At 39.3% G+C, this 70529-nt stretch overlaps 2 protein-coding genes and 1 long non-coding RNA gene across 3 annotated transcripts; all 3 read right to left on the reverse strand.

Moving 5' to 3' along the window:
• Positions 1–9786: 9786 nt before the first annotated feature.
• LOC106090073 (carbonic anhydrase 6-like) lies at positions 9787–30660 on the reverse strand. The gene is made up of 5 exons (XM_059367838.1): positions 30645–30660; positions 29763–30178; positions 20745–20978; positions 18595–18751; positions 9787–9860 (listed from the first exon to the last, which is right to left on the reverse strand). Exons 1-5 carry the CDS (start codon positions 30658–30660, stop codon positions 9787–9789), a joined length of 897 nt encoding a protein of 298 aa, XP_059223821.1.
• A 12630-nt stretch (positions 30661–43290) lies between these two features.
• LOC106093101 (uncharacterized) lies at positions 43291–44002 on the reverse strand. The gene is made up of 2 exons (XR_001222297.2): positions 43820–44002; positions 43291–43699 (listed from the first exon to the last, which is right to left on the reverse strand). It is a non-coding gene; the product is annotated as an uncharacterized LOC106093101 (long non-coding RNA).
• Positions 44003–50170: 6168 nt separating this feature from the next.
• Positions 50171–58499, reverse strand: LOC106093098 (uncharacterized). Its single transcript, XM_013260079.2, has 3 exons — positions 58374–58499; positions 50529–50944; positions 50171–50461 (listed from the first exon to the last, which is right to left on the reverse strand). The coding sequence occupies exons 1-3, from the start codon at positions 58396–58398 to the stop codon at positions 50171–50173; spliced, it is 732 nt and encodes a 243-aa protein (XP_013115533.1). The 5' UTR covers positions 58399–58499.
• Positions 58500–70529: the final 12030 nt, after the last annotated feature.

A 70529-nucleotide genomic window follows, 5' to 3' on the forward strand; every position in this document is an offset into this window, starting at 1 on the left:
CAGGGCACGCCACAGGAGGCATTTTATCGCCACTCCTATGGGTGACCACCATAAATGACCTATTACGGATGCTGACTGAGAAGAGAATTGAACCCGTCTGCTACGCAGACGATATTATAATACTTCTAAGCTATGTAGAAGGGCCGAAAGGGTCTTGCATATTGCATATGACTGGGCTACACCCAAAGGTCTCAATGTTAACCCAGAGAGGACTGAAATATGCCTGTTCACGAGGAAGACGAAGGTGGGGCAATTTAACGCACATCGTTTCCTCAATAAGACGATTTCGATATCTGACAAGGTAAAATACTTAGGTGTGATCTCGGACAGGAAACTGAATAGAAGTGTCACATTCAGAAGCGTAGTGAGAAGGCTCACAGATGTTGGGCACTATGTAGACGGGCCGTTGGCTTGAAACCTGGGCCTGAATCCAAGGATATATGACACTGGCTCTACAGAACCGTGATACGACCAATACATACTTACACCTCAGTAGTTTGGTGGAGTGCTAAGGAGAAAAAGTGCAACATAAGGACCATACAACAGGTTCAGAGAACATGTTGTCTTGGCATAAGCGGAGCGATGTGGACCACGCCCACTAGGGCACTGGAGACTATTCTAGATATCCGACCCATTGACATACAGATTAAGTGTGAGGCAGCCACTGCGGGTATGAGACTTAAGGCGATGGGAGCAGCTCATACCATCGCGGTATAATCGAGGCGACGATAGGAAACCTGGAAGGAAAGGAAGAGGTTTCCGAAAGAATACCTGAGATGAACCTTGAAGTCTTGTGCGAGGCACTGCTGCCATCGGCACAGTCTTGGATTGACGGAACCCTAGTATTGCCATCTGGAAGATTATGTTACACGGAAGGATCAACGACTTTGGGTACGGGGCCATAACGGAGTAAGCGGAAATGAAAGGGCAGACGATTTGGCGGTGAAGGCCAGAGGACTGCCGTCAATAAACTTGGTGAACCTGAAGCCTTTCGGGTCGACGCATTCCGAGTTGAGGGAGTGGGCGACGAAAGCGCATGCAACATTGTGGAACAGAGAGATCCAGATCGTGATAAGACGAAGCTATTACTGAAAGGAAGTAAGGAGGAGGACAGCATAGCTATTGGTATCATAACGGGACACTTAGGACTACGAGCTCACTTATGTAAAATCGGTGCTGCAAGTAATAGCATGTGTAGGGCATGCGGGGAAGATGATGAGACGTTGGAGCATTTCCTTTGTCATTGCCCGGCACTTAGGTGGAGACACAATACCAGATATGAACCAACTTAGGGTAGTGGTATTGAAAACAATTAAGGATTTTGTAAGTAGCTCGGAATTCCTAAATTAAAATTTTCTTTTTAGAGGTTACTTTATAGTTTTTAGGGCGCGCAGCAAGCCGATTACTGGCTTAGGTGTATGTACATAATGGCTTGGGGCGGATTAATATCTGCACCCTCTTTTCAACCTAACCTAACCTAATAAATTCAATGAGTTGTTGAAACGATTATCGTTTCAAGTTTAAAAATGGCGTAATTTCTGGCCGAATGTGAAAGAATAAAAGCGTCAATAGTAACTGCTACCGAAATACAGGTCGATTAAAAGGAACATCTCTTGTTGGAAAACCCTTTATATAGCTTAGCTTTTTGGCATTCTTAATCCATTTATCCTTGCCCGTCCGCTTAATCACGATGGTTTTCGAACTTTGCATAGTAATTCTTATTGATTTTTGTTAGGAAATAGACCAAATTCAGCATGGATAGGTCCATAAATGTATATATTCAGCCCTCATATTATTCAAAGATTTTCCCGATTCAACTTCAATTTGTTGCACTTACGATTCTTACCATTCACGCTCAGTACTGATTATATAGGCCCATAACTAGATATAGCCCCCATGTGATCCAAAGATCAAATTTACTTCTTGAGCTCCTGGGATATTCATTATTTGGCACATTATAGTTGAACTTTGGCATGTGAATTTCATACGTAACCTTCAACATTCCCACCAATAATAGACCTGATAGGTCCCTAAATACATTCAGAAAAATTCTTATCGTAACTAAGAGTTAATTACATAAAACAATCTAGTTTATGATATTTAATTACGAATAGTTAAAAATTCTTAAAGAGTTGGAAAATTAACTTTGTACAAATAAAACTAACTACTCATGAGTATAGATAAAATAGCTTACAACTCGGGTGGTGTTGTATGTGTGCTTCTAGAAAATCTAGTATTTCTGACGAACAACCTCAAGTCAGGAATCAGAAGACTGATTACCGAAAAACACTCGCAGTGGAAGAATCGCTACAATAGCACCACACAACCTACATTTCGACGATGTCCAAGGGAAACAATAGAGTTGGATACACTACCATCTCCAATCAGCACCAGAGCCTGCCTCTGGACACGGTCAAGCAGCTCCAGGTATGATTTTGGAGTGGACAACAAACAGCACTGCGCCTTGCGTGTGCTCTGTTCATACGACCCCTATCAGAAATGGCCAGCAAATCCTGGCAGAGTGTTACGTCCATAATCGGCCTCCTGTCTTCAATCTCTCGAACACTAGACCTATAGTCGAATGAAAATGAATGGCAGAGATTGCTTTTATCCGCGGACGAGTAGATCGGATTCGAAGTCGGGCCCAGTAGATCGTCAATGAATATAAGAAAAAGAGAGGGAGAAAGGACAGAGCCTTGTGGTACTCCTGCGGTCAATCTATATTCGTCATATATTCGAATCCATCTATTGGGTTGCCCAAAAAGTAATTGCGGATTTTTCATATAGTCGGCGTTGACAAATTTTTTCACAGCTTGTGACTCTGTAATTGCATTCTTTCTTCTGTCAGTAATCAGCTGTGACTTTTAGCTTGCTTTAGAAAAAAAGTGTAAAAAAGTATATTTGATTAAAGTTCATTCTAAGTTTTAATAAAAATGCATTTACTTTCTTTTAAAAAATCCGCAATACAACAACTCTTATAGTGCGATCTCTCAGAAAACTCTATATAAATCGAACGAAGTTATTACCGACACCAGAAGTGACAAGCTTGAAAGGAGTGCACCGTGCCAGACCCTATCAAATGCCTTGCAGATATCCAGAGCCACGATCTTAATCTCACCGAACTGGTGAATAGAGTAACTCCAACGTTCAGACAGGAATGCCATCAAGTCACCCATAGAGCGTTTTCTGCAGAATCCATATTGTCGGTTGCTAAGAAGACCGTTGGACTCTAAGTATGTTACAAGATGGTAATTAACAATGCACAGTGGGCCAAATGGCAAAAAAATTGGAAATAAGTCTACAACTTTTTATCTGTTGATTTTAGCCATACAAAATGTTCTAGACATTTGTAGAGGAGGACATAGGCTTTCAGAAAAGTGCTGTTGTTGGTCCATATCTTTAATACAGGGTGAGCTACAGGGTGTCAAAGTTGACCACTTTTGACTTCTCCAAGCTTCTGGGGGCCATAACTTTTGATCTACTCAACCGATTTACATGATTTAGGACTCTAGAGAAAGAGCTTGACAAGATCTAAAAAACTTATGCATAAAGTACCATGCCATCGTGTACTGTTAAGGAGTTATGAATTGTTTAATTTTAAAATATGAAAATTTGGCCTTGGTTTTTTTCAGTGTTTTTTAAATAACTCCGTCAATTTTAAAGCTATAAACTTCATACTTCACACAAATTATGCCAGCATATGTGTGCATAAAATACAAAAGGAATCACGTGAATATCTTTGGCGGTTTAAAAATGGCATCGTTTTCAATATGAAAAATATTTTTTTTGTCAAAAAATTGCAAAATTTTTCAAAAAAGATACTCCCATTTCCTTTAAGTTTTCGCAAACTTTGGCCGTCAAAGCATTATCATTTCTTTCCATTTTCACAAAGTCGAGGTATTAAGAAAAGTTTTAAGTGCTAATTTGGCTAATTTCGATATCAAACAACACCGTTATCTTAAGACCAAAATGGCCAATTTTTTTACTAAACTTCAAAAGTTTCTCACTGGAAAAAAAGTTCCACGGGGATTTTTTCGCTTTTTTTGAACTTAAATGAAAGCTTAAAATGTTCCCAACATTTTAAGGTATGTCTCGCCATATCCTAGCCATAAATGAGATCGTAGCGATCAAAATACTGAAAAAAGTCAATTTTCAAGTAGTGCTATATTCATTGCTAAAAAACAAGTATTACGTCACATTTTATTGCAAAGATGTTAAATAAACTTTTATTTGGTAACACTTCTTCTACAAAACACAAAAAGAATCATGGAAATATCTCTATTCTATTCCATTTTATGGAACCGGCAATAAAAAAGTCAATTTTTCAAAAAAGTCGAATTTCCCAAATTTTGTTTTTGTTGTCCTAATTGCACATGACACACTATAGCCATATTTACGCAACATACCTTATCGTAAAGGAAATTTTCATACCTTTCCAACAATGTATAAAACATTTCTCAACTCGGATTCTATCTACTCTAAAATTCATTTACACTTCATTAAACTCTATATAAAAATGTCTATTTGTGAAATGGAACCTTATATGGGGCCTACACTAAAACATTGATAGATTTGCCCAGGGTTTACAATACAAATGTGTTAGAATAAAAAAAGGTCTCCTGCCAAAGTTTAAAAAAATTGGAATAAAAATATGTGTTTTAGAGCGAAAACACTTCGCATCGGCGTGCGTTTATATGTATATTAGCTACTCCCAAAATAAAAAAGCATTTTAGTTTTGTATTATTTGATTTTATTCTCTACCAAATAATCTAAGGTATCAAAATTTAAAAGCTCTTTAATTTGAATGGCATCGGGATCGTCCTTATCTATATCGTCACATATTTTTGGTAGCCATTTAGTTCTGATGCTGTATAGTACCGGATCAGACGATAACAATAAATATTGAAGTAAATCATAATTTTGGTTAAATTTGGTGCTCTTTCGGGTATTGAAAAGCCGGAACTGTTTAACATCTCTATTACGGGATTCCTGAGCTTCTTCTGTAAGTTCTCCTAACGGAAGTATGTTGTATTCCACAATTTCCTTGCCATGATGTAAGACTTTATGTACTGTCGGTGTTAAAGCTTTCCACGAATATAAATCAGATAAAATGTTTTTTGTGTCATTACTATAAGCTTCAAATTTGGTTGAATTTATCATCTTTTTGCTATTGATTACAGCCAAAATCACTTTGAATCGTCTTAGCAAGTGTTCATCAAGACCGGTTATTTTAGATGTCGATACGGGGTCCTCAAAAAACCGCCTTGCCGAGTTGCCATCATTTGTGCTTCCGTATCCGTAAAGAGGTTTATCTATTATAAGTCCCTTTTGTTTAAACTCCAACTGGATTCGATTCTTCTCTTCCTGCCTCATTTTGTGAAGATCTTGGTTGTTTCTAGCAGAGACATCGCGGTTTCCAGGGCTAGTCCGATATTTAAGGTCATACGATAAATGCAAACAATACTCCATGAATCGAATTCTACAGTGCAGGGGCGAAATACCGAAATTGAGCGCATTTTCGTTTACTAAATTTTCATCAGACTTGTCCTCGAATTGCCCATTCTTCTTGCCACAAATATTGCATCTCCAATTGGACATAACGCCAGTTAATGCGTTTGCCACCTTTCCATCGATCATAGTGAGTTGTAGTTGAAACGAAACTTTTATATTTCTTCCCAATTGGTTTATAACAATCATGGGTAATGCAGCAATTTCTTCCTTTATTTCGTTCACCAAAGATCGTGTTGTGTTCCGGTCTTCCTTTGTATACTCAAACCGAATTGGGCGACATAAATATTTTGACCCAGGTGTTCTATTTATCCATATATCTTGAAATGCATTTTCTTTCGATGATGAAGATTGGTCCTTGTACAATCTCATTCTCAATGGTACTAATGATGCCATGAAAATTGATGCGAAGTTGGTATCTATTTCTGTTTGTTGCTTATATTCGGAAAATCCAGATGATCCATCACAACCCCATTTGCTGATCAAAACCACTTCGGAATTATTACATGTGTTCAACTGTTCTTCAGTAAAATTAGAAATAATTCTAACAGCTGTATTTTCAACAAGATCAGCAAGTTTCACTCTTGCTTTTAATTCGTCCACGTATATATTTGATGGCACCATTTTCGTCCTGGTGTTGTACAATTTATGTTTTGAGGGTAAACAACCCCATCCTTTTTCACGAAGAGCCTTCCTCATTGTTGAGTATTTGTTTCTTGAGAGGCCTAGGTTCAAAATCAGGGCCAGTGCATCTTCCTCCGTGAATTCTGTAGTCGATTTTGGAGTTGGAATACTTTCTACCATTCTCTTTACCCTTTTCGGAGATGCTAATGGTAAAACATCGACAATTCGTCCAACATTTTTTGGTTGTGTTTTTAACAATGCTGTTTTGAACGTATCTTTTATTAAATTTGGCGGATGTGCCGCCAATAGTTCCTCTTGTTTTTTCTTTTTGGTTTTCTCCGTAACTTCGTCGTATGCTTTGCTAGGCCGGCCGGGAATCAGCGGTTTAATTTCAATAAGTAGATCCGATTTCAGCCACTTCTCATACATTTTGAAAAACTTGATTTTTGCGAATGAACATTCTGGCAACCTTCTCTCAAATGATTTGTAGAATTTTTCAAGTTTGTCTAAAGCGTCTTTATTTAGCCTTATTCCATATATGTGGTCCAAAGTGTAAACAAGTTCCTTAAATGACTCCGTGTATGATTTGGAATCATTTTTGATGTCCCATACAATTTTCGAAAGAGTGGAATACTTCAGTATGACTTCCATAACTTATAAATGTCCTTTACGCCTCTACAAAATATAATGAAGAAAATTTGGATTTTGTTCAAATATTTATGCAATATATTCACAATTAATGACCCATTTCAGGTATCAGACGCAATCGTAAAAAGGGGTCCAAAGTGCCTCTTTTTACTTACTCTTCTATAATTATTTACCTGGACTCGAATTTGGTTAAAAAAAATGACAATGAATTTTTTATGGGTAGGTTTTTTCACATTCATTGATACGGTGGATTTCCTGGGAATTCGACATAGCGAAACAGGTAACATTTGTCTGCATCAAATCTTAACACAAATATATATATATATGCAGGTATATTTCTAGGTTACTTTTTATTCAAAAATCATCAGCTTACATTAAAAATAGATGTAGGTACTATACAAACGCACGCCGATGCGAAGTGTTTTCGCTCTAAAACACATATTTTTATTCCAATTTTTTTAAACTTTGGCAGGAGACCTTTTTTTATTCTAACACATTTGTATTGTAAACCCTGGGCAAATCTATCAATGTTTTAGTGTAGGCCCCATATAAGGTTCCATTTCACAAATAGACATTTTTATATAGAGTTTAATGAAGTGTAAATGAATTTTAGAGTAGATAGAATCCGAGTTGAGAAATGTTTTATACATTGTTGGAAAGGTATGAAAATTTCCTTTACGATAAGGTATGTTGCGTAAATATGGCTATAGTGTGTCATGTGCAATTAGGACAACAAAAACAAAATTTGGGAAATTCGACTTTTTTGAAAAATTGACTTTTTTATTGCCGGTTCCATAAAATGGAATAGAATAGAGATATTTCCATGATTCTTTTTGTGTTTTGTAGAAGAAGTGTTACCAAATAAAAGTTTATTTAACATCTTTGCAATAAAATGTGACGTAATACTTGTTTTTTAGCAATGAATATAGCACTACTTGAAAATTGACTTTTTTCAGTATTTTGATCGCTACGATCTCATTTATGGCTAGGATATGGCGAGACATACCTTAAAATGTTGGGAACATTTTAAGCTTTCATTTAAGTTCAAAAAAAGCGAAAAAATCCCCGTGGAACTTTTTTTCCAGTGAGAAACTTTTGAAGTTTAGTAAAAAAATTGGCCATTTTGGTCTTAAGATAACGGTGTTGTTTGATATCGAAATTAGCCAAATTAGCACTTAAAACTTTTCTTAATACCTCGACTTTGTGAAAATGGAAAGAAATGATAATGCTTTGACGGCCAAAGTTTGCGAAAACTTAAAGGAAATGGGAGTATCTTTTTTGAAAAATTTTGCAATTTTTTGACAAAAAAAATATTTTTCATATTGAAAACGATGCCATTTTTAAACCGCCAAAGATATTCACGTGATTCACAATTCATAACTCCTTAACAGTACACGATGGCATGGTACTTTATGCATAAGTTTTTTAGATCTTGTCAAGCTCTTTCTCTAGAGTCCTAAATCATGTAAATCGGTTGAGTAGATCAAAAGTTATGGCCCCCAGAAGCTTGGAGAAGTCAAAAGTGGTCAACTTTGACACCCTGTAGCTCACCCTGTATTAAAGATATGGACCAACAACAGCACTTTTCTGAAAGCCTATGTCCTCCTCTACAAATGTCTAGAACATTTTGTATGGCTAAAATCAACAGATAAAAAGTTGTAGACTTATTTCCAATTTTTTTGCCATTTGGCCCACTGTGCAATGGTCTCCATAACCTTGGAAAGCGCGGAACATAACGCAATTGGTCGGTAATTTGCAGGGTTGGTTGCCTCACCCTTCTTGCGGATAGACTGCACGTTCGCAATCTTCAAACGCGCCGGAAAAACACCCGCACGGTAAGCAAGGTTGAAAAGATTGCGTAAAAGTCAAGCGAGCGTCGAAGAACACTTGCTTAAAACAAGTGACGATATGCCATCTGGGCCCGGGGGTTTATTTACGATGAAATCTGCAAGAACCCTGTTGACTCTACGAGTTCGAAAATATATCTGAGACATGGAACTAGATACGTCTTCAATAACGGGGAGTGGTTAATCGCTTTCCGGCGGTCGAACGAACAAAGATATTCGCTTGAAATTTTGCACAAAGAGACTGTAGGTCGATGGGATTGCAAATGAGTGATATCGGTTCAGATTTGCATATAGCCCCATATAAACCGAAACCCGGTTTTGACTATCTTGAGCCCCGAGAGGAGCAATTTTTCATTCGATTTGGCTGAAGACTTGGGCTATGACTTCCAACATCAGTACCAAGTATGATTTGAATTGACCTATAAACTAATATAGCCCCATATAAACCGATATCCGCTTATGATTACCTTGAACCCCTAGAAACCTCAATTTTCATCCGATTTGGCAGGAATTTAGCACAAATACTTCTGTTCTGACTTCCAACATTTGTACCAAGCATGATCCAGATCGGTCTATAAACTGACAAAGCCTCTATATAATCCGGTCCCCGGATTCGACTTCTTGAGCGCCTACTAACTTCTACTAAATTTCCCATGAACATTCCACTAAAGAACAGGGGATACTTCTCTCATATCCATGAGTGCAGTCCGATTAATGTTAAAACTCAATGATATGGCATCTCCTTTTCTATGTCGAGTTCGAACGGGGTGCCGCATAGCGACACCACTTGGTAGAGAAGTTTTAACATGGCAGGATACCTCAGAAATGTATCCAGCATTAGTAAGGGGATAACCATCGCTGAAAATGTGTCTCATGTTCAATCCATGCTTTCGGCGTCATAAGAAGCTCTTAAGCCCCAGAAGCCTCAATTTGTCATACGATTTGGCTAAAGTTTGGTACCTGTAGTACGAATTCCCAAAGTCCGTAAAAAAACGATAACCCGATATGACTTCTTGAGAACATAGAAGCCTCAATCAATTACAAAATAATTCAAATGCAAACTGAATTTTTTGCGGTTTCCCTAGTGGTGCGTATCCCAGATTCGACTCGAACGAATTTATCACGTTTTTACTTGTTTTTATTTACTTTAAACGATATGTCAACCACTGCACTGCTCACGTTTAGTGGCAAAGCAGTCCGAAGAGGCCGCTGGTAAGGCCGAATCACTGTAGCCTGCGCAATGAATTTTATACACATTTTACCTAAGTTTTACAGTGTTTTTTTATGATTTTGATTTTCTATTCGAAATAGAAACAAGTAAAAAGGCGTTAAGTTCGGCCGGGCCGAACTTTGGATACCCACCAACTCGGGTATATATTTAACCACCTTTCATCAAAATTCGGTGAAAATTTCATACTTTATGTCCCATATCAGTTATATCAAAATAGGTTCCGATTTGGACCAAATATTATTAAGTACACTAGCTATATCTAAAAATAAACCGATCTGAACTATATACGAGACGGATGTCGAAAAGCCTAACACAACTCACTGTCCCAAATTTCAGCAAAATCGGACAATAAATGTGGCTTTTATGGGCCTAACACCATAAATCGGAGGATCGGTCTATATGGCAGCTATATCCAAATCTGAACCGATCTGGACCAAACTGAAGAAAGATGTCGAAGGGCCTAACACAACTCACTGTCCCGAATTTCAGCAAAATCGGACAATAAATGTGGCTTTTATGGGCCTAACACCATAAATCGGAGGATCGGTATATATGACAGATATATCCAAATTTGAACCGATCTGGACCAAATTGAAAAAAGATGTCCAAGGGCCTAACACAACTCACTGTCCCGAATTTCAGCAAAATCGGACAATAAATGTGGCTTTTATGGGCCTAACACCATAAATCGGAGGATCGGTATATATGGCAGCTATATCCAAATCTGAACCGATCTGGGCCAAATTAACGAAGGAAGTCGAAGGGCCTAACACAACTCACTGTCCTAAATTTCAGCAAAATCGGATAATAAATGTGGCTTTTATGGGCCTAAGACCCTAAATCGGCGGATCGGTCTATATGGGGGCTATATCAAGATATAGTCCGATATAGCCTATCTTCGAACTTAACCTGCTTATGGACAAAAAAAGAATCTGTGCAAAATTTCAGACGGACAGACGGACGGGCATGTCTAGATCGTCTTAGATTTTTACGCTGATCAAGAATATATATACTTTATAGGGTCGGAAATGGATATTTCGATGTGTTGCAAACGGAATGACAAAATGAATATACCCCCATCCTTCGGTGGTGGGTATAAAAAACAGAAACCCCCATTGGTCTAAGCTGGACAACAACATGAAAAAGGCAAAACATCATACGTTATTAAAATAAGAAAAAACTTTGTAAATTTTTTGGAATTTTACTATTTGCAAATTTTCCATTTACCATCATTTCCAATTGGTTTACTATTGAAAGTAAATACATCTATCCCCTGAAGACGAAATATATTTGCATTAAATTGTTTGCTTATGTCTGAGGTGTATTTTTCTGCCAAATCACGATTTGAGTCAAATGCGTCAAAGAACTATTTTTGAAACGAAATTGTCCCAAAATAGATTAATTCGAATTTTAGATTGTTTGTACATTGATTGGTCGGGGCGTAAACTGACACGCAAGTATGTAATTTTTCAATTAACAGCTGATAGCTAAATATTCCCACACCGTTTTATCAGTCTATAAACGCATATATGAAGACATTGAATTGTGTTCATTGCCCATTCATACGACTCTTTTTTTGAAGAGGTTATAAATTATGTAAACCTCTCAAATAAATTGACACATTTGCGGACATTGCATGCAGTACGAAATGTCCCATGGCTATTGGACATGCATCACATGCAAAGTTCTATGACATATAACTGATATGACATATTTACCAAAAATGTAACTGTAAATGCAAACATGTACACTCAGCGAGATTTGTTTTTCAAAACAGCAAACATGATTGTAACAACCACAACAGTTTTTGTTTGCTGAAAAAGGGAAAGGACAAATTACTGCTGTTTTAGCAAACATTTCGTACTGCTATTTCGACTAACAAAATCTGCTGCTGAGAACAAAATGTTGGTTTTTATTTAATGCAATTGTTTATGTTTGTCAGCAGCCGTAAAACTGGGTTTGTAGCTCATTTCTACTTATATCGATATTTAATGAAAAAACTATACGGAATGTAAATAGCCACTGAGACACACATCTCAATTTGCCTATGGCTAATATCTCAATCAAGAACTTCCTTAAAACTGGCTGTGTCAACTTTTTTTTGGTCTACCTATGAGAAACACACATCTCCATTTGCCTATTGGTCAATATTTTATTCTGTTTGTGGTAACATTTTTTTTTTGGAAACCCATTTGTTTCGTTTTTCTGATATTTTCTTGTGTGCAGTAAACAACAGTGCAAAGGTTTTTAAACAGGGAAATGTCGCATAAGTTTTCCATGCCTACTTGATGATTATGACGTTTGTGTAGAGATGGGTTTCTACCGGGTAAATACCCAACGCTTAGGTATTTATTAGGTAAATACCCTATAAATACCTTTTTAGGGTATTTATAATTTTGCAGATATCTTAGGTATATAAACCTGAACATCTGATCTCATAAAATCGGATTGTAGTTATAAATATCCGCTATATAACCGATCTCCAGACTTAAAGTCTTGAGACAATAAATTGGTAATTTTTCATCCGATGGCACAGTGAGTTCTGATAGACCCCTGTCTATTTCTGTGAAGTGCGGTTTAGATCGGACTATATAGGGTATTGAGGCCATAAAAGATCCATTTATAACCCGAATTCGATGAAATTTGGCACAGACCTCTACCCATTACTGTCAAATGTGGTACAGATCGGACTATATTTGGTTATAGCTGCCATATATGCCGATCTCCCGATATACCTAGCTTTTGGGTATAAATGGGTAAATACCCGGGTATTTACCCAATTTATCGGGTAAATACCTTTTGGGTGACGCCAGGTTATTCAAGGCGTTGGGCGCCGACAAAATCTCTACACTGATGTTGAAGAATCTGTATCTACCTGGAGTCGAATACCTTACAACTGTCCTCAAATTGTCTTTAATCACTCTTATAGTACCCAACGTCTGAAAGATGGCAGAGTGATCCCGCTACTAAAGCCTGAAAAGGACTCGAGTCGTACAGAGCGATCTCCTTTCTCTCCCCAGTAGCCAAGACGCTTGAGGGACTACTCCTCCCGAGCCTCGTTAGAGAATTTCCATTCCATGTGATAGGACGGTTCTCATAGCATAGGCATTCAGCCATGCGCCAAGACATCGCCAATACCGGCCTGCAGCCAAGTTTGAAATGTTGGTTCTCGAATTATTAACGTGGTCCCAGGAGTTTGTGGAATTTAGAGATAAAAAAAATCGGAACCCCGTAAAGTAAAAGAGGGAGTTCCTAAGGCGGGCATTTAGATCCGCCGGCATATCCGCCTTCTGGAGAGGCATTTAGATCGTATTATATGCGGATGATTGAACTATCATGGCATCGGGGCCTACACCCACCCATTGATGGCATCTGTGATAGGTTAAACGTCTCTCTTACTGATCTATTGTAGAAGCTTATTTCGCTGCAAGAGATTTGAAGATATCCGCCACCAAATCTTCAACCACATTGTTCACTAGATATTTGCATGAGGTGCATAATAAGCTCAAGGTGAAATTCGATGGGGTAACGATCCCGACCATCAAGTGTCCCAAAATACATGGTGCCACATTTGACAGCCATCACAATTTACCATGGGCGAAGTTACGAATGTCATCCGTGGCCAGGATGGTCATCCAAGCTGTTGGTCCCCGACGGAATCTCTACACTGATGCTGAAGAATCTGGATCAAGCTGCAGTCTAGTATCTTACGACTGCCCTTAACCTATTTTTAAACACTCTTATAGTATCCGTTGTCTGGAAAATGGGCAGATTGATCCCGCTACTGAAGCCTGGAAAGGACGCGAGTATGGGGGAGTCGTACAGACCGATCTCCCTACTCTCACCAGTTACCAAGAGGGTTGAAGTACTACTCCTGAGCCTAGTTGGAGAATTTCCATTTGCCGAGCAACAGCTTGGATTTCGAAGACTGCATAGCACAACAACTGCTCCTCCTGCCATCGCCACACACATTTGCCGTGGCTTCAATCAACCCAGGCCATGTTATAGGACGGTCCGCGTTGCACTGGTGCTGTCGAAACTATTGTGTTTGAGGACATCGCCAACACGTTCCTCCAGCCAGGCCAGAAACGCTGATTCGCGAATTATCTGTGTGGTCGCCAGTCATTTGTGGAATTTAGGGATAAGAAGGCGAAGTGGGATGATATCTCCGGCACTGTTTTACCTCTACCTATCCCCCATTCCACCTCCTCCAGAGGACATAGAGATCGTATCATATGCAGACGATTGTTCGATCATGGCATCAGGCCCCAACCCATTGACGACACCTGCGATAGGGTTTAACATCTACCTTAACGAACTTGCTTCTTATTTCGCTGCAAGAAATCTAAAGATATCTGCCACCAAAAATTCAGCCACATTGTTCACATACGCGCATCAGGTTCGTAGGGAACTGAAAGTGATGGTCTAAGGAGTGACAATTTCGACCATCAAGTGTCCCAAAATACTTGCCGTCTCATTTGACAGGAGCTGACAAAACAAAAAACCTTGTTGAACACGTACAAAGCAATTGACCAGTCTGTGGTTGGTCAGCAGAGGAGCTTCTTACTTCTCTAATTTCGAATATAGTAATTTTGTATATATTATTGTTTCTGGAAGAAAAAGTTGTAAAAGTGGTCGCGTATGCAGATGACGTGGCTATTGCGGTTATATCCCAGCACTCTTAGAGATATACTTCAGGAAGCTCTACTTGCGACAGTGAAGTGGGCTACCGAAAGTGGTCAAGGTCTAAATCCTAGTAAGACAGAAGTAGTGTGGTCGGACTTGTATGGAAAAACGCCCGAAAATACATAAAGGCCACATTTATTATCCGATTTCGCTGAAATTCGAAACGGTGACTTGTACTATGCCTACCGATGTCCGAACTATATTTCGATATAGCTGTCTTATAGACCGATCTGCAGATATGCCGATCTGCCGAGACCAAATTAAATTGTTCATATTAATTTACAAATATTTTCATGAAAAATTTGCACTTCCACAAGGCCAAAACTGCTTGAAGGAGCGTTCAAATGCTTTTGCGATGTACTATCGTCTTAACCACAATTTTTGGATCGAAAATCTCAATAGTTTGGCTGCCATAGACCAGAATATCCAAAAAACGTGACAAAAGTCTGGGAACTCAAAATCTGGAGATTTGATTTTCGCAGTTGACGAATGATCTAGTGGACGCGAAGGTTTCATTAAGATTTTTTTTGTTCCATACGAATTGTCCTACCCTGTATGACAAAAAATATGGCGGTCTCTCTAGGAATTTGGATGCATCTTAAAACCACCATTGACATTGATGTAAAATATCAATGGGGACTTCAAGGGGGAATATAACTAAAAATCTTCTTGAAGCTCAATTATACTGGGGAGATGACATTATAAAACATACAAATAAAAGACTAATTTTGAATAACCCTTTATATTTTTTGTCAATATAAAATTGATTTAGTTTTTATATTATTACTAGCTGAACCGGCCCTGAAAGAAATATCAGCATCGTGCTCTTGTCTCAAATACCATTTATTTAAACCTCGTATTGCCATTGGTTTAAGTAGCGTATATAGGATGAGGCGTCCCCCAAACACTTGGCCGCAAAATTGGTTTTCACATTAGTTTTCCAATCTTAAATACCTTACATTTGAGCCACATATTGGCATGGCCGGCAAATTTTTAGACTTTGGGGGGGTTTTAGGGAAAGAGCGGTGCTCCAAACACATGGTCCCACAGTTTTATTTAATAGTTTTATTTGAGCCCCATATTGCGATGGTGAGTAAATAGTTGCCGTTTGTGGTCTATTTTTGGAAAGCAAATACCGTTTTGGATGGTGTTATGGGGGTGGGGTGGCCCATAGAAACTTTTTCCCTAAGTTTGATATTGGATTCGTGCTTAACTCCCAAAGACCTTTCATTTGAGCCCCATATTGATATGGTCTTAAATTTGTCCTCTTTGTGGCATGTTTTTAAGGAGGGACGCCCCCCCCCCCCCCCCAAACACTTGGTCCCACATTTGGATATCAGATTCGTATTTTACACTCAAATATTTATTTATTTTATTTGAGCCCCATATTGCCATGGTCAGTGAATAAGTCATGTTTGGGGTAGCGGTGGACTCCCAGAAACTTGGGCCCACATTTGCATATCAAATTCATATTCTACTCGTAAATACCTATCATTTGAGTCCCATATTGCCATGATGGGTAAACATGTTCGTTTTACGGGTGTTTTGGGGGTTGGGGTGGTACCCCAAACTCTTGGTACGACAAGTGGATATCAGATACGCGTGATTGTCGTGATTGGTCTATATATATATTTTGTAGGTTTGGGGGGTGGGGCGGCCCCCCAGGTACCCCATCCGAAATTTGGATACCAAATTTTTGCTTTAGGTTACACAAAATTTTGCTTAAATCGCACCACCCATCTCCGGGATCTGGCGTTTCTGAAAATTAGGGTAAGGGGGAGGCTCCGCTCCCTTTTCAGATATCAAAAAAAGTAGTATTCTATTTGACCACGGCATCATTATGCACCATCTGTGAAAATTTCAAGAGAATCGGTTCAGCCGTTTATGAGTCTATAAGGAACACACAAACAAACCAACTGACAAACAAACACAAATTGATTTTTATATATAAAATATTTTTATACCCTCCACCATAGGATCGGGGGTATACTAATTTCGTCATTCTGATGATATCACGGCACCTTGCCAAGTATGGTTCAAATCGGAATATAACCTGATATAGCTGTCATATAAACAGATCTGGGGACTTGACTTATTGAGCTTCTAGAGGACGCAATTCCTATCCGATTTGGCTGAAATTGTGCATGTCGTATTTTATTCTTACTTTCAACAACTGTGTCAAATAAGGTTCAAATCGGTTCATAATCTGATATAGCTGCCATATAAACCGATCTGCGATCTTGACTTCTTGAGCCTCTAGAGGTCGCAATTATTATCCGATTTGCCTGAAATTTTGTACGACGGATCCTCTCATGACCACCAATATACGTGTTTATTATGGTCTGAATCGGTCTATTGCCCGATACAGCTCCCATATAAATCGATCTCTCTATTTAACTTGTTCTTTCTTTTGCCCTTTGTTTGTCTAAAAAGAGATACCGGGAAAGAACTCGACAAATGCGATCCACGGTGGAGGGTATATAAGATTCGGCCCTGCCGAACTTAGCACGCTTTTACTTGTTTTCACTTCACTTTTGCACTTAACTCACGTGTGAAATCAACTAATTTGTTTGTGCTATTCTTCAAGAGTATCGTAAGAATAAGTCAATCACATGTTCACTTTCGAGACGCTTGACCTCTTAAGAGCAAACATTAGACTTTAATTTTTTGGATTTTGGCCAATTGCAGCGACCACTGTGCGACTGCGGCACCTGTCTCCTTGGGAGAAGAGAATGGTTCATTTAGTGGTTTGCTGGACAGGAATTTTAACTACGAATCAAACATTTTGGAAAGTGCAAGAAAGGCGACTCTTGTTCTAAACATCTGCAAGAGAGCCATTGACCAAAGTTGGGGGTTTAAACTGTGTGTCATGCACTGGGTATATACTGCAGTTGTCAGACATATGGTGTTGTGGTCCGGTGGACGACGCTTCAAAAGTCCACCTACTGTGCCATCGACACCATCTGATGCACTGAATTTAGAGCAACACCTAATTTCTCAGGACATTGTGGCTAGACGTACTGCTACGACCACTGCTATGAAGCTTAGGGAGCCTTCTCTTTGGACATGTGGCTGCTACGGACACTGTATTATACTTGATACAATGCCCGATGTTCCAGGCTTCGTCTGAGCCGCTTTTGGATAAAACGTACTGCACCTCTATTCCGGATATAGCCGATTGGAACTACAATATCCCTGGTAAAGGAAGTTACATAGACTTCTATACGGATGGTTCCAAACTAGACGTCTAGGTGGGCTTTGGAGTGTATTCTGAAGAGCTAGGACTGGTCATATCAAGAAGATTACCCGACCTCTGTAGTGCTCATCAAGTGGATTAGACATCAACGATTGTCAAATGCTATCTTACATATACAGAAGGCAAGAGTTTCCTTTCACGCACTATCAACGGTTTTTGGATTATAAGCTCAACATCCCGTCCAGCAAAACACACCCAACGTATTTTGAATGTAAGTTTAATTCCCAGATAGTTGAATGAAGAAGAGTAGAATAAAAGGCAGCTTTTCAGTTATGAGGTGTGGATTTATTGCGGAAAGCAACACCCTGGATGATCTAATTAAGCAAAATCGAAGAGGGTATACACAACTTCAAATACGTTAAGTAACAAATAATGCAACTTCAAAGAATAAGAATAATACAATTTCAAATAAGTTGGACGAATAATCATGAACATAATATTTAGTTCAGATTACGTCCTTCAATTTCATAGGATTCACATGTATTGAATTTTCATTAAGCTCTTTAAATCAAACATTTCTTTCTATTAAAAAGTTCGTTCTTTAATATTTTCACAAAATCCTTTAAACTATCACAAGGCTTATGTTTAAAAACAACATTTGTCTTCATCAAATATTTCTTTCTATTAAAAATTTAAATGTATAGTTATAATTGGTAAATCGGTAAATGTTTAATAATAATCGGTAAATTTTAGACAATAAATTTTTGTTTAAGAGTAAACTATTTTATATCTTATATAAACAATAAACTGAAAAACTATAACTACGAAAGTGCATATTTTTGATGTTTTAGTACCTCCAATTGTATCAATTATCGGAATGCTGCTACTAAACTCTTCATCTTCCGTCATTGGTACTACCGCAATGACCATCGCTTGCGTAGTCTTAGCATCGTCAATCGGCTTTATTAGTGTTGTAAAATCCGCTGCTAAGAAATGTTGAAATTCCTGAGCCTGCAAAACACAAGGAAGAGTTAATTCGTTACCCCACTTTTTCAATACATAAATAAAACATCAATTTAGAAATTAGGAAGTCGGTTTACATGCCAGCTATATCTCAACATGGTCCGATTAAAACCATATTGTAAACGAATATCGAGGTGCATTAAACAAGTCATTGTTCAAAATATCACCGAAGAACCTTAATTGGTAGATCAGTCTATATGACAACTATACCCAAATATGATCCTATATTTACCATAATTGACACAGATGCCGATGATTCCAAAACAGTACATTGTTTCGAATTTCATACAGTTGAAATGCAAAATCAGGCTTTTGTGGGCTTAAGACCCTCAGGTGGTCTATAACCTCTCACTGCTTGAAATTTCTGAGTGGTCGGGTAATAAATATGTATTTCATGCACTCAAAACCTTAAATCGGGAAATCGGACTTCTTTTCTGAGTTCAGCTGAAGCAGCCAGCCCGCAGGTTAATAATTCGAACCACCATAGGAGCAAAACAATAAAAAAATTGCCCACCAACATTCCATTAAGGGACAGGGGCAAACATCTCACATATCAATGAGTGCTGTCCAATTCAAGTTTAAACTCAATGATAAGAGACCTCCTTCTTATAGCCGCGTCCGACCGACGTGCCGCAGCGCGACATCTCATTGGGGAGAAGTTTTTATGGGTTGCCCAAAAGTAATAGAGTCGGCGTTGACAAATTTTTTCACAGCTTGTGACTCTGTAATTGCATTCTTTCTTCTGTTAGTTATCAGCTGTTACTTTTAGCTTGCTTTAGAAAAAAAGTGTAATAAAAGTATATTTGATTGATGTTCGTTCTAAGTTTTATTAAAAATGCATTTACTTTCTTTTAAAGAATCCGCAGTTACTTTTTGGGCAACCCAATACATAGCTGCCATAGCTTTTACCGCTGAACATTTTTGTTTGATGTTTTCGCTAGGATTCGCATCCAGGCGTTCAGCGTTATAGGCGGACATGCTATCCTCTGCGCTACGGTGTCTGTTTGTCCGCTCACATCACATAGGAGTTGGGTATACTTACTGTTGTTATTCCGGAGTATTGGTCTGTATAGACCTATCCGATTATATTGCAAATTTGTCCATGAAGATTCCGTTAAGGTACAAGTGCTGTCCGATTCAAGTTTAAGCTCAACGATAAAGGACCTTCTTTTTACAACCAAGTCCGAATGGCGTGCCGCAGTGCGACATCTCTTGAGGCACAAATGTCGCCAGCATTAAGGCCAAAATAAAATGAACACGTTAATAAGCGTTGCGTTAACAAATGCAAACGCTATGTCAAAAAGCATAGCGCAAAAGTTAAAGAATTCTCAACTTTCATGACTGAAATCGAGCATCATTCTGCGTCGCCATGCATGAAGTAATGTTCTTAGAGAGTTTTTTGCAGAGTTGCATTTTAAACCAACGCTTTTTATTCTGTTCTGGCCTTTAGGAGGGGATATCCGCCCCATAATATTTTTCTGAAGTTCCCGCCTTGATTCGAACCCAGGCGTTCAGCGTCATATGCGGACATGCTATCCTCTGCGCTACGGTGGCTTCGACTATCTGTCTATTTGTCCGCTCACATCACATCATGTTTGGATTTGCCGCCATATGGGACGATCGTAAGATTTACAGAGCTCATGAAAGGTTTATATGTTCTGAAATTGTTTCCGATTTTCTCGAAATTTGCCACAGTGAGAACTTTCAGGCCTATAAACATCTGTGTTCCATGCACAGTCTAGGTTTAAGTGGCAGTCTGCCATCAGACTTAGAAAATTTTGATTATTTTTTTTTTAATACAGTCTATCGGACCATATTTAGATATACTGATTCTAACTAAATTTCCCATGAACATTCAATTAAGGAACAGGGGATGCTTCGCTCATATTTAGTATAGCCGCCATATATGATGTGGCGTCTTGGACGCGTTACATCAGTCATCTATATCTGATTGTGAAATGTTTTTACTTCGAGTACTTACAAAGTCTGGTTTAACGCCAATAACAAAAGGGAAATCAATCCAAATAATATCCCTTATACAGGCAACACCAAGTCTGGTTCCATGATAGACGCTGTAATATCTCAAATCCTTATAAAGAAAAGAACTTAACGAAAATCCCGATCCTTCAGGTAGATAGACAACAGCACCTGTTTGCCTTATTGAAGACAAATGTTGTGTGAATTCATCAAATATTGTTTTAGGGAATGGTGCCACCTGAAGTAGATATAAAAAAAATCAAAAATATAAAGAGTGATTTTTTTAAGAGCTATAGAAAAGTTTTTCAAATAGAAAAACTCTTAAAATTCAGAAAAATGCATAAAATCTTTATTTTAATCGATAGTACGATAGTCCAAATAATTTAATGTTTGAAGATTATTTCATGCAATTGTTGACCGTGACTGCGCCACAAATGCTCCATCTGCTTAGTCCAGTTTTAGCATACTTTTCCCAACAACCAACAACAACTCACGAATAATCTTAAATGTTGTCTTCCAATGCGTCAATTGAAACGGCCTTGTCTGTATAGACATGAGCTTTAACATAGCCCCAAACAAAATTGTCTAAAGGTGTTAAATCGCACGATCTAGGCGGCCAATTGACCGGTACCGAACGTGAAATAAAATGTTCACCGAACTCACCTCTCAATAAGTCCATTGTTACGCGTGCTATGTTGCCTGTCCCCGTCTTATTAAAACCACATGTCATGCAAGTCAAGCTCTTGCATTTTGGGCAAAAAAAAAGTTGGATATCATCTCACGATAGCGCTCACCATTCACAGTTACATTACGATTCGTATCATCTTTGAAGAAGTACGGCCCAATGATACCACCAGCCCATAAACCACACCCAACTGTGACTTTTTCTGAATGCATTAGTAGCTCTTGCAATGCTTCTGCCTGATCATCACTCCAAAATCCACAATTCTGCTTATTGACGTACCCATTGAGCTTCGTCCAAAAAATGGAAGAAGCGCGCGATGAACGCATTTAGATAATAAAATTCAATAATTTGCAAGCGTTGTTCGTTTTTAAGATGATTCATGGTTAAATTATAGACAAAATTGAAGATGTTTGACAGTGAAACAAAACACGAAACCTGCGTGAGCTATTTAAACAAGTCATAAAAGTGGTAAAAGATAATAGCTAAAAAATTACAATTAATATATTCAAATACTTTAAGACTATTTCCTAAAAATGTTGTCACACTTTTGGGTTCCCTTCTTAAATTCCTCCAATGTAGCCATCCTATCTAAGGTAAAATTAAAATAACCGACAGTTATCTACTTTTATTGGGATCTAATTGGGATCCGATTAAGGATCTTTGCATGCCAATATATTTAAATTGTACTCGTATGTCAGATTGGTACTCTGTTCCGAAATACTTTGAGTCCTATAAACTCTTGATCTGGCAAATTTTTGCTTCCATGGTTTTTAGGCAGTTTTATACACTACACGTAAATACCTTTTATTCAATTCCAATATTATCTAACGTTGGTCTTCATTTCCGGTAGAGTTGCCAGATACTAACTTTAAATTTCTAAGGAAGATCCGCACTTTACACCCAAATCTCTTCCTTGTGAGACCTATGTAAATTTTTCCGACCGATGTTCATGTTCGTTGGTAGGTTTTGGGAGAAGTACTTTTTGCCCAGTAACTTGGCCTTAAAATTCGATATAAGTTCTCTTTTTTTTTTGGATTACTATTAGAAAATGGACTTTCAGCGGCTGTGGTAGAGACCCAACTGTTCCGATGGTGCATGATAATATGCAGTCAGCTACTGAAACCTCGAATGATGAAAGAGTTGCTCCAGACTCTACAAGTAAAGAAGGAACAGGTCTACCGGGGTTTTGGTTCGGATGATAAGGACTAGAGGACAGGGCTTTTGGTTCTGATCTTGAGGACAACATTTGTCTAGGGAATGAGGAATCTCATATTTGTTGAGAGTTGATGCGGCTGATCCCAAGTCGCTCACCAATATGGAGAAAAAATCCCTAGGTACAGTCAAGAAGGAACATATTCCTTCTCGACCTTCAGATCTCGAATCCATACTTGGGGAAAAGTAGGGTTACATACCTCGCGCAACACTTATGCGTGTATGTCAAAAAAATTAAAATAGGTTGGTTGAGTTTGTAACTCATTGCTTAAGCGCGCATAAGTGCAGCGAGTGGTATGTAACTCCAGATTAAGAGACTCGAACCCCAATTTTCTAAACACCAATTGCAAGATTGGATAATAATTATTATTACACTTAACTCCGCCCACCTCCACAAGTCAACAGAATTTAACAAAGCTAAAGTGTATAGAAGTCCCCTTGTCCGAAAGAGGGGAGGAAGCCTCCAGGATGACGCCCGCCAGGCTATGAATGGTTCATTCGGTCGGATGTCTAATGTGTGCGCTAGCGGTAAAGGAGGGAACTTTGAAGGTACTTCGGCAGCAGCGGTTGTGGAATCCTCGGTCTAGATCAAAAGGAGTGTTGCATACTCATAGACGGGACCATACAAGCCCCTTGCGAGGGGATAATTCTCTTGGTTAGATTTATTCTCCCAAGATAAGGGGGAAGGTCTCCCACTTGTCATCCTACAAAACCTGTGACAACTTCAAGAAACTTGTTTCTTATTTATATTTTAACTAATATACATTAGAAGAGTTATTCTTTTAGCGTACAGGAATTAGCTTCTAGCCCGGCCGACACGGGATAACAGTGAGCACCACATGTGCTGGAACTGTGAACTCCGACTTGTGTGGTGTTCATCGTTATCACGGAAAGCTTAGCTGAAAGCTACCGGACGCGTCCACAGGTTGCGGATAGTGAAAAGCTTTGTATTATGCGGAGTAACTGCAAACGGCGCGGGCAGTCAGCGATTTGGAGAGGAGAGTCTCAGTGTGGGGTCAGTGCTAATGATACTCGAAATGACAGCGCGAGTTATTGGCGCCTTCATATAACCAATTGCCAACATCAGCGTCTGTTTTCAGGTTAGAAGCGCCTGGAAGCGAGGGAGAGATCTTAGAGCAAGCGGCTCGCAATATCGAGGGCTACATATGCGATCTCACATCAACCATGCGGTTGGGGCGCTACTGGCCCAGCGCCCACCCACGGAAAATTATAAGGATTACTCTGAGAAACCAAAGAATAGTACAAACGGACTTCCATATCGTTGACGAACCACGCAAACGAAAAAAGGACCATGATATCGTTAAAGTATGACAAGAAAAGTGCGATCAGGGAAGCTGGACATTGAAGTGCTGCAAACACAACAGATACCAACGGCATACTCTACTCGACTGACCCAACTGCTTGATGAAAGCACTACTATACCGATCATATAACGGCGCAGTGGCAATCCATTGCTCACTCCATGGAAAATGGCACGAAATCCGTACTTGGGTACACCAAGAAACCGATGGTAAGACCAAAAGTGTGGAAATGCTACTGAAGCCTAGAACGTGGCATACAGAGCGACCCTGCAATCAGTAGCAACGCGCCAGTTGAAGGAGAGGTATCGGGAGAAAATGAGAGAGGAGAAACGTCTATTCTGCAGAAAGAAAAAGGAAATGGAAAGTCGTGAGTGTGAGCGAATTGAGATGTACAAGAGTCAAAATGGAGTCCGGAAATTCTACACTGAAAGGAAAATTATGTTGCAAAATCATGCACCAACGTTATCATTATCATCACGGACGTTGTTGGAAATATCTCCACAAGCGCGGATGATTTTGTAGACACGCTTTTTTGTGTCATGCACCGACCTTTGTGAACATCATCCCTACGAAATGTGTTTGTATACCAAACTTAAGTTTAAATGACTTTTTAAACAGTGTGCGGCATTTTGCCAAGCTGCTAGAGTCCGACGATGGCGGCAAAGAGGATACCGAGGAACACTCTTTGATGATGGTATAATGTGTCTACCTCTTAGTCAGAATGAGGCCCAAGTAGCAGTGACCCGACTGAAGAACAACAAGTCAGCAGGAGTCGGTGCTAACTACAGAGGAATAACTCTCCTCCACATCGCATACAAGATGTGTGAAAGATTGAAACCTTAAGTCAATGAGATAATTGGGGCCTATCAATGCGGCTTTAGACATGGTAAATCCACCGTAGACCAGATATTCACACTGCGTCAAATCTTGGAAAAGATTCGAGAAGGACAGCTCAACTCTTAGCATAGACACGGTACTAGTCTAAGGATTGGATCAGTGTGTCGGTCAGCACATTGTTCAAAGCCCCCTCGATGTCAATGCATACGTACACCTGGCAGTATGCATTAACATCGAGGGGGCTTTTAGCAATGTGCGGACCGACACTCTGATCCAATCTGAGTACCGGGTGGACCCGGTCCTTAGAGACTGAATAAACCATATGCTAAGGAACAGGTGGATAAATTGTGTGTCCCATGGCATAAATATAAGGGAGAAAGTGGCACAAGGCCCGCCACAGGGTGTGACCACCATACATGACCTATTACAGATGCTGACTGAGGAGGGATTTGAACCCGTCTGCTACGCAGACGATGTTATAATACTTCTAAGGGGTAAGGATCCGAACGAGTTATGCTATGAAGGGCAGAAAGGGTCTTCCATATGGCACATGATGGGGCTAGACCCAGAGGTCTCAATGTTAACCCAGAGAAGACTGAAATATGCCAATTCACGAGGAAGACGAAGGTGGGCCAATTTAACGCACATCGTTTCCTCAATAAGACGATTTCGATATCTGACAAGGTCAAATACTTAGGTGTGATCTCGGACAGGAAACTGATTTGGAAGTGTCACATTCAGGAGCGTACCGACAAGGTTCACAGATGTTGGACATTATCTAGACGGGCCGTAGGCACGACATGCGCCTAAATCCGAGGATAGTCCACTGGCTCTACAGGAGCGTGACTAGACCAATACTTACTTACGCCTCGGTGGACTGCTATGGAGAAAAAGTGCAACATAAGGACCACGCAACAGGTTCAGAGAACATGTTGTCTTGGCATAGGCGGAGCGATGAGGACCGCGCCCATTAGGGCACTGGAGACTATTCTAGATATCCGACTAATTAGCGCACAGATTAGGTGTGAGACAGCCATGCGGCTATGAGACTTAAGGCGATGGGAAATGGATTGAGGATGGGAGCAGCTCATATCATCGCGTTATAATCGAGGCGACGATAGGAAACCTGGAAGGAAGGGAAGAGGTTTCCGATCGAATACCTGAGACGACACTTGAGGTCGAGTGCCAGGCACTGCTGCCATCGGTACAGTCTTGGATTGACGGAACCCTAGTATTGCCATCTGGAAGAACACGTTACACGGATGGATCAAAGCTAGAGAACAGAGTGGGTCTGAGGGTTTACATTGAGAGCCCAGAGACTGAGATCTGTTTTAGACTGTCTGACCATAATATGGTGCTGCAGGCGGAGATCCGCGCTATCACGCAATGCGTGAGGTGGTGTGGTGCTAACGCGAGGATGTCGAATGGGAACATCTATACGGACAGTAAAATTGCCATAAGGGCAATAACAACCAGGACGGTATGTTCACGAACAGTCTTGCAGTGTAGGAAGGAGATTAAGGCCTTCTCTGAGGGTGACAAAATCCGCTTCGTTTCGATGCCGGGCCATAACGGAGTATGGGGAAATGAAAGGGCAGACGATTTGGCGGTGAAGGCCAGAGGACTGCCGTCAATAAACTTGGTTAACCCAAAGCCTTTCGGGACGACGCAGTCCGAATTAAGGGAGTGGGCGACGAATGCAACATTGTGGAACAACGAAACGGTCGGTAGGACGGTGAAAATGCTATGGGGAGGGTTCCAGATCGTGAGAAGATGAGGCTATTACTGAAAGAAAGTTATAACTATGTCAGTTTAGCTATTGATATTATAACGGGACACATAGGGCTACGAGCTCACTTATGTAAAATCGGTGTGGCAAGTGATACCATGTGTAGGGCATACGGGGAAGATGATGAGACGTTGGAGCCGCTTCTTTCGCGTCTAACAGATACCGGCACATAGGCGGGGACACAATATCAGACATTAACCAACTTAGGGTAGTGGGTTTGAAAACAATTAAGGATTTTGTAGGTTAGGTTTAAGCGGCAGTCTGCCTCAGACTCACTTAGACGTTTTTGTCCATTGTGATACCACAGGAACAGAAGAAGGAAGATGCCTTCTAGTTCCTACCATTGAACCATCCAGATCGCTTTAAAAAGCCCATTAACTTGCGAATGTTCACACCCCGCTAAATCAGACAGGTTCTCAAAGAAATGAGAACCTAAAGATAGTGCGGGACACACACACACAGTCTCTTCTTCCTCGATGTCCCTACAGCTTCTGCAAAAGTCGTTGCTGGCAACCTTCAGTCTGTCACCATGTTTTCCGATCAGACAGTGACGGACACAATGACTGAGACGTCTGTTCTAGCCAATGACAGCTAAGCAGTAGACCTCTTCAAGTCTAGATTAGGCCACATAGTTTTGGAATGCTCACAGCCCCCTCTTTGTGACTATCTTTCATTCGTTGCCCTTCGGGCCTGGTCCAGAAAACTTAGCTTACATGTCGCTAGAGGCATACCCTCAGATTCCAGTGTCCCTGGAGTGTGTAAGGTAGTTCTTAGTCTCGCAAGCTCGTCTGCTTTACAATTCCCTGGGATATCTCTGCGGCCCGGCACCCAGAACAGGTGAATTTTGAACTGTTCAGCCACCTGTTGAGAGATCTGCGGCAGTCGAGGGCGGTTTTTGTGTTCACAAATACGTTCTCCAGGGATTTAATGGCTGCCTGGTTGTCTGAGAAGATATTTATGCCAATCGTCGAAATGACATTACATCTTAGCCATTCCACCACTTCCTTAATTGCAAGGATCTCTGCTTGATACACACTGCAGTGGTCGGGTAACTAACTGACCAGTTCTAGATCTTTAGAGTACACCCCAAAGGTTTGTCACCATCCGTGTAGAAGTCTATGTGACTTCTGTTACCAGGGATATCGTAGTTCCAATTGGTTCTATCAGGAATAGTGGTACAGTAGTTTTTATCAAAAAGAGGCTCAGGTAGGGTGTAATCCACACTGGCTGGAACATCGGATATTGTATCAAGGATAACAAAGTGTCCGCAGTCGCCACATGGCCAATGAGAAAGCTCCTTTAACCTCACGGCAGTGGTCGCTGCAATTTGGGTAGCCACAATGTCCAGAGGCATAAGATGTAGCATTAAATTCAATGCATCAGATGGTGTCGTCCTCAATGGGGCTGTGGTGCACAAACAAGCCATCCTTTCGATCCGGTTAAGTATTGAGTAGTGGGTGTATTTTTGAAGCGCCGTCCACCAGACCACAACACCATATAGCATAATAGGTCTGACAACTGCAGTATATACCGAATGCATGACACACGGTCTAAATCCCCAGCTTTTGCCAATGGCTCTCTTGCAGGATTTTGTAAGTAGCACTGAATTCCTAACTTAAAACTTTCTTTTTAGTGGTTACTTTAGAGCTTTTAGAGCGCACAACAAGCCGATTACTGGCTTAGGTGTATGTCCATAGAAACATGGGGCGGATTAATATCTGCACCCTATTTTCAATCTAACCTAACCTAACCTACCATCTCTTTGTTGATTACAATGCCACCTTCGACTGCCCTATACGTTCAAAGTTTTTTCAAGCCTTGGCTGAGTTGGTATCCCTTCAAAATTAATAAAACTGCAGGTTGACACTTGCTGAAAATAGGAGAGAACCTCCGAACTGTTCAATACCAATTATCCTGTGATTTCTTTAATATTCTGCTGGAGAAGATTATACGAGATGCAGATGTGAATAGATATGGCACTTTATTCACAAGAAAACACATGTTACTCGCCTACGCCGACATCGATATCGGAAGAAGTAACTGCTCCCTGCAACAATCGAAAAAGAATGAAAGTGGGTCTGGCATTAAATGGAGGTAAGACAAAATGGATTGTATCAACTCCCAATCCGCCTTGTATATCCGATCAGATAAAGAAAATGGAGAAAGTTGGGAACCACTACTCGGCATCGCCGTAACCGAAACGAATGAGGCCAGTTTTAAAATAAAGCCAAGAATAATATTGGCAAACAAATGCTACTTTCAATTGTGCAAACAGTTTAGAAACAAAGCCACCTCTCAATAGACAAAGATTACACTATGCAAGATACTGATACTTCAAAAAATATATGGACCAGTTTGCATTGATGGAGAATAGAATATCGGCGTAGTTTGAACCAAGAACTGTAAGACGACGTTAGCATAGTTACACGCATCAAAATACAGTGGTTGCGTTGACTAGGTCATGTTGTCAGAATGAATGAAGGAGCTCCAGCGAAGAAGTCTTCTGAAGACGATCACGGTGGTACACGCAAGCCGGTACGACAAAAGGCCCTATGGAAAGACCAAGTGGTGGAAAACATCTCGAAACTTGGTGTCAGAGAAACGCAGGTGATCGAGGAGCTTCGAACGCTATTCTAAGTGCGGCTAATGGGACACATGTTCTATTATAGCCAATTAAAGTAAATGTAAGAAATTAGCTTCTAGAAAACTTTAAACATAGTTGGTTGAGTTTTGATGTTATCTTGACCAGCGATTGTGTCGGTTCCGTGGGTATATAAATGTAATGTAATAATTACTAACCGGTTTAACTGTACTTAATGGAAGCTTACTCATGCGACACAACTGGGACGTCAGTTCCTTGACATGGTACCTAACATCTCTTAAGTCCAACTCCCGTGAAATCCCCTTATATTGGGTTGCCCAAAAAGTAATTGCGGATTTTTCATATAGTCGGCGTTGACAAATTTTTTCACAGCTTGTGACTCTGTGATTGCATTCTTTTTTCTTCTGTCAGTTATCAGCTGTTACCTTTAGCTTGCTTTAGAAAAAAGTGTAAAAAAAAGTATATTTGATTAAAGTTCATTCTAAGTTTTCTTAAAAACGAATTTACTTTCTTTTAAAAAATCCGCAATTACTTTTTGGGCAACCCAATATATAAATTTATACACATAGATGTACCTGAATATTGTAAGCTATAACGGCGACACCATTCTTTTCCGCTGCTGCTTCCAAAAATGTCGAATATTTGATATTGTAAAAAGCCAAATGTATTTCTGCAGGCAATGTTATGTTCCCATAGCCGTTTTTGGGATCTGATTTATCCAAAAAATGCCAATAAATAAAATTCAACCTGAATTGACCCAAATTCTTTAAAGCACCACCGCTAATTGTTGGAATTTCATCAGTGTCATAATGTAAATGGACAATTACGGTATGCCCATTGTTTTCCAAGCTAATATTTTGTGGTTGAGAATCGATGTTCAGATAGCCAAGGGAATCAAATTTTTCCTTCTGAAAATTTACAGTCTTTGCATCGAATGGTATTTTATGTTTACCCACACAGTGATCACTTTCAGAGTTAGTATTGGGATATCCTAAAATGGAATGTGCAATATAATTCTATGATGAGTATCAATGAAATTTATTACAATTTATATAGGAATTATATAATATGATATCGCTCATATACTTGATTTAGTAGAAAACGCATTTTCCTCCCCTTTAAGTTAAAAAAAAGAAATTGAAACAAATATTTAAAAAAGTTTATAAAAGGCGATTTTTCAAATGCTATAGGAAACACATAAAATTCAGAAAAATACATGAAACATTTATTTGAATAGATACTACGTTCCATATAATTTAAGGTTATTTCATGCAAATGTTGACCTGACTGCGCCTCAAATGGTCCATCCGCCATTTCGGTCGGTATCTCACTAATAAATGCTTCAATGTTGTCTTCCAATGTGTCAGTTGAAACGGGCTTGCCTGTATATAAATCGCACGATCTAAGTGGCCATTCGACTGATTCCGAACGTGAAATAAAATGTTCACCGAACTCACCTCTCAATAAGTCCATTACTACCCGTACTGCGTGGCATGTGGCACCGTCTTGTTGAAACCACATGTCATGCAAGTCAAGCTCTTGCATTTTGGGCAAAAAAAAGTTGGATATCATCTCACGGTATCGCTCACCATTCACAGTTACGTTACGATTCGTATCATCTTTGAAGAAGTACGGCCCAATGATACCACCAGCCCATAAACCGCAACAAACTGTGACTTTAGCTCTTGCAATGCCTCTGGCTGACCTTCACTTCAAAATCGACAATTCTGCTTATAACTCAATTGTTTGATAAAAAAGTGGATCTTCGGCCAACTTTCCAAGAGCCCATTCACCAAAAATTCTGCGTTGCGTTCGGTCGTTCGGCTTCATTTCTTGCACCAGCTGTATTTTGAGAGGCTTCACACCTTAATCCTTCCGCAAAATTGTCCGCGTTGTTGACGCCCAATTGCTGCGAACGGCGATGAATCGATAATTGATGGTCGTCATTAACATTGGCCGATACAGCTACGATATTTTCTTCAGTTCGCTCTCTAGCCGAATAGCCGCTTCAGTGGGTCGATTAAACCGACCATAAAATGGAAGAAGCCCGCGATTAACTTTCTTACCAAAACACGCATTTTGATAATAAAATTCAATAATTTTCAAACTAAAGATGTTTGACAGTGAAAAAAAAAACATTAAACGTAAGTGAGTGCGTGTGTGTGTCAGTGTGGCCAAAAAGATAATGGCTAAAAAAATCACCCTTTAGCTGCCATGAAACGAGGTAACGAGGGAATTTGGCAGTGGATTTGTGTTTAGACGGAGAATGAAACACCTTGCCTCCAGGTTTACTCCGGTGGATGAGAGCCTAGCCACAATCCGCATAAAGGCCAAATCCTTCAACATCAGCCTTATTTGCGTCCATGCCCCGACGGAAGACAAGGACGAACAGACCAAGGATATTTTCTACCAGCATCTAGAAAGAGAATATGTCCGCTGTCCTGCGCCTGATATTAAAATGATCTGAGAGGTTTTAATGTGAAGATAGGAAAGAAAAGTAAAGCCTACACGAAGAAACTTCCGATAATGAATTTAGGCTAATAGACTTCACCGCGGCAAAGAATATGGTAGTTAGCAGCATCAGATTCCAACATCGAAGGATTCATACGGCCAAATGGTTATCACCCAATCAAAACACGAGAAACCAAATAGATCATATTGTCACAGATGAAAGGCATTCAACCAGTGTATTAGATGTACGATCGATCCGAGGGGCGAACATCGATTCGGATCATTACCTTGTTGCAGCAAAGGTTCGCACTCGTCTTAGTGTGGCGAGAAAAGTACGATCTATCACTGTACGAAAGCTAGACATCGAAAAGCAGCGAACACAACAGGTGGCAATGGTATACTCCACTCGGCTGACCCAATTACTTAAAGAAATCACTCCCTGCCCCGATAGTATACCAGCGCAATGGCAAACTATTACCCACTCCATGGAAAGAGCTGCAACATATGTACTTGGGTATCAAAAGCCCCCCCCAAGGAACCCATGGTACGACCAGGAGTGCCAAAAAGCTACTCAAGCCAAGAATGAGGCAAACAGGTCAACATTACAGTCACTAGCAACGCGCCAGGTGAGATATCGAGAGACAAAGAGGAGTAACGTTTATTCCGCAGAAAGAAGAGGGAAATGAAAAGACGTGAGCGTGAGCGTAGTGAGATGTACAGGAGTCAGAATGAAGTCCGAAAATTTTACCAATGAATTAAACATCAAACCGATGGCCTTGGTACAGACAGACACAAAGAAGGAAATCTGGTAACAATGCAAATAGCGTGTTGAGGATATGGAAACAACACTTTTAACAGCTGCTGGTATCCGATGATGGTGACCATTAGGATACCACAAAACAAATCCCTAATGATGACAAAACAAATCCCTTATGAACGAGGTCCACGTAGCAATTACCCAAGTGAAGAACAATAAGGCAGCCGATAGGTCGGCGGTTGAATTGTTTAAGACCGGAGGTGACACGCTGATAAGGACTTACCACCAGTTCGTCTAGGAAATTTGGCTAGAAGAACGCCTGCCCCATGATTGGAACCTCAGCATACTATGTCCCGTACACAAGAAAGGGGACCAAACGGTATGCGCTAACTATAGAGGAAAGAATCTCATCCCCATCGCATACAAGATACTATCAGTGTGTCTTCAGACCTGGTAAATCCACCATAGGCCAGAAATTTACACTGCGCCAAATCCTTGAAAAGGCTCGAGAAGGACAAATCAACACATACCATCTTTTCGTTGAACACAAAGCCCCGTTCGACAGCCTTATAAGTTCAAAGGTATTTCAAACCATGTCTGATTTTGGCGTCGTATGAACCACGACGGTTGCGTTGCCTAGGTCATGTTGTCAGAATGGATGAAGTAATTCCAGCAAAGGAGTCTTTTGAAGGCGGCCATAAAACGAAACGCAAATGATGAAGGTGAATGTATTCACCATTTGCGAGTCCAAGTGTAGAGCGACATTTCGAAACAGGCTGTCAGATATTGGAGAAGAAGCGCAGAAGATTGAGGCGCTTGGACATCCATTCTCCTTTCGGCTAGAGCAATAAATTTTCTGTAACTATAGACCGATTCGGGTCATACTCGGCATGGATGTTGGAAGCCAGAGCTGAAGTCCTTGGGCGCTATTGCATCCGAATCTAATGAAAATTGGGGCTCAACAAGCCAAATTCGTGGATCGGTATACATGGGGTTATATCTAAACCCAAACCGGTATTACCCATTTGCAATCGCAAATGACCTTCATTGATAAGACTGTGCAATATTTCAGGTGGATATCGGTATTCGTTCGACCGCTATCGAGATTTCCACAGACGGACGGACAGACATAGCTAGATCGACTTAGATTGTCAAGACGATCAAGAATATATATAATTTATGGGGTCGCTGATCATTATTTCGAAATGTTACAAATGGAAAGACTACATTAGTATATCCTCCATCCTCCATAAAAAAAGATAGGACAGCAGTCACCCAAAGTTATAGTCCGTACATTTTATCACAGCCACAGTAGTGGTACTAGGTACAGTTGATGTTTCAATCATAAATTCCATATAAGTATGCAAGTATGCAATAAGCATGCTAGCACCTAGAATCCCAAACTTGTAAAAAAATCTTCTTCATAGCGTGGACGATCCAATGTTCATGTTCCGCAATTCGTCCACACTGTTGCTTTTTAATTCGCCAAATATTAATATGATGGACTTTTCTCTATTTGCCTAGGTAGAACGAAAAAGTAAGCAAGGTACTAAGGAACTAAAAAAAGTAAAAAACGTGTGAAGTTCAGTCGTGCCGATCTTTGGACACTCACCACCATGGATATATTAATCATCCTATTTTATTATAACTCCACTACCATATCCACAGTTGCATCTAAAAAGGGGCTGGTCTGGATCATATTTGTTTCAGGTCCCGAGAACTCTTTTACAAGTCACAGTCTATATTGTCTGATCTGGATCATATTTGGGTCGGATGTCGCGAGGCTTAAAAAACTCACAAATACAAATTTCAACGAAATCGGGAAATAAATAAAACTTTTGTGCTTTATAAAACCAATCACCCCAATGTGGGACTCAAATGAAAGGTATTTAAGGTAAGAAAACTTATCTGATATCCAATTGTCGGACCAAGTGTTTGGGATACCACCCCAACACCAAAAACCGCCCTAAATTCGACATATTTACCCGTCATGGCATTATGGGACTCAAATGAAAGTTATTTGCGAGTAGAATACGAATCTGATATCCAAATGTGGGACTAAGTTCCTGGGGCCCTTCTCCAAAACACCCCCAAATAGGACTTATTTACGTGATCCTGGCAATATGGGGCTCAAATAAAAGGTACTTGAGAGAAGAATACGAATCTGATATCAAATGTGGGACCAAGTGTTTGTGGGGCAGCCTCTCCCCAAAATACGCCCCAAGAGGACAAATTTACTACCATAGCAATATGGGTCTCAAATGCAAGGTCTTTGGGAGTATAGCACGAATCTTTTCAACCTAACCTAATGCATGAATCTGATGCAAATATTCGGGACGTATTTGCTGACCATTGCAATATGGGGCTCAAATAAGATGTATTTTATAGTATAACACGAATCTGAGATATCTTTTCAGGGCCAAGTCAATGGGTGGCCGCCCCAACCCCAAAACACCCTCCAAAACGGACATGTTTGCCGACTATGGAAATATGGGGCTCAAATGGAAAGTATTTGGGAGTAGACCATGAAGGTGATTTCAACATTCGGGACCAACTGTCTAAGGGACGTCCCACCCCTATAACAACCCCCAAATAGGACGCATTTGCTCACCATAACAATTTGGATCTTAAAGAGAGTGGAGCTTGGTATTGATAGTTTTTAGGGCCCATACGCCAAACCGGACATATTTGCTGACATTTGCAATAGAGGGTTTAAATGAAAGGTATTTGAGATTAGAAAACGAATATGGTATCCAATTTTTAGGCCAATGGCAATATGGGGTTCAAATAAATGACTTATTTTCAGGACTAAGAGTACAAATTTACTGACCATGGCCATATGAGTCTCAAATATAAGAAAACGAATTTGATAACCAATTTTTCGGCCAAGTGTTTGGAGACGCCTCATCCCATAAACTTCCCTTAATCCTATGACAATATGAGGTTTAAATAAATGGTATTTGAGAGTAGAGCACGATGTTTATATATTTGTTTTCAGAACTAAGTGCCAGGGAGAGCACCTCACCCCCGAAAACACCTCCAAATCGGACATCATAAGAATATCGGGCTCAAATAAAGTATTTTAAGAGTGGAGTACATCTAATATCCAAACTAAAACACTTTGAGCGAATTCATAGACCAATAAAGATCATATGGGATTCGTTAGTCAAGCGATATACATTTACTATTTTCGTAACACTTTGAATTGTCGAAAATTCACTCAATTGTCGAAAATTCGCTCAAAGTGTTTTAGTTTGGATATTAGATGTACTCCACTCTTAAAATACTTTATTTGAGCCCGATATTCTCATGATGTCCGATTTGGAGATGTTTTCGGGGGTGAGGTGCTCTCCCTGGCACTTAGTTCTGAAAACAAATATATAAGCATCGTGCTCTACTCTCAAATACCATTTATTTAAACCTCATATTGTCATAGGATTAAGGGAAGTTTATGGGATGAGGCGTCTCCAAACACTTGGCCGAAAAATTGGTTACCAAATTCGTTTTCTTATATTTGAGACTCATATGGCCATGGTCAGTAAATTTGTACTCTTAGTCCTAAAAATAAGTCATTTATTTGAACCCCATATTGCCATTGGCCTAAAAATTGGATACCATATTCGTTTTCTAATCTCAAATACCTTTCATTTAAACCCTCTATTGCAAATGTCAGCAAATATGTCCGGTTTGGCGTATGGGCCCTAAAAACTATCAATACCAAGCTCCACTCTCTTTAAGATCCAAATTGTTATGGTGAGCAAATGCGTCCTATTTGGGGGTTGTTATGGGGGTGGGACGTCCCTTAGACAGTTGGTCCCGAATGTTGAAATCGCCTTCATGGTCTTTTCATTTGAGCCCCATATTTCCATAGTCGGCAAACATGTCCGTTTTGGAGGGTGTTTTGGGATTGGGGCGGCCACCCATTGACTTGACCCTGAAAATATATCTCAGATTCGTGTTATACTATAAAATACATCTTATTTGAGCCCCATATTGCAATGGTCAGCAAATACGTCCCGAATATTTGCATCAGATTCATGCATTAGGTTAGTTTGAGAAGATTCGTGCTATACTCCCAAAGACCTTGCATTTGAGACCCATATTGCTATGGTAGTAAATTTGTCCTCTTGGGGCGTATTTTGGGGAGAGGCTGCCCCACAAACACTTGGTCCCACATTTGATATCAGATTCGTATTCTTCTCTCAAGTACCTTTTATTTGAGCCCCATATTGCCAGGATCACGTAAATAAGTCCTATTTGGGGGTGTTTTGGAGAAGGGCCCCAGGAACTTAGTCCCACATTTGGATATCAGATTCGTATTCTACTCGCAAATAACTTTCATTTGAGTCCCATAATGCCATGACGGGTAAATATGTCGAATTTAGGGCGGTTTTTGGTGTTGGGGTGGTATCCCAAACACTTGGTCCGACAATTGGATATCAGATAAGTTTTCTTACCTTAAATACCTTTCATTTGAGTCCCACATTGGGGTGATTGGTTTTATAAAGCACAAAAGTTTTATTTATTTCCCGATTTCGTTGAAATTTGTATTTGTGAGTTTTTTAAGCCTCGCGACATCCGACCCAAATATGATCCAGATCAGACAATATAGACTGTGACTTGTAAAAGAGTTCTCGGGACCTGAAACAAATATGATCCAGACCAGCCCCTTTTTAGATGCAACTGTGGATATGGTAGTGGAGTTATAATAAAATAGGATGATTAATATATCCATGGTGGTGAGTGTCCAAAGATCGGCACGTCTGAACTTCACACGTTTTTTACTTTTTTTAGTTCCTTAGTACCTTGCTTACTTTTTCGTTCTACCTAGGCAAATAGAGAAAAGTCCATCATATTAATATTTGGCGAATTAAAAAGCAACAGTGTGGACGAATTGCGGAACATGAACATTGGATCGTCCACGCTATGAAGAAGATTTTTTTACAAGTTTGGGATTCTAGGTGCTAGCATGCTTATTGCATACTTGCATACTTATATGGAATTTATGATTGAAACATCAACTGTACCTAGTACCACTACTGTGGCTGTGATAAAATGTACGGACTATAACTTTGGGTGACTGCTGTCCTATCTTTTTTTATGGAGGATGGAGGATATACTAATGTAGTCTTTCCATTTGTAACATTTCGAAATAATGATCAGCGACCCCATAAATTATATATATTCTTGATCGTCTTGACAATCTAAGTCGATCTAGCTATGTCTGTCCGTCCGTCTGTGGAAATCTCGATAGCGGTCGAACGAATACCGATATCCACCTGAAATATTGCACAGTCTTATCAATGAAGGTCATTTGCGATTGCAAATGGGTAATACCGGTTTGGGTTTAGATATAACCCCATGTATACCGATCCACGAATTTGGCTTGTTGAGCCCCAATTTTCATTAGATTCGGATGCAATAGCGCCCAAGGACTTCAGCTCTGGCTTCCAACATCCATGCCGAGTATGACCCGAATCGGTCTATAGTTACAGAAAATTTATTGCTCTAGCCGAAAGGAGAATGGATGTCCAAGCGCCTCAATCTTCTGCGCTTCTTCTCCAATATCTGACAGCCTGTTTCGAAATGTCGCTCTACACTTGGACTCGCAAATGGTGAATACATTCACCTTCATCATTTGCGTTTCGTTTTATGGCCGCCTTCAAAAGACTCCTTTGCTGGAATTACTTCATCCATTCTGACAACATGACCTAGGCAACGCAACCGTCGTGGTTCATACGACGCCAAAATCAGACATGGTTTGAAATACCTTTGAACTTATAAGGCTGTCGAACGGGGCTTTGTGTTCAACGAAAAGATGGTATGTGTTGATTTGTCCTTCTCGAGCCTTTTCAAGGATTTGGCGCAGTGTAAATTTCTGGCCTATGGTGGATTTACCAGGTCTGAAGACACACTGATAGTATCTTGTATGCGATGGGGATGAGATTCTTTCCTCTATAGTTAGCGCATACCGTTTGGTCCCCTTTCTTGTGTACGGGACATAGTATGCTGAGGTTCCAATCATGGGGCAGGCGTTCTTCTAGCCAAATTTCCTAGACGAACTGGTGGTAAGTCCTTATCAGCGTGTCACCTCCGGTCTTAAACAATTCAACCGCCGACCTATCGGCTGCCTTATTGTTCTTCACTTGGGTAATTGCTACGTGGACCTCGTTCATAAGGGATTTGTTTTGTCATCATTAGGGATTTGTTTTGTGGTATCCTAATGGTCACCATCATCGGATACCAGCAGCTGTTAAAAGTGTTGTTTCCATATCCTCAACACGCTATTTGCATTGTTACCAGATTTCCTTCTTTGTGTCTGTCTGTACCAAGGCCATCGGTTTGATGTTTAATTCATTGGTAAAATTTTCGGACTTCATTCTGACTCCTGTACATGTCACTACGCTCACGCTCACGTCTTTTCATTTCCCTCTTCTTTCTGCGGAATAAACGTTACTCCTCTTTGTCTCTCGATATCTCACCTGGCGCGTTGCTAGTGACTGTAATGTTGACCTGTTTGCCTCATTCTTGGCTTGAGTAGCTTTTTGGCACTCCTGGTCGTACCATGGGTTCCTTGGGAGAGGCTTTTGATACCCAAGTACATATGTTGCAGCTCTTTCCATGGAGTGGGCAATAGTTTGCCATTGCGCTGGTATACTATCGGGGCAGGGAGTGATTTCTTTAAGTAATTGGGTCAGCCGAGTGGAGTATACCATTGCCACCTATATATATATATATATATATATATATATATATATATATATATAGGTGGCAATGGTATACTCCACTCGGCTGAGTGGAGTATACCATATATATATATATATATATATATATATATATATATATATATATATATATATATATATATATATATATATATATATATATATATATATATATATATATATATATATATATATATATGTATATATATATATAGAGGGTCGGAAATAAATATTTCGATGTGTTGCAAACGGAATGACTAAATGAATATCTATGGTGCTCTATCCTATGGTGGTGGGTATAAAAATATGCCAGTATGGATGCGTTGAAGAAAGCCATTGTATGGGAATGGGCCAAAACAGATTACATTCCTTCAGCTTGCAATCCGTTGTTATACCCTTCACCATAGGATGTAACACCTCGAAGTATCGATCTTCGACCCCGTAATGCATATATATTCTTGATCGTCATGACATTTTAAGTCGATCTAGCCATGTCCGTCCGTCGAAAGCACGCTTGCTTTCGAAGTCGTAAAGCTAGGTGCTTGAAATGTTGCACAAATACTTCTTATTTGTGTAGGTCGTTTGGGATTTTAAATGGGTCAAAACGGTCCAAGTTTTAATATAGCTGCCATATAACCGATCTTGGGTCTTGACTTCTTGAGATTCCTGAGGGCGCAATTCTTATCCAATTTGGCTGAAATCTTGCACGTTGTGTTTTGGTATTACTTCCGCCAACTGTGTTAGGTATAGTCTAAATCGATTGATAATCTGAAATAGCTACTATATAAACCGACCTTGGATCTTGACTTCTACAGGGCACAATTCTGATTTGACTCCCAACAACTGTGCCAAGTATAGTCTAAATCAGTTCATAACGCTCCCAGTTTGATTTCTGAGCCTCTGGAGGGCGTAATTATTACTCAATTTCCCTAAAATTTTAGATGTGGTTTTCTATGACTGATGTTTTTCTGTTTAAAAATGTCATTCAAAGAACTTGACAAATGCTATCCATGGTGGAGGGTAAATAAGATCCGACCCGGCCGAACTTAGCACGCTTTTACTTGTTTTGACTGACTCGGAACAATGGTAGGCAATGGTTGGTATATCGAACAAAAGTAAATGGATTTGAAATTCAGATTACTTTCACACATTTTTGTCATTTGAATCGATAAAAAAAAAACATTTCCACACATAAAAATATGAACGTTTGAATTGGTAACACTTCGTGTCAGCTACCCGTACTTGTTAGTCTAACTTGAGTAAATGGAAATTTCCCTAATATTTATAACCAATAATAATCGCTTATTAAATCTTAGGCATACGTTCAAGTTAATCATTGCAAAATATCTACGATCATTGAGCTCATCACGAAGGAGAAACAGACGAAAAATCATAAAAAATATAATCTTCGGCTTAACGGGCAGAAAAAAAACCAGAATAATGTTCATTTAATAAACTAATAATTTGGACAATAAATAAGATAGTCGTCATCGCCGTCGTCAATCAATCATCAGGTTAGTTATGTTTACACATTTACCATTAACTGCAAATTTTAACAACAGAATCACATGCAAACCTAGAAACAAATAAAGAAAATCCCTTATGAATATTGAAAATAATGAAGAAAGCATAACTAAGACAAAGTTTCGAAGTGAATAGTTTTAATTTTTAATTAATTAGTTCTATTTGAATGAAAAATAAACAAAACTTTACATTTCCTCAAGAATAACCAATAGGTTTGGCTGAGTACACCCACCCACGTAAGTCTTTCGAGAACCTGAAGAAACGCCAAATCAAGGAGATCATATATTTATAAGATTGCTATGTCAGAGATGGATGTTTGCGGCCCGGCGGTCTGTGTGTGGATCTTTGAAATTACAAATGCAAACAAATGCCAGTTCTTGAAATGTAAATAGCAACCCTCTTATTGTAAAGGAGATTGCAAAAGTGACTTAATTTACTTCATCCATCTCCGCAATGGTCACGATAGCATTTTTTCCTATTATTTGGCACTGCAATGCGTTTACAGATTAGAGCTGGCAAACTATCGATAATCGAAACATTCGATATATTCGAATGTTACAAATGCACAGCTACTTACTATGAATCACTATTTGATGGAGTATTTTGTGATATTTTAAAATAAACATTTTACACAATTCTCTCTTTATTACAGAAGGTAAACCCCAATCGTTGTTAGTTGTTACTGCAATGAGAGTAAAAGGTCGGTTTTAAAATGACACAGTGGCTATTGCATTAGTTAATAACATTAATCACTTCTTGGTGTAGTATGGTGTAATCTCATATTAGATCAAAAAGTTTTACATAAATGAACCAATTCTGTTAAATTGCACCATAAAGCGACTAAATGAGATTAGTGTAACAATCAAAATTGAGTCATACTATTAATTGTCGCCTTTCAATCAATTTAAGTTTGACTCTGTTAACACAAAGTCTATAAAAACAAGTAAAAGCGAGCAAAGCTCGGTCTGGCCGAATCTTATATACCCTCCACCATGGATCGCATTTGTCAAGTTCTTTGCCCGGTATCTCTCTATATAGGCAAACAAGGGATAACGAATAAAATTTGGCATGCTATTAAAGCTACATATATCAGATTCAGGCCTACTTGGTTTGGATGTAGGAGACCAAAGCGAAATCATTGAGCAAAACTTCAGTCATATCGGATAAGAATCGGGAGATCGGTTTATACCTACTTACTTTAATTGGCTATGACAAAAAATTTGTTCCACTTGCCGAAAATAGGAAAGCGCCTCGATGCGTCTAACTATGCTATCGTCATTGTACAGCTCATACAGCTCGTGGTTCATACGTCGCCTATATTCTCCATTAACGCAAACTGGTCCATATATTTTACAAATAATCTTTCTCTCAAATACTCCAAGCACTGCCTCATCTGCTTTCACAAGTACCCATGCTTCAGAACCATATAACAGCACGGGTAGTATCAATGTCTTGTATAGTGTAATCTTCGTCTGTCGAGAGGTGGCCTTGTTTCTAAACTGCTTACTTAGTCCAAAGTAGCATCTGTTTGCCAGTATTATTCTTCGCTTTATCTCAAAACTGGTGTCATTCGTTTCGGTTACAACGGTGCCGAGGTAGATAAAGTTACTGACTATCTCAAAGTGTGGTTCCCAACTTTCTCCATGTTCTTTATCTGCTCGGTTGTACAAGGCTTTTTGGGAGTGGAAACCATCCATTTCGTCTTATCTCCATTTACTGCCAGACGCATTTTCACTGACTCTCTTTCGATTCTTTCAAAGGCTGCAGTTACTACTTCCGGTGACCGACCTATGATATCGATATCGTCGGCATAGGGGAGTAGCATGTGCTCTCTTGTGATAAGTGTGCCATATCTATTCACTTCTGCTTCTCGTATAATCTTCTCCAACAGGATATTAAATAGATCACACGATAGGCTGTCTTCTTGTCTGAAACCTGGTTTGGTATTAAATGGTTCGGAGAGATTCTTTCCTATTCTTACTGAGGAACGCGTATCAGCAAGTGTCAACCTGCAGAGTCTTATTAATTTTGCAGGAATACCAAACTCAGACATAGCTTGAAATACCTTTGAACGTAAAGGAGTATCAAAGGCGGCTTTGTAGTCAACAAAGAGATAGTAGGTGTTGATTTGTCCTTCTAGGGTCTTTTCCAGGATTTGGCGCAGTGTGAATATCTGGTCTAGGCTGGATTTACCAGGTCTTAAGCCGCATTGATAGGGCCCAATTATCTCGTTGACTTTAGGTTTTAGTCTTTCACGCACGGTGTACGGCACAGTGTCTTGTATAGTGTAATCTTCTTCTTCGCTTTGTCTCAAAACTGGTGCCATTCGTTTCGGTTACGCGGTGCCGTGGTAGATAAAGTTACAAACAAGCCCACTTCAATTGACGCATTGGAAGATACCATTGAAGCATTTATTCGAGATATGAGATATCGGCCGAAATGTTGGAAAGAGCATACCAAAATTCGACTAAGCCGATGGACCATTTGAGGCGCCGTAAAGGTCAACATTTGCATTAAATAATCATGAAAAATTAAATTATGTGGACCGTACTATCGATTCAAATAAAAATTTCCTGCATTTTTCTGAGTTTTGAGTGTGTATGTTTTTTCTTGAAAAACTTTCCCATAGCTCTTAAAAAATCTCCCTTTAGGTACAATGTATCTTTATTTCATCAATGAATAATATTTTTGTGATTTAAACAAAAACATTTAGTAAATATAACAAGCATTTAGTAAATTTAACAAACATTTAAAAAATATGTAAATTTTAATTTAGTAAAAAGACATTAATAAAATTAGCAATGAGTTGTGGTCAATTTCCAACAGATAAGCATTTCTGAGCGTTTTTGTTATCGAAACACAATTAAAATGTGACAATGCAAAATAATTCCATAAAAGCCAATGCCCAAGCCACTTGCATTGCGGCAACACCATTCGGACCATTTACAGATTGCATTGTTGACTTAATAATTGTCCCTTTTGTAGGTTCCTGTAGATTTATTTGCTTCATCAGAGGAAGATAATCAAACGCAATCATGTATGATATTTGCTCTACCTGAAATAGAAAACGTCCATGAAAATCAAGACCATATATATATATGTAATTAGGATAAGACGATAAGAATTCTCTGCGAAGTCGTTTAGATTATAAATTTCATAAAATTAAGTTTCTCACAAGCTGAGTTACTGGCCAAACAGTATATATAACCAGACATAGTCCGTCTAAATCGAATCCGATTTCATTTGCGCCATTAAAAGTCCCAAGAGTCCATTATACGTAAAGATAAGTTGGCAAATCTTCACAGTATTGTATTTTTACGGCCTTATTCACAGAACTTAATGTAAATTTGAAATAGGTTTATTTACAGTTCCATAATAAAAACCTGTCAAATAAACCTATTTTAGGGTTTCATACAGTTTTGTGAATAAGGCCGTTAGTCCTAATCGGGTAATCATATAAATGCGAGTTTTGCAGTATAGCTGACACGAAATCTTGCCAATTCATACGGCCATCTTTTTTGCGTGAACATTTTTTTAGTGATTCAAATGATAAAAATGTGTGGAGGTAATCTAACAGCCCTATTCCGAACAATAATTCAATTTGAGAAAAAACTCAACCTCAACTCAACTCAAACCCAACTCCTTTTCCCCTTTTCTGAATAATAATTCCCTGGGAGTTGTTCCCTGCTCCCTTTTCCCTTCGAAAAAGGGGGAAAAGTAGGCATAAGATGATAAAATTCAAACAAATGGAAGGAGTTGTGCTTACAGACTTGTTCACAAAAAATTAAGCAGCTCTATAAACTGAAAATAGGTAATATGTGATTTTTATACCCTCCACCATAGGATGGGGGGTATACTGATTTCGTCATTCCATTTGTAACACCTCGAAATATGCGTCTTAGACCCCATAATGTATATATATTCTTGATCGCCATGACATTTTAAGTCGATCTAGCCATGTCCGTCCGTCTGTCCAAAAGCACGCTAACTTTCTACCCAGCAAAAACTCTCATTACCAAATAACCAGAAAGGAAAGCTCATTCAAAAACTAATCACTACTTATTTTTAGGCATCGTTTCTAATTACTTTTACATGGCAATGTCCTAGGAGGAAAGTCCTTCCGCACAAGCATACCAATAGTTCGAAAATAAGTACTTATGCCTAAGCATACAATTTGTCAAAAAATAATGAGAAATTATCTTAGTTGAACGTTGCTAAAATATAACTACTAAAACTCAAACATGTTGGCGCGCCTTTCCCCACCACCACGTTCTCAATGCTCAGTTTCAAATTTTATATGAATAAAACAAATTATAAATGAAATTAAAACTTTACCTTCATCACAGCCGAGAGTTGAATCAAGAACCTTCCGTTTTCAAAGCAGACGCTCTACGCATTCATCCACACTACTATACTTTCTCCTTTCATTATTAGCTAGTAACACAAAATCAAACTTTAATTCTATTTCATCAAAGATGGAAGGTTTATCTTTGACATATTCTATTTATAGACACAATATTCTAACACATGGGGGTAATTTTAGTACTTTTGTGACACAGAGCGTACATTAGAAGACTTACAATACAAAGGTCCCAAGTTCGAATCTCGGACCAGCAAAATGATTTTAAAAATTTTTACTTCTTTAAAATTAAATAGATAGAAAAAGTTAAAAATATTTGTTATATTAGTAACGCCACAGTATTTCCCTCCTAGTGCTACTAAGTGGTGTCGCTCTGCGGCAAGCCATTCGGACCCGCCAATAAAATGGAGGTCCCTTATCATTGACCTTAACCTTGTAACGGGCAGCATTCATGGTTATGAGATAAGTTTGCCCGCAGTTTCTTAATGGCATTTTTATCAATACCAAGGTTATAATAATGATTTTTATACCCTCCACCATAAGATGGGGGTATACTAATTTCGTCATTCTGATTGTAACTACTCGAAATATTCGTCTGAGACCCCATAAAGTATATATATTCTTGATCGTCGTGAAATTTTATGTCGATCTAGCCATGTCCGTCCGTCTGTCTGTCCGTCCGTCCGTCTGTCTGTCGAAAGCACGCTAACTTCCGAAGGAGTAAAGCTAGCCGCTTGAAATTTTGCACAAATACTTCTTATTAGTGTAGGTCGGTTGGTATTGTAAATGGGCCATATCGGTCCATGTTTTGATATAGCTGCCATATAAACCGATCTTGGGTCTTGACTTCTTGAGCCTCTAGAGTGCGCAATTCTTATCCGATTGGAATGAAATTTTGCACGACGTGTTTCGTTATGATATCCAACAACTGTGCCGGGTATGGTTCAAATCGGTTCATAACCTTATATAGCTGTCATATAAACCGATCTTGGGTCTTGACTTCTTGAGCCTCTAGAGTGCGCAATTCTTATCCGATTGGGATGAAATTTTGCACGACGTGTTTTGTTGTGATATCCAACAACTGTGTCAAGTATGGTTCAAATCGGTTTATAACCTGATATAGCTGCCATATAAACCGATCTTGGGTCTTGACTTCTTGAGCCTCTAGAGTGCGCAATTCTTATCCGATTGGAATGAAATTTTGCACGACGTGTTTTGTTATGATATCCAACAACTGTGTCAAGTATGGTTCAAATCGGTTTATAACCTGATATAGCTGCCATATAAACCGATCTTGGGTCTTGACTTCTTGAGCCTCTAGAGTGCGCAATTCTTATCCGATTGGAATGAAATTTTGCACGACGTGTTTTGTTATGATATCCAACAACTGTGTCAAGTATGGTTCAAATCGGTTTATAACCTGATATAAAGGGTGATTTTTTTGAGGTTAGGATTTTCATGCATTAGTATTTGACAGATCACGTGGGATTTCAGACATGGTGTCAAAGAGAAAGATGCTCAGTATGCTTTGACATTTCATCATGAATAGACTTACTAACGAGCAACGCTTGCAAATCATTGAATTTTATTACCAAAAACCAGTGTTCGGTTCGAAATGTGTTCATTCACCGTAACGTTGCGTCCAACAGCATTTTTGAAAAAATACGGTCCAATGATTCCACCAGCGTACAAACCACACCAAACAGTGCATTTTCCGGGATGCATGGGCAGTTCTTGAACGGCTTCTGGTTGCTCTTCACTCCAAATGCGGCAATTTTGCTTATTTACGTAGCCATTCAACCAGAAATGAGCCTCATCGCTGAACGGTGAATGAACACATTTCGAACCGAACACTGATTTTGGTAATAAAATTCAATGATTTGCAAGCGTTGCTCGTTAGTAAGTCTATTCATAATGAAATGTCAAAGCATACTGAGCATCTTTCTCTTTGACACCATGTCTGAAATCCCACGTGATCTGTCAAATACTAATGCATGAAAATCCTAACCTCAAAAAAAATCACCCTTTAGCTGCCATATAAACCGATCTTGGGTCTTGACTTCTTGAGCCTCTAGAGTGCGCAATTCTTATCCGATTGGAATGAAATTTTGCACGACGTGTTTTGTTATGATATCCAACAACTGTGCCAAGTATGGAATGAAATTTTGCACGACGTGTTTTGTTATGATATCCAACAACTGTGCCAAGTATGGTTCAAATCGGTTAATAACCTGATATAGCTGCCATATGAACCGATCTGGGATCTTGCCTTCTTGAGCCTCTAGAGGTCGCAATTATTATCCGATTTGCCTGAAATTATGTACTACGGATCCTCTCATGGCCATCAACATAGGTGCTTATTATGATCTGAATCGGTCTATAGCCCGATACAGCTCCCATATAAATCGATCTCTCTATTTTACTTCTTGAGCCCCCAAAGGGCGCAATTCTTATTCGAATTGGCTGACATTTTACACAGGTCTCCAACATGTAATAATATAATAATAGCAGAGCAAATCTTTCTTATATCCTTTTTTGCCTAAGAAGAGATGCCGGGAGAAGAACTCGGCAAATGCGATCCATGGTGGAGGGTATGTAAGATTCGGCCCGGCCGTACTTAGCACGCTTTTACTTGTTTTTTCTATTATTACAAATAAGTGCTTATTCCAGAGCTTTATCGAATGTTGTATGTAATTACATTTGCATTACCGGCAGCACAGATGGTATTCCTGTTGACAACTCGTTATATTTTTAGCAGCTCGTAGATAAGATAAGCAGATAATGAGTTATCCCTTTTTTTACATGCCAAAAATAATGACATGTACCTACCAAGTTTTTGCTGGGTAGGCGCTTGAAATTTTGCACAAGTACTTCTTATTTGCGCTATATCGGTCCATGTTTTGACATAGCTGCCATATAAAGCGATCTTGAGTTTTGACTTCTAGAGGGCGCAATTCTTATCTGAAATTTTGCACCTTGCGTTTTGGTATCACTTCCACTAACTGTGTTAATTATGGTTCAAATCGATTAATTACCTGATATAGCTGCCATATAAACTGATCTCTCGATTAGACTTCTTGAGCTTCTAGAGAGTGCAATTCTTATCCGATTTGGCTGAAATTTTGCACGTGTCGTTGCGGATTGACTTTCAACAACTGTGTCAAGTATGGTCTAAATAAGCCCATAACCTGTTGTAGCTGCTATTTAAACCGATCTCCCGATAAGACTTCTTGAGCTTCTAGAGGACGCAATTTTTATCCAATTTGGTTGAAATTTTGAACGTGCTGTTTTGGTATGACTTTCAACAACTGTGTCAATTCGATTCATAACCTGATATAGCTGCCATATAAACCGTTCTCTCGATTAGACTCCTTGAGCTTCTAGAGAGCGCAATTCTTATCCGATTTGGCTGAAATTTTGCATGTGTCGTTGAGGATTGACTTCCAACAACTGTGCCAAGTATTGTCTAAATCAGTTTATAACCTGATATAGCTGCCATACGAACCAATCTCCCGATTATACTCCTTAACCTTCTATACGGCGCAATTCTTATCCAATTTGGTTGAGATTTTGGTGTGACTTCTAACAACTGTTCTATGTATGGTCTTAATCGTTTGATAACCTGATATAGCTGCCATATCAACCGATCTCTCAATTTGACACTCTGAGCCACCGGAGGACACAATTTTTACTCGATTTGCCTGAAATTTTGGAGATGGAGGTGACTTCTAACAGCCAGACAAGTACGGTCCATATCGATCAATAACTCGATTTTGCTCATCTATATATTGAAAAGTCATTCAAAGAACTTGACAAATGCGATCCATGATGGAGGGTATATTTGATTCGTCGCGGCTGAACTTAGCACACTTTTACTTGTTTCGTATCGACAAACACATTATAGCTTATTTTCCCTTTAATAAACCAATTTTAAATTAAAAAAAAAAGTTATTATTGGGTTTACCATTATTTAACACCATAATAAAAGAAATTTCTCAGTTCTACGAGCATAAACTTGTAAGAATGAATGCGAAAAAAATGAAATTCGGCCGGACCAAATCTTGGTTATACACCACCATGGGTTTTTCTATTAATGGATCTATTTAAGCGTGAATATTAAAGGCCATAAGTGGTGGAAATTTGGTGCATACAGTAGCACCAAACTTCCTCCAAGCCCAACAAAAATTTAAGTATTGTAGTTTATATGGGGACTATTTCTATTTTTAGACCTATTTAGAAGCCATTTCCACCAAACCGGCTTATGATCTCCAGACCTGTTTTTTGGGACCTTATCTGTGCGGTGTGGTTGTTTGAGAGCATTGGTGTACTTTGCGTTCCAAATTTCATCTCGATTGCCAATGTTAAATTAGCTGTTAACTCAGACTCTGAATTTACAAAGAGTTGACCTGTTCTCGAGCCTGGACTATCAATTTAAAAATTTATTAAATTAACGGTAAAGTTGCTCTCACTATGGCTTGTGATACTAAAAATAAAAAGAGGTGTCAACATCCTCTCGAACAGGAAGATTACACAGGTTCAGAGAGCATGTTGTCTTGGCATACGCGAGGCGATGATAACCAATTAATTGATTCAGCACCACACTGGAAGACTATGAGCACCATACACGTTGGAACTCGGAGCTGCGATTTTCATGACTTACAACTGCAGTCGCTGACAATCAGCGGTATCGAGTGGAGATTCTCAGTGAGAGGATGGCCGGATCCGGCTCTTGCCTTAAAACTGATTACCTATGATACTTAATGTGACAAGGCGAGTTATTGGCACCTTTAAATAACCAATGGCTATAATATGCAAAATTTCAGCCAAATCGGAAAAGTATTGTGCCCTTTATCGGCTCAAAAAGTCAAGTTCCGAAATCGGTTTATATGACAGCTATATCAAGTTATGGACCGATTGGGACCTTTCATTGCACAGTATTTAGAAGTCATCACAAAACACCAATTTTCAAATCTACTTTGATAGATCTACCAGTGTGAACTTGGTTAAACTTTGTGTCAGCTATACTGTAATTTATGTTTTTTTTTTTCAATCGAAGAAGACCACCATCTTGCAGACAAGTTAAATTATAAACATTCGACTTTTACTCATGCTTGTGTACAACCATTGTGGAACTTTAAGAAAGCATTCGCTTCGAGCCAGCTTAATTTACTCTGTTAATTGCATTCGATTCTTAGTATTATTCAATATATCGTTCATACTTACGAATTTCAGATTTACTTCGACCGCCGTAGGGAAATCAATATAGGTAATATCCCTTACGCAGGCGATACTTAACATATTCCCATGATAGATATAGAAATTCGATGTATCTTTTCCTATGATGGAGTTCAATGCGAATTCCATGTCTTGTAGCTGATTTGTGAAAGTGTCTGTGTCTCTTATCACTGGCAAATGGTTGACAATTTCGGAGAAGAAATTTGAAGAAGTTTCTACCACCTACAAGTATGATAACGACTATTAAATCATTTGAACATTTACAGGTATTAAACAAGTTCTTTCACACCTTAATAGGATAAGCCAGAACTACGACGCAATTGTCCCTTCGAAGCGATTGCCATGTCTCAGTGAGGTTTACATTCAAAAAAACCAAATGAAGTTCAGCCGGAAATGTGATGTTTCCATAGTTGTATTTCGAATCACTACGTTCCATCCAATAAAAGTACATACGGGAAAAACGGTAACTGCCAATATCCTCCAGAGGTCCACCAGATATTATAGGGACTTGACTTTTGGTATAGTTTGGATAGAGGTTGAGCGTGCGCCCATCATTGGTCAGGACAATATTTTTTGGTTGAATATCGAGATTTGTGAATGTGAGTGGTTTAAACTGACGCATTTGAGGTTTATTAACACTTTCATCCATTGGTATCGTATGTTTACCCACACATACTCTGCTATTGGGATCAAACCCATCATCATCTGGAAAATGGAATTGAAAATGGGAACAGGGAATGTGTAACCTAGGATTTTTCTTATACTCTGGGAATAAATGCAACGGTTCAAGCATTCTTGTTGTACTCTTCACGCGTGGAATACTCTCATAGAAAAAAGTTCGATGAAAATACCAAACACTGTCTGCTGAATATTAGTAGTTAATTTTGCTGCTATTATAGAAGTAGTTCTGCAATTTCAGAACATAAGGCTGACTGCTGAAAGTTTGTTGTTTGCAGAAAATGACTGCTGCTTATTTATGAAGCGGATGTAGAAGAAATAATAAAATAAAAATGTAAATGTGTGTCTCAGAGGATGCATATAAACACCATTGAATGTATACATTCCAAAATGTTTTTTCTTTAAATTTAGAACCAAAAGGCCATGCAAGTCATCTACACTCAACCAAATTTGTTTTTCAAAACAAAAAAATGTTTGCTAAAACAGCAGTTTTTGTCTGCTGAGAATGAGAAAGCAGATATTACTGCTGTTTCAGCAAACATAGGGCTGCTGTATTAGCGAACATTTCGGTCAGCTAAATCAGCAAACAAAATCTGCTATTTTAAGTAAAATTTTTGTACTTAAAACAGCTATAAAAATGCTTATGCTATTTTTTATGATTGGCTCTTACTTGTTTTGATTACTTAAGGCATTTTTTAGACTTTTGGATGCCGCACCATAACGGAGTAAGGGGGAATGAAAGGGCAAACGATTTGGCAGTGAAGGCCAGAGGACTGCCGTCAATAAACTTGGTTAACCCGAAGCCTTTTGGGTCGACGCAGTCCGAGTTAAGGACGTGGGCGACGAATGCGCATGCAACCCTGTGGAACAGCGAAACGGTCGGTAGGACGACGAAAATCCTATGGGGGGATCCAGATCCTGAGAAGGCCTGGCTGTTACTCAAAGGTAATAAAAAGGAGGTCAGTATAGCTATTGGGACACATAGGACTACGAGCTAACTTATGAAACATCGGTGCGGAAAGTGATAGCATGTGTAGGGCATGCGGGGAAGATGATGAGACGTTTCCTTTGTCATTGTCCGGCTTTCGCGTCTAACAGATACCGACACTTAGGTGGGGACACTACACCAGACATGAACCAGCTTAGGGAAGTGGCATGGAAAACAATTAAAGATTTCGTAAGTAGCACGGAATTTCTAACTTAGATTTTCTTTTTCGAGGATATTTTTTTGTATTTAGAGCGTTCAACAAGCCGATTAGTGGCTTAGGTGTATGTCCATAGTGGCATGGGGCGGATTAATATCAGCTCCCTCTTTTCAACCTAACCCAACCTAACTGTATATTTCGAAATGCGACTGAGCTCGCGCGCATTTTTTTGTTGCTCTACTTATGACTGGAATGGCCTTTTATTTCTAAATTTAAAGAAAAAAAATTATGGAATGTTTACATTCAGTGGTGATTATAAACATCCACTGAGCCACACATTTACATTTGTATTTTACTTTTTTTTATACATACCCTTCATAACCAAGCACCAGCCATATTCAACAAACAACGGACTTTTCAGCAGTCAGCCTCCTGCTCTGAAATTGTAGCACTACTGCTGTAATGCCAGAACTACTACTACAAAAGCAGCAGACAGTGTTTGCTATTTTCAGCAAACTTCTTTCTATGAGTGTACACATTAGTAGAGAAATAACAAAAAATGCGAGCGATCTCAGCCATATTTCGAAATATATACCTATTGATGGTAGCTTCTTCACAGTAATATTCCACAAATTAAAATCATCCCTTTTAGAGATGTGCACGTAAGTAGCCGTGTCACGCTTGAGTGAGATCCAAATCTGCGTGAGAGTGATTGAATTGAAATTCTTCATGCGTGAATCACGACTCACAACGCATATCACGACTCACTAGATATCACGACTTATAAAAAAATCTCGACTCTATTCTGCTTTCGGAAAAGTCGCTAACATGTTTAACTGTTTCGCGAGTGACATTTGACAACCATCAAATGTTTTTGTTTCCATACCAAAAAACGTTTTTATCTGCACATATTATTTTCTACATATGTATTTTATTTTTATTTTTCGGAAATAACCAGTTTAACTAGTAAAACAAAGAAAAGTGATGGTGGCAATGGTAGCCACAATGGTTTCAAGGGTTCTAATATAATTTTGAATGCTATTTTCCTATCTATCAACAGAGTACTACTTTTTCATCTATTTTTCTTCTAGTTTTCGGCGACGCACAGTGGGATGGAAAAAAATATGTGAAAATAAGTGTGTAATTTTGGAACGGATAGAGATATCTTCATGAAGTTTTACATGGTTATAGCTGAGGTATTATCCAGTATATATGCATATATCAGGTCCCTACAAATCCCAGGGGCCCATTGGTGGGCCTTCAAAGTGCAATTATGGTCCGATTTTCAAATTTTTACTTACATGTTTGCAATACAAAATACACATCTGTAAAAAATAAAATTCAAATTGAAAAAATCATAAAACCAAAACTACTAAAGATATCGTTCTAATTTTGCATATAAACTGGATAACACATCAGCTATAACCATGAAAAATGTCATGAAGATATCTCTATGCGTTCCAATATGACAGACTTATTGGGTTGCCCAAAAAGTAATTGCGGATTTTTTAAAAGAAAGTAAATGCATTTTCAGTAAACCTTAGAATGAACTTTAATCAAATATACTTTTTTACACTTTTTTTCTAAAGCAAGCTAAAAGTAACAGCTGATAACTGACAGAAGAAAGAATGCAATTACAGAGTCATAAGCTGTGAAAAAATTTGTCAACGCCGACTATATGAAAAATCCGCAATTACTATTTGGGCAACCCAATATTTCCACTTATTTTTTCCCATCCTACTGTGCGACGTTTCCAATAATAAATTATTTTTTAACTTATGGATAAATATTTTGTCAACAGTGATTCGCAAGTTTTTGGTTAGTCGTGATTTTTTTCGTGAGCCTTAATTTTTTTGTGAGTCGTACGTGAGTAAAATGTTTGTCTTGTGAGCGTGCCTGAACGTGAGTGGACATAAAAAAGTCGTGTGTCAGCATGCATGAATAATTTCTCCCTATTTAACTTCAATTGTTATTCGATTAGGCCAAAATTTTGCTGTAGTGTCCTTTAATGCTTTCCAACATCCATGCTAAATATGATCATCTTTTATAAACCATTCTCTGGATTTGAGGGCGCAATTTCAATTTGGAACTTACCAACATGGTAAGTTCAGCCGGGCTGAAACTTGGGAACCCACGACCATGGATTTTGTTAAAAGTTCACGAAAAGGATTTCGACCGTACGTGACACAATTGTTGGAAGTCGTAAGAGAACACTATGTAAAAAATTTCAGCCCCATTGGGTAAAAATTTAGGCTTCCAGGGGTATGAAATGTCAAATCAGAAGATCGGTTTATATAGGAGCTATATCAGGTTATACAACGTTTTGGACCATACTTGTCACGATCATTGGAAATCATAACAGAACCCTACGTGCAAAATTTCAGCTCAATCGGATAACTGCGGCTTTTAAGGCTCAGGATGTCCAATCGGGATATCGGTTTATTAGAGAGCTATATCAGGTTATAGACCGATTCAGAACATACTTTGCACGATTATTGGAAGTCGTAACGGAACACTATGTGCAAAATTTCAGCCCAATCCGTTAATAATTACAGCTTCTAGGAGCTCAAGAAGTCAAGTCGAAGGACCACTTTGTATGAATCGAAATCGCCATAAGACATCTGTACAAAAATATCTAATCGGCAAGCAATACAAATTTATGACTAAATACCCCCGCCGATGTGTTTCTCCCTGGAACCATTAATGACTAAAATTGTTCATAAAAAGTTAGCAATATCTTTATCCATTTCACAGTTATAGAAGGATTTTAGGAATTTTTCAATTTCGAACCACAGTGAGTGAGTTGTTAATTGAATTAATAAAAATGTTGAAAAAGTTTGACAATTTTGAGATATGGAATAGAAACTAGAGGTGTGCACGTGATTCGTGAGTGAGATCGTGTGTGACCCTGATTGAATTAAAATTCTTCGTGCGTGAGTGAGTGAAATCATGCTCACGACATGAACAACTAAAGTTTACAAAAAAAATAACTTAAACAAAATTTTTAAACGTATGAATTTGTTACAGATGCATAAAAATGAAAGATCAAATAACTGGTTATGCAGGGCTGATACATTTTATATATTAATTTTCGTACGTTCAAATGCCGTGTGATTTGAGACGTATAAAAAAATTTGTTATTCGCTTCATGGAAAAATATTTGTGTCGTGTCACTTGAGTCGTGAGTGTCGCGTGAAACGTGAGTGACACATGAGTCGTGAGTGTCGCGTGAATCGTGAGTGACACATGAGCCGTGCGTGAGTAAATTTTTTCTCATGAAAGTGCGTGAGTGCGAAATCACATCTCTTAAAAATATCGCTCACATTAATTGTGTGTTTGTGACGTTGATAAAACTTGAAACCGGCTATGTGTGAACGTATGCGGAAATACGTCACATTATTGTTAAGCAGTGGACAATAGTACGGCTAAGGGAAGAGCTTCTAAAAAAAATCGGTTTGAAAGCGTCGGGTAATAAGGTAGAACTTATTAGACGTTTAAGAGACGCAGAATCTCAATGGACAACGACGCCGAAATGTCTCAAAGTAGCGGATTATATCAACCGAAGAATTCCAGCAAAACGACGAGGTGTCAACGACAACGGAGAGCGCAAGATATATTCATTTACAGGTAGTGGCAGTTGCCCAACAATAAATTATTGAATGCACTTTCTGTCAAAATCAGTGATTAGTGCAACCATGATTTTGTGTATATCACTAGTTCGCGCCAGTTTTCGTTGTTTGTGTGTTTTATGGTTCTTAACTATAAAACTCACACACAACCAAAACTTGTTGACAGATAGTGCACTCTCGAGAAAAAATTTTACTCAGATGTTTACGGTACACTGCCTGGTAATTTTGTCATGGGATGGAGAAATTGAGAGGTGACGTTCTGCGCCGTCAGCGGACAATGAAGTCGCTCACTCAACAATTTCAAACATGCATAACGACGACGTGGACGATGGACACAAACGTAATGCTGCCGATGGATTCTGTTGCCGAGAAATCTGAAAATTTAGCAGCCGTTTCGGAAGGAGGAGACATAGAAAGTGCGGACAAAACGACGGAACAACAAAGCAAACACGAAAAACAACCACTTTTGCTAGTCGACTATAGCAATGACGAGAATGTGGACGGCGAGCGTGTCTATGCATGTTTTGACGCCGAGGCGTTTGTTATGAAGACGAATAGAATTTGTGTACCGACAACGATATACATAAATCGGCAGAAATCCATTCTTGTGGGCGACAGACTGCCGCCAATGCACAGCAGCAAGCAACCACCAGTGTATGTGTACGAAGATAATCGAATATGGTGGATGATGCGTAGTATAAGCTCGATCAACAACGAAGAAAATTTGACTTATCGCCTTTGCATGTGCCGATGACGTCACATTTAACTACAACGATGAATATGTATATGCCTAACACATGTAGGCCACCGATGAAATATTTTGATTCAACACCAACATTATTTGGAATCAGTGAATTTTCTAATCACGGTAAAGCAAAGAAGGATACTGGTTATAACCAAACGTCGTTTGCTTTTAATAATCATGTTAGTGTGCGTGAGATAATTGATGTTTTGCCATCGTTCGATCCAAACAGTGATACGGTCACATCGGTTCAATTTGTTGAAAAATTGTAAGACGCATGCCAGTGGCATTACGAAATTGTGTTATTCGGGATTCGAAGTAAATTATTAGATGCCGCAAAATGTTGGGTAAATGGTCAGCCAATATTTAAAAACTGGAATGATTCTGTTTTCGAAATTTTGAACGACTTTCCATGTGTTCTACATATTGCCGATATTCATTTTCAATTGATGAATAGAACCCTATCCTCAATGTCACTTGTTAAGTGTTCGGATTTATTGAAATCGCTACAGGGGATAATGCCAGTGTCGAGAGGTAAGACATACGCTCAAAATGCACAAGTGCGACAGAATGTACGGGTAAAAAAAGCCTCTAAACACAAAACCAAAGAGGACACCAGTAACAATAAATGGAAAAATTACCATAATGGTCCGGTGTGTTATAATTGATGCGAGAAAGAACACATATCGCTTAATTGTCCTAAGCCACCGAAGGGGGCAAAAAATCTATGAATGCTATTGTAAAAAAAAAATTATAACCAAAGACGTCCGCGATTACTGATGATAAGGAGATGACGACTACCGGCGAACGCCGAGAGAATGCCACGAGCAACATTTTAGCACCGAGAGAGGTGTGGAAAGCCTGGTTTGACGCAAAATATAAACCATCTTTCCAGTACAAGCAAGGCGATCTAGTTTTCATTGAGAGTGCAATGCCAAGCACTGGGGAATTTAAGAACTTTGATGCAAAGTAAAGAGGGCCACACATCGATAAGAAAGTTTTGCGATTCAACAGATACGCCATTGAAGACTTGGAGGGAGAACCGTGAAATCAACGTAAATTCAGCACTGTCGCCAGCAGTGACAGGTTGAAGCCATGGTGCGCTTTGTTTCCAGAGGTTGACTAGGTTAGGTTAGGTTGAAGCCCCATGCCACTATGCCCATACACCTAAGCCATTGATCGGCTTGTTGTGCGCTCTAAATACAAAAAAAAAATAAATCTCGAAAAAGAAAATCTAAGTTAGGAATTCCGTGCTACTTACAAAATCCTGTATTGTTTTCCATGCCACTCCCCTAAATTGGTTCAGTGGTAGTGTCCCCACCTTAGTGAGGTTGACCAAGTGATGGTCATCATGAGCACCGAGGACGAGTTATCGTCAGGTTTGCCTAGTTGTCATCCGTTTTTTTGGGTAAGGGCAACTCTGATGATGACACATGACGGCAACTCTGAATAGCTGTCAAATCCGATGAAGATGAGTGCAGCAGTAAGTCTTGTTTTGGTCGTTAAAGCCTAGTACTGACTTCATTCACAGCGAAAATGCGAAATCCGACGGACTCTTTTCTTTGTCAGAACACAAACAAAAGTCAAACAACAACACACAACAAAGACAAAAGCTTGAATCGGCCGATTTCGTGAGCATTTAATTACATTTGCAATTAAAATTGTGCGAAATTTATTCTGATGCAGCGACATGTTGCTACTACTTACTCATAGAACTCGTCACCATTTTTTATAGTGCGTTTTGACAGTTGTTCGTGTGAAAAGTCAAAGTCAGTACTAGGCTTAACGGAGAAGCATCTCAACCGAACTCTGCCATTCAATTTTTTTTATTTTTCTTTATTAAAAACACACAGTTAAATTATTTGAAATAATGATAATTTTGAATTTAAACCTTTATCCCGCTCGCCCATCCTTTGACACTATCATATACAAGAACTTACCTACTGACGCCACAATTTTAATCATTGTTATAAAGCACAGACCTGAATCAAATGGTATAAATCTTAATTATTTTATAGTAATGACTTTTGTTAATTTCTTTTTCTCCAAAAGGGGTCAAGCGTATAACCATGAGAATTATGTTAGGAGGAAAGATTTGAATGTTACTGAAAGGAAATTGCCTGACATATATTTTTAATTTTTTGCTTATGTAAATGTTTATACCCTATACGACTACAGCGGCACAGTGTCTTATTGAAGACGCCTAAATCGGTATTCACAAAGCTTAATGCAGCTTCAAAGTAGGTTTATTTGACAGTGCTTAAAGAAAATCTGTGAAATAAATCTATTTTAACTGTCAATTCGCCAATTCTTCAAAATAATTTGTTTTTTTTTATAAAATCTGATTTTGAAGAATTGACGTACAAATCCGGCTACAAAGTTTGAGGATTTGGTAGTAAACTGCATTAAGTTTTGCAAATAGTGTCTTTTTAAGTATACCAACTCAGAATCACATCTTACTTTGATTAAGCCATTTTATTTGTATAAGTTACAGATCGCATTTTTGATTCAACTTTCTTAAAATTCGGTTTTCGATATATATATACTGCGGACTAGATTAGCCATTCAAATGTAATACCACACAAAAAAAATGTGTCCCAGCTACTAGAACAGATGAAGTTTGAACTGTTCAACAATCTTGTTAAAAAACATCACAGTTCAAGGCTATTTTTCAGTTCAGAAATTAATTTTTCGGAGATTTAGAAGATCAACAGACCACAAAACCTGAGAAAAAAATACCCGCGCATGTATAGCAGAAGAGCATAAAGTGATTTGTTGCTCCGATCATGCTGACCCCATACTCAGGGAACTGAATCTGTTTATCATTAAGGTCGTAGGCGCCAGTACTGGCAAGCTGTGGTCCACCGTTCGTCGTCCTAACCCCGAAAGGCTTCGGGTTAACCAAGTTTATTGACGGCAGTTAAAATCGTTTGCTTTTTTCATTTACTGCTTTTTCATTCCAGCTTACTCCGCTATGGCCCGGAACCCAAACGATGCGGATCGTGCCATTATCAGATAAGGAGTTAATCTCCTTCTTACACTCCAAGACTGTTCGTGACTTTACCGTCCTGGTTGTTATTGCCCTTATAGCCTGTTTACTGTCCGCAAAGATGTTCACACTCGACGTCCTCGCGTTAGCACCACACCACCTCACTCAATTCCTTATGGCCCGGATTTCCGCTTGCAGATTCATATTATGGTCATCCTTCTTCGGCAAGGACTGCCACCTTAGTGTTCGTGCTCATCCTTTTTCCGTCATAGGAGAGGTACATCTCGGACTGCCTTCTCCGCACGGTTCTGGTCCATGCCGGGATTGAAAAGACCCCGGACCCTGGTTCTGTTCGGTTTGCCAGAACCGCCTCCATCATCGGTCGGTGTCGGTGAGGTGTAATCGGTGCATGGAGTGGGTACATTCCAGATCTTGCTCTGGCCTTCCAAACTGAATATATTGCTAGGTGCTGTGTGAAAATAAAAAGCACTGGGTCCCAAGCGTCATCGTCATCGGCCTATGTGACCCCCCGACCCGTCCAGTGCCAGGAAGTGTATCATTTTTGCAACTGAATTGCAACGGTCTCCGTGGCAAGATCGATGAGATTGTGAATTTTATGAGTCGGAAGAACATATTGGTCGCGGCGATCTAGGAGACAAAGCTGACCAACACCTGCAGCTTGCACAGTTGTCACGGATACATTGTGCTACGTAAGGATCGCTCAAGGAATGGAGGTGGGGGATTGGCCCTCGTGATACTCATTCCGTGCAATATAGACCCATATCACCTGCGCCTGACGCTAATGACCCCAACATGGAGTGCATGGGGATAGCAGTCAGGTCTGGTACTGCCGAGATAGAGCTATACAACGTGTACATACCGCCGGTTGGTAGTAGTGTCCCAATTAATTGCCAAGCTTACAACCCCGACATAAGTGAGTTACTATCTGACCATCGACTACCCGACTTCATAACCTCTAAGCGCCGGACGTTGATCGATCAGAAAAAGGCCGATTGGGCTGGCTTCAGAGAGTACACCAATCGCCGCTTCAGTGAACTGGTGCTAGTTGCCGAGAGGAAATTCCGAGACATCCGAACTACTACTGAGGCATCACGCTTCTGTAGAGCCAGTGGACTATCCTCGGATTCAGGCCCGTCTACAAAGTGTCCAACATCTTTAAGCCTTCTCAGTACGCTCCTGAATGTGACACTTCTAATTAAGTTTCCTGTCCAAGATCACTTCTAGGTATATAAGGTCAAATACCTAGAAGTGATATAGATATAGATAACGTTTTATTGAGGAAACGTGGTGCGTTAAATTGACCCAACTTCGTCTTCCTCGTGAACAGGCACATTTCAGTCTTCTCTGGGTTAACATTGAGACCACTGGATCTAGCCCAGTCATATCCCATATGCAAGACCCTTTCGGCCCTTCTGCATAGCTGGTTCGGAGTATATGCAATAAAATTTAGTCGTATTGTTAATAAATATGACGAAAAACCCTACATGTGTTTTTTATACATCCTAATTTTCTGGTATCCTAAAATTAAGGTGTCAACAAAAATTGACGAAACGTTGGAAGCAATAAAATAAAAGCGATTTTTTATTTACAAAACAATTTATGGAGCATCTCGAGAGTATTACGGTCGTTACATAGCAACCATAGATAAACAACCAACACAATTTACCGTGGACAAAGTAACAAAATTGAATTGTTACTTCGTTATGGAATTTCCATTTGTTGAGTATCAACATTTGATTTCCATTTGTTGAGCATCAAGCCGTGTAATAGGACGTCTTCGTGGCTTTGGACCCATCATAGGACATCGCCAATACATTCATCACGCCTCTAACGTTGGATGTCATATTATTTATGTGGTCGCTAGGCATATGTGAATTCGAATGATAAGAAGTCAAAGCCCCGTAGAGTGAAACAGTTAGTTAGGTTCGCTTTGGTTAAAGTTACTGTCTGCAATCAGACGCGATTTAAAGTTTTCGTCCATTGTGATACCACAGATACTGAAGAAGGAATATGCCTTCTAGTTCCTACAGTTGAACAATTCAGATCGCTTTAAAAAACTTAAAATCCTGCGTATGTTCACGTCCGCTAATTCAGACAACTCCACAAAGAAATGAGAATCTAAAGTGAAACGTCTTCTGCTTGAAAGTGTGGGGCACACATATAGCATATCTTCTAAGTCGCCTCTTCCGCGATATCCTCACAGCTTCAGCACAAGTCATTACCTTTAGTCTATCAGTGAATTTTCTGACCATACAGTGACCGGTCATGACGCACACCATAACGGAGTCGTGCTACACCGACAGAAAAGTGCTAGACCTCTTCAAATTGAGCCCCACAGATTCAAGTTCCCCTGGAATGTGTAATGTAAATAGTAACTAAACTCGCACGCTCGTCTACTCTACAATTCCCTGGGATATCTCTGTGGCCCGGTACAAAGACCAGCTAAATTTTGAACTATTTAGTGATCTCGTTAAGAGATGACGCAATGACTGGATTACCCCCATCCTATGGTTATAGGAATAAAAAAGGGATACTTAAACCTACCATAAACTATGTATGAACTGTTCGATTTAACTAAGCACTTAAATTTGTTCATTATTTTATAGCCTACGCTTGAAACATACGCGTCTGTTTTGAATGAATGAATACTTCGTTTGCAAATGAAAGAATAGTTATTTGAACAATATTAAAATGTTTCCATTATTTAAATGATTTACTATCTAGAGACTAACAATTTTCATAGTGAACTAAACTTGTTAGAATAAATGGAAAATGTAATTATTTTGATTTTAAATGAAAATATCTGCAGTTTCTGGAAAGCAAAAAGAAGTTTTAATTTGCGTTAAATTCAGCCAGGCCGAAGCTTACATATGCTCCACCAAGGAAGATTTCTTCCTATTGGCTGGTACTATGTTCGTTTTTCACAGTTGAATGTTTTTCGCGATTACTCTTTTGAAGCACTACAAACATCTCAATGACAACATAGTACTTTTATTAAACTTGCTTTATAAATTATGAGGGAAGGTCCTACTGAATGAAATCTGCAAATTTTTTGCAACAAAATATTTTATCTAAAAAAGTAATCAGGAAAAAATTTTGCGAACAGCTAACATCGTACCAACCTTAAAGGAAATAGTGATCCCTGCCCTGTAAGGCGGATTTAAAAAGGTGGTCTCACGCGAACAGTTGTTAACAGCTGTCCAGGTTTGACGGTATTAAGATGTCAGATTTTTGTTTGCATTCTCTTTGTTGTTATCTTCTTTCTCGCATCTTCTGTGCTCATTTACACACACGTATACACACACATAAATTTCTTTGTGTGTGTTGGCAAAACGTCGATCAGCTTGATGACAAGATGACGTATTGGTCCATACAATTTGTGATTGTTGTACAAATGAGACCAACTTGAATTGTTTCGTCATGCCTGCCTGTTGTTGTTGCAGCAGTGTGTTGTGCTCTATCTTTCGTCTGCTTGATTCTGTTGAGTATCCAGATTGACGAACTCTGCGACTAAGATAGGGTGCGTCGAGAGGGATTTGGGTCTTAGACGAGTGGGCAGTTAAACAGGTGAAATGTCTCGTGTGGTCCCTGCTCACAATTGGGGTATACATCCTGCACGTTGGCATCAATCCTTGCTCTGTAGGAATTGAAGCGCCTGCATCTGCCGGATCTAATTGCGCCAGAACTTCTCTGGTTTGCAGGGGAGGTCAATGTCTTCAGGTGCAATGGGAGGCGGTCGTTGCCCAAGAACCACATCCACCCGGTTGCTATTCACCGCATCTGCTACCGTGTCTGCATGAATGCTGTCCAGTTTCGCTTGATATGCCGCTTTGTCTAGAGGTTCTCTATTTTTAGGCTTTTGGGCGGTGATTACCTATCCACAAGATAATGATTTGGATTGTTTCTGCGATAACAGCCTAGAAGATATTGCTTAGACAGCATGTAGTTATTGTCTCCTGATGGAGGTGGTCCACATGAGAACTGAGGAGACAGCCCTTCGCAGTTCGAAGGGCGGTATACTGACAGATCTGAATATTATTCCACTGCGTGTCACAGAGCTGACGAAACCACACTGAGACTGCATAACTTACCACAGACCGGCCAATTGCTTTGTATGTGGTCAACAACGTTTCTTTGTCTGCATCCCAAGTGCTGCCGGCAAGCGACTTGAGGACCTTTTTTCTACTTTTGACTTCATCGCAAATCGCTGTGCCATGTGAGGAGAATTTGTTAGAGCTGTCAAAAGTGACGCCAAGTATTTTGGGACACTTGATGGTCGGCATTGTCACTCCGTCGACCATCACTTTCGGCTCCCTACGCACCTCATGCGTGTATGTAGTGACCAATGTGATGAAGATTTGGTGGCAGACATATACAGATTTCTTGCAGCGAAATAAGAAGCAAGTTCGTTTAGGTAGACGTTTAACCTATCGCAGATGTCATCAATGGTTGGGGGGCCTGATGCCATCATCGTACAATAGCACACATATGATACATTCTCTATGCCGCCGAAGCGGTTGGAATGGAGGATAGGTAGAGGTTAAACCGTGCCGGAGATATCAACCCGCCTTGGGGAACTCCCTGTTTCAATTTCTTATCCCTAATTCCACTGGCCTGGCTGGAGGGATGTATTGGGGATGTCCTTGGCAGTGTCTTCGATAGGTCCAGTGCGACAAGGCCGTCCTTTCACATGGATTGGGCTGATTGAAGCCACGGCAAATGTGTGAGCTGATGGCATGTAGATCAGTTGTTGTGCTATGCAGCCTTCGAAATCCATGCTCAGCAAATGGAAATTCTCCAACAAGGCTCAGGAAGAGTAGTCCCTCAAGCATCTTGGCTACTAGTGGGAGTAGAGCGATCGATCTGTACGACTTCCCCTTACACGCGTCCTTTCCAGGCGCCAGTAGCGCGATCACACTGCCTATCTTTGAATAAAAGTTGAGGACAGTCGTAAGGTAGTAGACTGCAGGTTGACCCAAATTCTTCAGCATCAGCGCAGAGATTCCGTCGGGGACCAACGCCTTGGATGACCATCCTGGCCATGGAGGACATTCGTAACTTCGCCCACGGTAAATTGTGATGGCTGTTCTTCGGCTCGGAGACCACGGATACGACGAATGGCTCTCTTCATAGCCTTGTCACTCTCGGGATGCCCAATAAATTGACGGTTAAACAACCTGACGCACTTCTTCGAATCAGTCACGTTAACGTCGCCAAAAACGACTGTGGTTCTGTCGTCCCGCTTACCAGGGTTCGAGAGTGACTTAACAGTAGACTATAGTTTGCCTAAACCGGTACCTATGTTACATGGCTCCAAGTGTTCTAGCCATAAATCCCGCTTATGTTCGTTGACCTGTTAATACAGCTCGCTGATTCTGGGGTTAGTGGGGTCCGTGCAACGACGGTTAGTGGGGTCCGTGCAACGGCTGCACTTGGGGTATTCGGGAATTGTGGGGAGGTGGTCTGATCCCAAAGAAATTACGGCTTACCAGGTTACGACAATCAGGAGATAAGGGGATGCAATGGAAATGTCTGGCGGAAATCTGGAAATGTCCTAGAACCAGGCGATTATGGCCAAATAGTAGCCTACTTATGTCGGGCTTGTAAGTTTGGCAATTAACTGGAACACAGCTACCAAGTGGCGGTATGAACACGTTGTATATCTCGGCAGTACCGGCCCTGACTTCTATCCCCATGCACTCCATGTTGGAGTCACTAGCGCCACGCGCAGGCGAGATGGGTCTATACTGCACGGAATGGTGTATCACGAAGGCCAATCCCCAGTCCAAAGACGAGGACGCAGAAGGCGACGACGACGACAACGAAGCTTCTGACCCACTGCTGTCTATGTTTGCACATGCAACATATTCAGTGTGACTATATTCCCGTTAAGACGTAAGGCCAGAGCAAGATCGGGAATGTTGAATGGTGATTTTTCATTCACGCTCGCGAGAAAAAACATATTACTGGCACACGACTTTTTTTATGCCGACTCACGTTCATACACGCACGACTCACGAGACACTCACAAGAAAATCACGACTCACGAAAAAGTCAAGAGTCACCGTTAAACAAATATTTTTCCACAAAGCGAATAAAATTTTTTTTTTTTGGCGTAGTCGTAGACGATCCCCCGTTGTGAGGAGTTGTGTCCTCAAGATGAGTGTTTTGGAATATTTGTTAAATATGTATCTTTATTTATTTCGTTCAAGTAAACACCAAATAATTGTTCGTTGTTTAGTTAAAGAATTTCTAGTCGTTAGCGAAAACAGCTGATTTTAATGATTGACTTGCTTTATTTGCCCACTAAATCTGCCATTAGACGATAAGACATGTCATATGAGCTGTCATTTTCTGTATTCATAATACTTGTCTTATATACGTCGAATATGAATAGAGCGCGCTGTAATCGGCATGTATTCTCATATGTATTGCACTTTTTTTATAGACATGCATCTACATGAATGTTCAATGAAATAAAAGCTCGATTTAATTGAAAAAGTGGCATATTAATTCCAATATCCATTTGTCATATTAAATTTCTCGTATGTATCAAACGAAGTGTACAACTTTCAGAGTAGCTATTTTTGAAATTATATATGACATGTCTTCTACACTTATAGAAAAATTAAGGTTCTTTGGCCAAAACCGCCTGTATTATTTTGTTCGCGTCATTGGCAACAATTTTTAATACCATTTGGTATCAATTCAATACCAGACAAAAAAAGCTTTTGAAAATTTACGGCGACACATTTGTATTCTTGTCATCACGTCAGAAGTGTTGTTAAGCTTTTTACTTAAATTATTGACGCCATTATAAAATATTTGTTAAACAAATAAAATGTTTTAATCCAATTTGAGTGTGTAAAAACCTGTTCAAATACTCAAAAGTCGTGAAAAAGGAAATAGTACAAATTCTAAGGACATTCTACATCAAAAACATGATAGTCTCTGGTGTGAAAAAACGGTGCTGTATTGGTGTATACATATGAAACCCACTTCTGGGAATCGATGGATATGGAATCAATTGCTGAGTACAAAAAATTGAGGTTGGTCACGGTGTAACATTACTTTTTGTAATTATTAACATCAATAATCGAAATAAAATTAGATTAAAATTATTTTCAATGTGTGTTTTTAGTTCATTGGGGGGTGAAATAATCAACAACGGTTTGATACTAAAACCAATAACGGTCTGGTGCAAAAGCTAATAACAGATTAGTATTAAAATCAATACTAGTTAAGTAATAAGGCTAGTACCAAACGGTATTAATTACATTATGTTTTATCAATACCATTTGGTATTGTTTTTATACCATACGGTGTTGCTTTACTATCAATACCGTATGGTACTGAAATGAGCACGTTTGGCATCAACTTTTCTCTGGGTGTAATGGCAACTTAAGCGGATTTCTAGCTTAGTTTGTACGGAGAAAAATGCTTTAGTCTATTAGCAAAGCAGCCAAACTTATCGCCGTTTATTAAAACATATTGTGTCATCTTTCAATCTGAATGACAAAACTAAAAGATGAAGAACGCAACATATTTATTCAATGATTAAGCACTGATAGAAGAATGGCGGTACCTTGCCAATACCGCCTGGTATTATTTTTTTTCGTCATTGGCAAAGATTTTTAATACCAATTAGTATCAATTCAATATCAGACAAAGGGGGCTATTAAAATTTATAGTGTCATATTTGTATTCTTATCATCGCCCCAGAAGTGTTGTTGAGCTTTGTACTCAAAATATTGACATTATATAAATTATTTGTGTTGTTGAGCTTTGTACTCAAAATATTGACATTATATAAATTATTTGTTAAACAAATAAATAAAATGTTTTAATACAATTTGAGTGCGTAAAATCTGCTCAAATACTCGAAAGCAGTGAAAATGGAAATGGTACAAATTCTAAAGACATTCTACATCAAAACATGATAGTCTCTTGTCTGGAAAACGTTGCTGTGTTAGTGTATTCATGTGAAAACCTCTTCTGGGTATCAATGGATATGGAATCAATTGCTGAATACAAAGAATTGAGGCTGGTCACGGTGTAACATTTCTTTTTGTAACTATTAACAGAAATAGTCGAAATAAAATTAGTTAAAAATTATTTTTAGGTTTTTTTTTTTTGGTTCATTTTGGTGCTAAAACCAATAACGGTCTAGTGCTAAAACCAGTAACAGATTGGTATTAAAACCAATACCAGTTCGGTAATTAAGCTAGTACCAAAAGGTACTAATCAATTTATGTTTCAACCATACCACCCGGTACTGTTTTTGTACCATACGGTGTTGCTTTACTACCAATACCATATAGTACTGAAATGAGCACGTTTGGTATCAACTTTTCTCCGCGTGTTTGTGTTTTGATCGGGTGACAACCACGTGGCCGTGTGAATGCTTCGATCTTGAAATCTGGTGCTGCTAACTACCATGTTCTTTGCTGCGGCAAAATCTATTAGCCCCAATCCATTATTGGAAGTTTCTTCGTGTAGGCTAAACTTTCCGAGTGTTGGTCCAACGATATTTTCCTTCCCTATCTTCGGATTAAAATCTCCTAGTACAATTTTAATATCATGGGCGGGGCATAATGCTTGGTCTGCTCGTCCTTGTCTTCCGTCGGGGCATGGGCACAAATAAGGATGATGTTGAAGAATTCGGCTTTTATGTGCATTGTGGTTAGCCTCTCATCCACCGGAGTAAAGCTTGAGACGAGGTGTTCCAGTCTCCGACCAACCACAAATCCACAGCCAAATCCATGCCTCGTGTTATGGCAGCAATAGTTGTTCGTGTTCATATACAGCACAGATGTTCCATAGCCCCTTTTCAAGAGGCACCCCGCAATATATATTGATTTACAGGTAATGGACAAATCAACACCTACCACCTCTTTGTTGACTACAAAGCCGCCTTCGATACTCCTTTACGTTCAAAGGTATTTCAAGCCATGTGTCTGAGTTTGGTATCCCTGCAAAATTAATAAGACTCTGCAGGATGACACTTGCTGATACGCGTTCCTCAGTAAGAATAGGAAAGAATCTCTCCGAACCATTTAATACCAAACGAGGTTTCAGACAAGGAGACAGCCTCTCGTGTGATCTCTTTAATATCCTGCTGGAGAAGATTATACGAGATGCAGAAGTGAAAAGATATGGCACACTAATCACAAGAGAGCACATGCTACTTGCCTATGCCGACGATATCGATATCATAGGTCGGTTACCGGAAGTAGAAACTGCAGCCTTTGAAAGAATCGAAAGAGAAAATGGGTCTAGCAGTAAATGGAGATAAGACGAAATGGATGGCCTCCACTCCCAAAAAGCCTTGTACAACCGAGCAGATAAAGAACATGGAGAAAGTTGGGAACCACAACTTTGAGATAGTCAGTAACTTTTGCTACCTCGGCACCGCCGTAACCGAAACGATTGACACCAGTTTTGATATTAAGCGAAGAATAATACTCGCAAACAGATGCTACTTTGGACTAAGTAAGCAGTTTAGAAACAAGGCCACCTCTCGAAAGACGAAGATTACACTATACAAGACATTGATACTACCCGTGCTGTTATATGGTTCTGAACCATGGGTACTTGTGAAAGCAGATGAGGCAGTGCTTGGAGTATTTAAGAGAAAGATTCTTCGTAAAATATATGGACCAGTTTGCGTTAACGGAGAATTTAGGCGACGTATGAACCACGAGCTGTATGAGCTGTATGACGACGATAGCATAGTTACACGCACCAAAATACAACGGCTGCGTTGGCTAGGTCATGTTGTCAGAATGGATGAAGAAGCTCCAGCAAAGAAGTCTTTTGAAGGCAAACACGGTGGTACACGCAAACCGGGAAGACCAAAAGCCCGATGGAAAGATCAAGTTGTGGGAGACACCTCGAAACTTGGTGTCAGAGATTTTAGAATGAGCGCAGAAGATCGAGGCGCTTGGAACGCTATTCTACGTTAGGCTAGTGGAAGAAATATTCTGTCATAGCCAATTAAAGTAAGTAAGTAAGTAATGGCAGTTGCCCAACAACAAAATATTTAGTACACTCTCTATCAAATTCAGTGATTAGTGCAACTCTGATTTTGTGTATGATACTAGTTCGCGCCATTTTTCTTTGTTTTGGGGTGTTGTGATTCTTAATTATAATACACACACAACCAAAACTCGTTGACAGATGGTACACTTTGCGAGAAAAATTTTAATCAGCTGTTTACGGTACACTACCTGGTAATTATGTCATGGCACCACGTAGAAACGAAGAAAATTAAAGGAAGAGAGAATTTCAACATAATAGCTAGTACTATGTTCGTTTTTCCCAACATTTTTTCTCTTGACTTGATTTTTCTGCTGATTTTATGTTCACCCAATTTCAATTGCTCTTCTCTTAAAGGCCGGTACTATTTCGGTTTTCGCGTTGAAACTTCATATAAAAAAAATAAATGGAAAAATTTGCCGAAATGTGTTCGTTTCGTCGTTACTTGTTTTTTTATTCAGGGAAAAAATACATTTCGCACAACCACACCGTTGAAAACCACATTTTTCACCATTGAAATCAATGTTTTTCGTGATTACTACACAAATAACAATCATAAAATAGCGATTTTATTAAATTTTTACCATAAGTAATGAGAGAATGTCCTACTGAATGAAATCGTAAAGTAAAGTAAAGTGAAATCGTAACATTGTTTATTTGCTGAACATCTATTATCTAAAAAAAGTAATCGATGAATAATATCGCAAAAAGCGTATATATAATACCAGCCTATAAGGAAAAATTCACCTATACGAACCTATTGTCGGTGACTATAATGCACACACCCAACCAAAACTCGTTGACAGATAGTGCACTTCGCAAGAAAAAATTGTACTCGAGCTCCAATTACACGATCAGACATGTCATATAAGCTGTCACTTTCTGTGTTCATAAAACTTGTCTTAGGTACGTCATATACGAATAGAGCGAGCTCTAAACGGTATGTATTCTCATATGTATTGTACTTTTTTTTTCTATAGACATGTGTCTACATGTATATTCCACGAAATAAAAGCTTGATTTAATCGAATTAGTTAAATATTTATTC

Source organism: Stomoxys calcitrans, chromosome 1 (assembly GCF_963082655.1).
Source record: "Stomoxys calcitrans chromosome 1, idStoCalc2.1, whole genome shotgun sequence".
Taxonomy (NCBI): domain Eukaryota; kingdom Metazoa; phylum Arthropoda; class Insecta; order Diptera; family Muscidae; genus Stomoxys; species Stomoxys calcitrans.

Bases quoted from the DNA above. Each gene is read 5' to 3' on its own strand.
- LOC106090073 (XM_059367838.1), bottom strand. The intron at 20,979-29,762 runs GTACATCTATGT...TATCTACTTCAG, and splicing joins TTATAGCTTACAATATTCAG to GTGGCACCATTCCCTAAAAC. The intron at 9,861-18,594 runs GTACTAAAACAT...TTCATTGCGCAG, and splicing joins GATAATTGATACAATTGGAG to GCTACAGTGATTCGGCCTTA.
- LOC106093098 (XM_013260079.2), bottom strand. From the start codon at position 58,398: ATGATTAAAATTGTGGCGTCAGTAG. The intron at 50,945-58,373 runs GTAAGTTCTTGT...TCCATTTTCCAG, and splicing joins TAAAATTGTGGCGTCAGTAG to ATGATGATGGGTTTGATCCC. The intron at 50,462-50,528 runs GTGTGAAAGAAC...TCATACTTGTAG, and splicing joins TTCTGGCTTATCCTATTAAG to GTGGTAGAAACTTCTTCAAA.